The 59,264-nt window shown below is 33.7% G+C and overlaps 3 protein-coding genes across 7 annotated transcripts in view; 1 reads left to right on the top strand and 2 right to left on the bottom strand.

The window, feature by feature from the left end:
• Positions 1-5,483, bottom strand: part of LOC145964601 (2-acylglycerol O-acyltransferase 2-A-like) — a 13,405-nt gene extending 7,922 nt beyond the window's left edge. The window contains exons 1-3 of the mRNA XM_083087560.1: positions 5,347-5,483; positions 1,664-1,977; positions 1,142-1,416 (exon numbers count right to left, since the gene is read on the bottom strand). Of these exons, the coding sequence (XP_082943686.1) occupies positions 1,142-1,416; positions 1,664-1,890 (502 nt within the window). The 5' untranslated portion in view covers positions 1,891-1,977; positions 5,347-5,483. The remainder of the gene's footprint in view (positions 1-1,141; positions 1,417-1,663; positions 1,978-5,346) is intronic.
• Positions 5,484-6,696: 1,213 nt separating this feature from the next.
• On the bottom strand, positions 6,697-37,732 carry Gdap2 (ganglioside induced differentiation associated protein 2). Of its 2 annotated transcripts, none has more exons than XM_083087557.1 (12): positions 37,348-37,732; positions 25,913-26,101; positions 25,610-25,752; positions 25,403-25,535; positions 25,136-25,245; positions 24,801-25,040; positions 24,552-24,720; positions 18,448-18,601; positions 13,326-13,465; positions 11,342-11,396; positions 10,801-10,944; positions 6,697-10,719 (listed from the first exon to the last, which is right to left on the bottom strand). In XM_083087557.1, exons 2-12 carry the CDS (start codon positions 26,095-26,097, stop codon positions 10,657-10,659), a joined length of 1,536 nt encoding a protein of 511 aa, XP_082943683.1. In that variant the 5' UTR covers positions 26,098-26,101; positions 37,348-37,732; the 3' UTR covers positions 6,697-10,656. The 2 variants fall into 2 exon arrangements, with proteins under 2 accessions (XP_082943683.1, XP_082943684.1); XM_083087558.1 differs by lacking the exon at positions 37,348-37,732 and adding an exon at positions 36,908-36,923.
• A 4,318-nt stretch (positions 37,733-42,050) lies between these two features.
• On the top strand, positions 42,051-53,102 carry LOC145963762 (uncharacterized). 4 transcript variants are annotated; one of them, XM_083085971.1, is made up of 16 exons: positions 42,051-42,162; positions 42,790-43,024; positions 43,096-43,197; positions 44,041-44,910; positions 45,026-45,419; positions 45,607-45,962; positions 46,045-46,476; positions 47,489-47,662; positions 47,855-48,067; positions 48,291-48,542; positions 48,611-48,894; positions 49,093-49,195; positions 49,271-49,459; positions 51,725-52,118; positions 52,332-52,846; positions 52,917-53,102. In XM_083085971.1, the coding sequence occupies exons 2-16, from the start codon at positions 42,851-42,853 to the stop codon at positions 53,016-53,018; spliced, it is 4,554 nt and encodes a 1,517-aa protein (XP_082942097.1). In that variant the 5' UTR covers positions 42,051-42,162; positions 42,790-42,850; the 3' UTR covers positions 53,019-53,102. The 4 variants fall into 4 exon arrangements, with proteins under 4 accessions (XP_082942097.1, XP_082942095.1, XP_082942096.1 ...); XM_083085969.1 differs by having other exon boundaries at positions 51,725-52,846; XM_083085970.1 differs by lacking the exon at positions 42,051-42,162 and having other exon boundaries at positions 42,772-43,024; positions 51,725-52,846.
• The last annotated feature ends 6,162 nt before the right edge of the window (positions 53,103-59,264 follow it).

Consider the following 59,264-nt stretch of genomic DNA (forward strand, 5'->3'; position numbering starts at 1 on the left):
CAATAAAGTTTTGAAGTAAATTAGTCTATAATAATACTAATTTTTTTATTAATTAAATAACATATCTTCTAAGAAATAAAAGAAAATTACGATTGAAATTTGTTATTATTTTATTTTATATTTAGTGACATATATTCTTTGCACTAAATCTCATTACTTTTATTATTATTGTAGCCATACAAGGTGTCCCATTTTAACTTACACACAGCACAATATTTCGGAAACTAAGTTTTATCGACAAAAATGTTTCAAACAAAAGTTATAATGTTTTAAAATATCTTTTTACTGATTTTATTACTTTGATCTTGGGTAGAGTTGTCGAAGTCAGGGAAAAATTATTTTAAATTTTTAAATGGAATCATATTTTTTTAATGTAAACTGATTACCCTATCCAAGGTCAAAGTGATAAGATCAATAAATAGATATTTTTAAATCCTACAACTTTTGTTTGAAACATTTTCTTCGATGAAGCTTAATCTTTGAGATATTTTGTTGTGTAAGTTAAAATGGGACAAACCTGTATAATTGTATATAATACGTTTATTTAAAAACAAAAATCATTTAAAAGTATAATAAAAATAACGTATTTTAAATAGTCATTGCAATACATATTTTAAATAGTAATTGCAATACGTATTTTAAATAGTCATTGCAATACATATTTTAAATAGTCATTGCAATACGTATTTTAAATAGTCATTACAATACGTATTTTAAATAGTCATTGTAATACATTTATATAGGTACTCGTAATTCGTAAAAATTATGTATTCATAAAACGTAGTTTATTAGTTTATTAAATACGATTTTAATTGGTTTGAGAATAGCATTAAAAAACGAATAAATACAGTTTATGACACCGTATATCAGTCGGACATCACAACTAAAATTATACGCAATTGATATACGTTAAATCTATCACATTTAGACCTCCCGTAAATACTTGATTTAAACGTATAATATACCATCATGTGTTTATTAGGATGTCACCTTTCATGTTGATGCAACGTAAAATCTTTCTTTCTCAAATACATTTACATATTCTGTACCGATAATGAAAGTATTCAATAGAATATTGAAAGATTTATGAAATGAAAGATTTTACAACAAATTTGTAAAAAATAACATCAAGAGTTTTTACCTAAGGAATAAACATATTCTCTGAATAGAGGTGTTTTGAAGTGTTGATCAAGAGTAATTAAGCGTATGTCTAGTCCAGGAAATAGCTTCCTGCAACCTATTGCATCCGTTGCGAATGAACCAATTATCCCCATTGATAAAATCCCATGGGGTACGGAGATGAAAAGATAAGACTTTGTTGGATCCAGATCGACCGTTTTCACTAACTTCAGCGGAAAATAATTGCAAAAGTAACGCCAAAATACGTTATTTCTTATTCTATTTATCCACGAATAACTGAAATATAAGATATAATCATTCTTTAAACGTTAACGATTCTCATTTTAAGGTAAATTTCTTTTTATTGCGCCTAAGGCCTACAAGTGTCACAACAGATTTATTACATATAATCGTTGAGCATCGATTAATTATCTCGAGTCAAAGAACGATAAAAAAGAATTTTTATTCTACAACAGTTTTTACATCCGCACTTTATATCAGAATCATTTCAAGACCGGCAAAGAAATTAATAAAATTGCATTACCTTCTGCCACCACGATCGCAAGTGTTCCAATCGTAATACATCCAGAGGAAATACAGTAGCATGAAGTAACGTATTGTTTGCGTGTAGAATAAAAGATAGGCCGTAACGATGTATCCCCAAAAATTGCCGAAGGGGGAGACAAGAACCCATATCGCGATCATCAAGGTCTGTAGCCTTCTTTCCAAAGGTATGTTTAACGGCGCGAATTTTACACCCAAAATTTCCATGTTTCTCGCCGGGGTTTCGTTTCAAACTAATTGTTAGATCATTGGAGAGAATCCAATCCTTCCGCTTTATTTTATGCTATATCTCACCTGCGATTAAAAACTCTATATTGTATTTTTTCTTTTCCATTTTTTCTTCCGACGAGAACCGATTGTGTCGCTTCGGCTTATTGCGGATAAAGTTTTATATCAACTAGACGAACTGACGAACGCATAAAATCTATTTTCGATACGTAAAGAATAGACTTTATATCTCCGTCTTATATATGTGCTCTCTTTATGGTTCTCTCTTCAATCGATATTTTTCTCTTTTTATTCTACGACACTCCGCGTCATTATGTTTACTTATTTGTTTTATGTAACTGACGTTTTATGTACGAATGCAACGAAAAAAGCGAAAAGAGAGGAATGTGACAATGCAATTTGAATGCAAGGATTGCGATTGCATGTAAAACTCGTTACATTTACAGACAATACGCTCATTTGAATAAGTCACGTTTTTATTTTGAATTATAAATTACTACGAAAGCACATTATTTCTCATAAGAAATTGGAACAATGCCATAGTGACTTCACAATCGCAATATATAAACAATTACTTTACAATATTTTACGTCTTAATCATTGTTAAATGAAAATGTTATGATGATTACATCGCTGTGAATGAACGCAACTCTGATTATCACATCAGAGAGTTAGAATTTATCAAACTGATATCGGTTGCGATAGAAAATGTACCTATTGTTCGAGTATATTTGAATTATGACTTCAATAAAAACAATTAGTTTTAGGGGAGAATGATAAAACGTATTACATAAAAGGGTCACCTGTAAAGAGATAGACATAAAAGAGACACCTATAAAGATAGACATGTAATAAATTATGTAAAAATATTTATTATATTTTTACATTAGAATACCAATTTATGCGCATATTCTTTTTTACTAATTGACTTTGTCTCTTTTACACATTTCTATATACACAATCATTTATGGATATTACTGAATCTCATGAATAATCAACTTTTAATTGTGAAAAATCAATTTTTAATTTTTAAACAGTTGTTTTCAGTTTACTCCAATTATTATGTTAAAAACTTCGAACATATAGTAAGACGAATAATTAAGTATTCTTCCGTTGAAAATTGTTTTTCTCTAATTCGTTTGTACAATGAAATCGATTTATTGACGCGCAAATGATATCAAACCTTTTGTGTTGACTGTGACATTCGTGTCTCACATGTTTTGAGTTACTGATCTCCAATCGTGCGAAAATCACATGAAAACTTTATCTATTCAATATAAAAACATATAGTAATTATATACATTAGCGATTTCTCACCGATTTCAATGATCTTGAAATATGTTGTCAGGAGCATAATTCTGAACAACTTTTTGTTATACATGTTACCGCCGCTCGGCCTTAGTTTCCGAGATATTTATAAAAATATTTTATGGTTTTGCAATATTGTCACCATTATGAAATAACTTTTTTGCATCATGTATTCAGTTTTTGACAAAATAATAATGTTTACCAAAAAGAGTTGTAAAGCGAGATCCTACCGGCGGGGTGGTTGCGGGAGGGGGGCCGAAGGCTCCCCTTGCACCCCCCGCGCGCGCGCGCGTATGTGTGTGTGTGTGTGTGTGTGTGTACACATACATTTCTGATATTTTTTAATTGCATTAAATTGTATTAAATTCTATACAAATTAAAAAATATCAGAAATGTATGTATATTACACACACACCACACACACACACACACGCGGGGGGTGCAAGGGGGGCCTTCGGCCCCCCTCCGGCAACCACCCCGCCGGTAGGATCTCGCTTTACAACTCTTTTGGTAAACATTATTACTTTGTCAAAAACTGAATACATGGTGCAAAAAAGTTATTTCATAATGGTGACAATATTGCAAAACCATAAAATATTTTTATAAATATCTCGGAAACTAAGGCCGAGCGGCGGTAGCATGTATAAGGAAAAGTTGTTCAGAATCATGCTCCCGACAACATATTTCAAAGTCATTGAAATCGGTGAGGAATCGCTAATGTATATAATTACCATCATTAATAATAAGGAAGACTTATTTAAGACCAAGAAGAGCACAGGTGATATTGCGTGTTTTATACATCTATAATTTAAAAATAACCAATTTTTAAAAGTACAAACGTTTCGGTCCCTTTCGGAACCTCTTCAGTGACAATAATAATTTAATAGAACATATAAAAGAAAAATTCTAGAATAAATAGATAAAGATATAAAGATAAAACAAACGGGAAATAGCACTGTAAAATAGCGCAGGTCAAATGATAAAATTGTAAAAATAAACGTCGATATTCCGATCGAGTCAGTGAAGGTAACCGATAACCGATTTAAAACTAGATAATACGCCAAATTAACGCAAAATTTTTTGTGACGCAAGACGTTGTCTCTTCATTCTAAAATTCGTACAATGTTAAAACATTACACAGTATTGTAAATTAAACATTAAACAGTATTGTAAGTTAAAAAACAGACCATCGTCTTTTGCGAAGTATGATGAAGAATGTAATGTTTTAACATCGTATGAATTTTAGAATGAAGAGACAACGTCTTGCATCACAAAAAATTTCGCGTTAATTTGGCGTATTATTCAGTTTTAATTTAAATCTTATCGGTTACCTTCACCGACTCGATCGGGATATCGATGTTTATTTTCACAATTTTATCATTCGACCTGTACAGTGCTACTTCCCGTTTGTTTTATTTTTATATCATTATCTATTTATTCTAGAATTTCTTTTATATGTTCTATTAAATTATTATTGTCATACCGAAGAGGGTCCGAAAGGGACCGAAACGTTTGTACTTTTAGAAATTGGTTTTTTTTTAAATTATAGATTTATAAAACACGCAATACCATCTGTGCTCTTCTTGGTCTTAAATAATTATAAATACAAATTCTGTCAATTGTTGTGAATGAAAGAAGAAAAATTAAAAACTTTCAAGTAGTAAAATTTGTAATTAATAATTTATGCTTAAAACTTTCCCACAATCGAACAGTTGAAGAGTTTGAAACTTTCTGCTTCAATTTAATCTTTCTCTTGCATTGCTAAGGTTGTAGATTAGATATCCGAAGAAATTGATAAATAATATAATAGTAAAATAGTACAATAATATGAATACATGTATAGTAAAATAAACTTAATAAAAATTTAGTAAATTAATAAAAAAAAAAGTAAAATGAAACTGTTTATTCTCGTCTGGAATAAAACGCTGTTTTTGCATTCAAATTTCCTTTGATATCTTAATTATTTAAACAGTTGAATCTTGGAGCATTTTCTTGGCTGTGAATTAATTTAAAATTTATTCCATTCAAACTTTGAATTTAAATTTCGAATGTTTGTATTTTAAACTTTATTCGAACAGTATAATCACTATGATTTCGTTCGAATATACTTTTTCGAAATTTACTTACTTCCTGTAGATCTCGCAACTATCGGCAGATGTACAATTTCTCTCTCCTTTGTTACGCGCCAGATAGAGACACAACTAGGTAAACTGCTTTTTGTAGACGAAATGACGAAATGTATCGCACGATACAGTGCAGGTGGTCTATTTGTATGTATGTATGGCGTAATATATATATATATATATATATACACCTCTTCAATACCTTCCACAGAACGTTCAACACGGCGTCATACGCCTTACTGTTGGGAGTTTTGCTGGAAAGAAGAGTCTAAAGAATACATGCTTTGAACTTTGTGCGTATACAGGGTGTATCATTTTAAGTGATGCAGCTGAATATCTCTTAAAGTAAAAGAGATTGGAAAAAATGTTTCAGACAAAAGTTATTTGACTCGAAGAGGGACATAAGATGATGTCATTGGTTTGACCATGGATAATTGTTTGAAGGTCACATGAAGATCACCTTTAATTTTTTAAACGGAACCCCCTATTTTTTATTGCTTATTCTTATAGCTTATCGAGAGCTTTCCAAAACACTAATAAAGCATTTTTTCATTGAGTACTTTTCAAGCTTGAAAACCTCGAGAGCCTTCCAAAACATTATAATTAAGTTATTTTTCATTAAGTACTTTTCGAGTTATGAAGCTTGAAATAATTTCTTAATTTTACATAAACCGTAAAATATCTAGTAAAATATTCATTTTTCGATTACCTTACCTTAATACTTTTATGTACAAAATAATGAGAGGAATCAATTGATATAAAGAAAACACATAATTATTTCGAAAAAAAAATGTAATTGTTAATTGCAAATTACATATTTTTTCTTCGAAACAATTCGCATCATCTTATGTTGCCCTTCGAGTCAAACAACTTTGTCTGAAACATTTTTTCCAATCTCTTTTACTTTAAGATATTTTATCCGCATCACTTAAAATGATACATCCTGTATATGCGTATGTATGAACACACACTATAGTGGTAGTATAGTATAATCACGATTCCAACGTTGGAAGTCTTGAAGTAAACCGCGTGTTTAAAACTTCGAAAATAGTTGAAAAGGAACAAAATTATTAAAATATTATTAAAAAATTATTAAAAATTATTAAATAATATTAAAAGATTATTAAAATAGTATCAAAAATCAGATTATTAAATTATTTTAATCCTTGATTAAAATTTACATATAGAAGGTAAGATTTACAATTTTGCAGGAAAGAATAAAAAATCCGAATAAAAATAAGAAATTGTAACATTTAATATTCTAGAAAGCATTAGCATTGTCGAAATTGTTCACAAAATTATAAAGCATTTGTAAGAGGGACTTAGCACGTAAAGTAAAACGCATAAGATCATATAGGTTTTATCGAAATAATACGTTTATTATATTCTATAAAAAAAGATACAACGGAGAAATGCATCGACATCAAGAGAAAACAATAAACGATAAATCGCATAGGATTTATCACATCTCAATAACAATCTATTCTTAAGTACAAACTATAGAGAGAAAAAATGTGGTAAAATTAACAAAATTACATTTCATTTATAACCCAAAATATGACATGTCACTAATTACTATGTAAAAAAATAACTAAGCTTAGCATAATTAATAATTACAAGATTGATTCTTTTTTTTTTGTTTCAGTACTTTTTCTAGATCTGAAACAAATTCAGAAATGTATGATTAATATTTTGAACAATATTCTCTCATATTCCTTTTAATCATAACACGCGCACGATAACGAAGCATCATCTCCACACACACGATCACGATTGGCTTTTTTCACCATTGATCATAGTTATATACATGATTTTTGGCATGATTAAAATCATAACGTAAGAGTTTAGAAGCAATCAATATAATCTTTAAATTTGAGTAGAATTGTTGCTACAAATTAAAATTTAATAATTTAGTTTGTCTAAAAAATTCTTAAAATAGACTTATAATAGATTATTATATTACGAAAAAAATAGTAATAATTATCATAATAAAAGGCTAAGATTTTAGCTTCCTATTTTTTTCTATCAGCCGCAATGAATTATGTCAGAGAGAAGCTATAATAAAATAAAATAGGAAACTAGTTATTTTTTGTGAAAAAAGATAATTTGACTCGTAGTGCGAGAAACGAACACGTACACACATTTCGCACACATTCGCGTGTATTTCAAATGCGGTATTATCAGCTAATTGACTAATGTTGTTAAAGTCCTAGTCTAGTTGGTTTACTTATCCGACATTAAAATATTCAAAATTGACACGATGCGTATATTATCACTTCAACGGAATTACACGATTATGAATTAGCAAGACAATAATTTTTTTAATTATATAATGTATATTCTCATTTGTATCTTTCTTAAATTTCCATATAAATATTATAGAAAGATATTAAAATAAAAGTTTGTGATGTAAATCTTCTGCTTGATATAATGCGAAAAGATCAACATTCAGCAGCCGAGTTTAGTGATAAAGAAAAAAAGGACGAAGTAAATATAATATTAAAAAGAAAATGACATAAGAGCCAACGCGCGGTAGTTGAAGCGCAGAGAAGCAACAACACTTCTTTCTTTTTTCAACATTAATTTATTAAAAAACACATTATAATAACAAAAGGCGAACGTTTCGGATCATCTTTTGATACTTCTTCAGCGCGATGTTAACAATATATATTACAAATAGTGACGCGTTACATTAGCGCTGAAGAAGGATCAAAAGATGATCCGCAACGTTCGCCTTTTGTTATTATAATGTGTTTTTTAATAAACTAATATTGAAAAAAGAAAGAAGTGTTGTTGCTTCTCTGCGCTCCAACTACCGCGCGTTGGCTCTTATGCTATTTTCTTTTTAATTGTTTGATTACTTGAGCCAAATCTCTAATTATTAAAAGTAAATATAATACTATGCGAATTTGTAACAAGTTCTTAAACGTTCATTTAAGATAACATATTTTTATGCATGTAACAGATAAAAATGTCATTTAATCACTAGAGTAGGACCTTAACAAAATTATACAAGAATCTCTTTAATCTTCAAATAAGTACTTGTCGACTTAAGCATAGACTCAACTGTCAGTTGTTTAACATATATAATATATGAATTAATATAATCGACACAAAACATATATTAAATATTTTAATCATATCCGTCAATTAAGTTCTTTTGTCACATACAAACTTGTCTGAAAGATAACAATATATTCTCTGAATAACAATAATCATTCATATTTAAAATTAATTTTTAACATTTTTTTATTTTAAAATTTGCTCAAATAGATCTCCTTTTAATAAAATTTTAAATGATAAAGTAACGACATTAATATAAAATATATAGGGATAACAATGATCTCTCCGAATAATGTTGCATCTTGTCGTTACCTATTAAACTCGATTGTCAGGGACGGACAGTGAGGTCATTAAACATAAAAGCAGGAAATAGCCTATTTTTCGTATCATTCCGTGATTCCATTGGCCCCCTCCGAATAGTACGAAGTTAATCTTTTTTCCGACTATTCGCAGCACGAACCATATTGAAAATCTTTGCAAAACATAGACATGTGTAGATACGATAACATGAGAAAATACTACTTCGTCTTTGCGAGACAACGTTCAGAAAATTCAACAATCGCACTATTTGGTTGCGCTTTCTGAATGCAGCCAACAACGACGCGATTATGAATAGCACTTTTTTTTAAATTTCATAACTGTGTTTAAATCTCGATCCGTATAAACGTTTATACATTCGATCACACAAACGATCGTATCTTCGGCGGAGGTAGCATGGTCAATTAACCCATTGCGCCTTCTCAGCACGTCCGCGGCTAATTTAAACGCGGAATCGCTTTTTTTGTCTTGCGCTAAAAACTAATCGACGAAGGATGAAAAAAGAGGACGCGGAGAAGGACGCTATATTTGTCGCGAATGGAGGAGGCGGAAAGAGAATATTCGTGATATTTGGCGAACGCGAGAAATGGGCTAATCGATGCGATTAACAGGTCTTTTTCCTTTAACTTCTTTAATTTATATCTTTTAATCGCTAAAAATGGTTAACAACTGGGATAACGATTTTTTTGCCTCCCGAAATACATCGCGAGCAAGCTCTTAAATTTATTGCTTTTTCTAATCTAGGACTGTCCCGTACGTACGACTTCGACGCTCAACACTAACATTCCGCGAGCGTTACTCCGTATTTCGCATTGACGTCTCCATAAGAGGAGAGATCGGCGTTTGAAAATAAATCAAATTTGCTGAGCGTCGAAGACATGACATCACAGTAAAACATCCAGCCGCTCTTTGTTCGTAGCAGAGAGAGATGATTTATTATTAGTATATATCGAAAATACCGCGACTATACGGCGCGACGACGGCGGCAGCGTAGCACGATCTCATTATCAACGATATGACTTAATAAAATATTGACAATATACAATAATCAAATCGCTCGTTAACGATCGATATAAGAAGATAACGGAAAGCGATCGACGATTTGTATTAAGCCAACGTTTAATTCTAATGCGTCGTCAAATACCATCCATTATCCATCCTACTGTTTTCGCAGACAATACTAAGCTAAGAATCTGCCACGAATTACGTAATATGTACAAGGGCAAGATTAATAATTCAGCTTTCGGATTTCATTTTGCGTGCGATGACGACGACGATGACGACGATGATGAAAATACTGATTATTGATGTTTTGGCAGCCGATGTTCGCTCTAAGCGAATAGTAATTTATTAGCTCTATTACTGGATGAGGTGGATACGCTGTTTAGTAGTACACCTCTAATAGCGTACATGGTCGGTCCAGTTTTCTCGAGGTTACCTATCTTAACGCGGATTGTCCAATACCAAGTTTTATATCTCTGTACTTTCTTGGGGACATAAAACCCGCATGCGTATACGAGTAAAAAGAACCGATCAACGTCAAAAGCAGGCGGGCAGTGGTTTCTTGATTTTGTATTAATATTCGTATTAATATTCGCGCGCGGGGCCGATCGTCCTTTTTGTCCTTCCTCCTGCTATAAGCGATCCATCACGAGGCACTTGGACAAATCGACTTCGGGATATTGCGGAGACGGATTACCTTTTCGAATACACGGGTTACCGTATCCAGACAACGTCGTGCTCTTCGCCTTATCATTGCCGAAATTCGGCGAGATATACCGGCAATCACGAATCTTATGCGTACGGTTTTCACGCTTAAGTGTCGCACCGATGTCACTGTAATTATACGAGCAGTTAATTGTAAGAACGCGCGGAACATTCGATCCGGCCTCGATCTTGACGCCTCGCTGCTTTCATCTCGATTATTTGCGAGTTACGTGGATGTTGATGGCGATGACGAGACCTGTTCTGGTTGATAGTACCTCAAGCCATTTATCTGTCAAGGAAAATAACGTTCGAACAAACGAGACTTCTTTCCAGAATTTCTTTCGAAAATACATATTTTGCTATACTTTACCGTCATATCGTATTCCGTGATGTACGCCGGGATCTCAAGTTGGTCAGGCGGCATAACTTCATAAAGATATTCCACTCCGGGCAGATTGTGAACCTTCTGTTTAATAGCTGGGGCCATGAAGGTCGTAAACCACCACGTCATCATCTGTAACGTGAATAATTGATTCCATTTGTTTCAAGAAAATTGAAAACTATTTTCCGTATAAAATTGTGAAAGGAATAAAAGAAGGCAAGTAAAAGTGCAAAGATATAATATTTAAAGTTATTATCAATAATTTTAATTATCGCATTAAACTATTTTTAATGATATGATTCCATTAATGATTACAAAATTATTGCGCAAGCATATTTACTAACGAACTATGAATAGTCAGGAAATCGGATACGATCGTTACAAAGATAATTCGTCATGAAGCATAAACGTGAGAAATGCAATAATAACATTCAGCCTGCTTTTGCGTTTTAACATGTTTGTTGAGTGTAATATTTTCCTTTAAATCATATCGACATGCAATTATAACGCAATAGATGTTGGTACTAACCTTGGTCCAGAAGGTAGGATGGATAATGTAGAAATGTTTTAGATTCTTCTTATATCTGTAAAAGAAACCTTGTTTCAAGATCGCTATCAAGTTTCTACAAACAAAGTTATCAAATTACGAGAGATAATAACTCCATGCAATTTTGCCAATGCGTAACTAGAATGTGTGTAATTTGATATGTCAGTTTTTAATTAATTCAATATTGTGAAAAATTAGATTTTATATTTAAAGAGAAAGTAATTTAATATACAGAGTGTCAGGGCTATCTGTTGCCAAAAAAAAGTTCTTGTAGCTTACCTCGAGAGCTTTTCAAAACACTATAATAAAATATTTTTTCATCGAGTACTTTTCGAGTTATGAGGCTTGAAATAATTTCTTAATTTTTACATAAATCATAAAATATCTAGTAAAATATTCATTTTTCGATTATCTTACCTTAATACTTTTATGTACAAAATAATGAGAGGAATCAATTGGTATAAAGAAAACATAATTGTTTGGAAAAAAAATATGTAATTGTTAATTGCAAATTACATATTTTTTCTTCGAAACAATTATGTGTTTTCTTTACACCAATTCCTCTCATTATTTTATACATAAAAGTATTAAGGTAAGATAATCGAAAAATGAATATTTTACTAGATATTTTATGATTTATGTAAAAATTAAGAAATTATTTCAAGCCCCATAACTCGAAAAGTACTCGATGAAAAAATACTTTATTATAGTGTTTTGAAAAGCTCTCGAGGTAAGCTACAAAAGCTTTTTTTTGACAACAGATAGCCTTGACAGCCTGTATATGTATATATATTAGGAGTATAACTAAGTTTCCGCCGCTCATAATTAGATGGCTCCGCTGCAAATGTAGTGAAGTTAGGCATTTGTCAATAAAATTGAGTGCGTAAAGATTCATTTCTTTGAAAGAGATTTCTTGAATCGATTTAAAATGGAACGTGATAAGTTGTTTTTCGACATGTACTTCTTCACTACTTTGATTTAAATAAAACTGCAGCTGAAGCTCATCGATTGATTTCTGGAACAGTCACGGCTGATCGCTACCAACAACAATTATACCGATTGAACGATGAATTGATGCGAAAAAGGCCAGTAATCGACGTAAAGTGATTCTTTTGCATGACAGCGCGACCTCATGTTGCGAGAATTGTAAAAGAAACACTATTGGAGCTCGAATGCGAAGTTCTCCGCACCTAGCCTATTCTCCAGACTTGGCCCCATCGGATTACCACCTTTTCCGATCAATGCAACACGCGCTCGCCGATACATACTTCTCCAATTACGAAGAAGTCCAAAAATGGGTCGATCAATGGATTGTTTCAAAAAATAAGTCGTTCTATCGTCGCGGAATCCAACTTTTGCAAAAAAGATGGGAAAAAGTAATAAAAGTCATAGAAAACAATGGATTATATTTTGATTAATATATTAATTCATTTTCTTATTGAAATAAATGCATTTTTCAAGTAACAAAACGGCGGGAACTTAGTTATACACCTAATATATATATATATATATATATATATATATATATATATATATATATTTATATATATCAAAAATATATTATATATAAAAATATTATCTAATAACGGAAGTTCTAGTTTGGAAAATTAACACTTCGCGAGAGGTAACAAAATCGAATTATTTAATAAATAATATTAAGAGATATAAAGAGAATATTTCTTCCTTTTAAAAATATGCCAAAGCATACAATATATTACATCAGTCTTTTGAAATAAAAAAAATTATCGCATCAAACTAATATATAGCAGATAATAATAGTAATAATTTTGTTATTATTTTGTAAAAATTTATTGATATATAAAATCCGATTAAAAGATTAACATCAAATTTCCTATATCATGGAAATACTTTGTTTGTGTACTAAGTAAAGGCGGGGTACGTGATTCGATCACGTTAAAATGCGATCAATAAATTCAATGCGTTCAATATCAGGCGTATAACTTACTTGTAGGGAAGCACATTGTAGACTTCGCGCAGCCAATGTAAACTGGGGTAATTGCTGCTGACTGTAAGAGTGTGGAAATACGCGATAACGTAGTCCCCTTTTACGATGGGATCCAACAGTTGTATCAGGTACAGCAAGGCCTGAAACCGCGCGAGAAATATGAAGGTGAAATAATATTTCGTTGATTATTTTATTCGCGCTTTATCTCGTCTTTCGTCTTGTATGTAAATTACAGTAAAAAGCGAGACGCAACTATATAATAATCCTTTAAAAATCTTGTTAAGGTAAAATATATAAAATTCGTACTGCGTAAAAAATATGCTGCCAAAGTAAACAAGGAGTAAATACGCGTCCTAAAATAAACGCTACGTAAATATTTTCGAGATCGATGAAATGTAGGCAAGATATTTGGCGAGGCTTTTCTATGTCGTCGAACGTATAAATAAATTTTCCTGCCAATTCCATCGAAAGGACTTACGTCGCGACTTCACTCGCCCACCTTTATGAGAGACGTTGAAGATTCGAGGACGTAAAGTCACTAGATATACAAAGTACCGCAATCATTCGCCATTTTGGCTCCAATAAGCGGTTCATTCAAATTATATATTTACATGACCCCTTAATGATAATGTATTTTTGGCAATTAATTTCAGCCATTTTTTGCATTTTTTGTTGTTATTTTCGCTTTTTGAGATGCGAAATAAACGAAAACCTTTTTCGCTTTGATTTCTATAGCCTTTTACGCAACAACCTAGTCACGAATGCTTCTCAGATTTCACATACAGGTTAGAAAATTGCACTTAAAGTGTACATACATACGTAACAAAAGTGTGCACTTGTACTTTTTGGCGTCATTTTGGCTCCAAATCCTTATACATTGAGTCTTATGGATTGCGGTACTTTGTATATCTAGTGACTTTACGAGGACGATGTTTCATGCGATCGATGAACCCGCGGTGACGAGCGAGCCGTAAGCTCGACAGCACGCAAAGTAAAAAATTTAGGCTACATGATAAGGCAGTTTCGTGTTGGTTCAAAATTGTGTAAAATTTATATTTTTCTATAACTTTCTTTTCTTTTTATTTAAATCTTACTAAAATTAGTATTTTTCTATAATTTTCTTTTCTTTCTATTTGAATCTTACATAATTTTACAGAAATCTTGATTCGAAGCTAATTGTTTTTATTAAGTTGACATAAAAAAGAATGCTATATAATGTTTTGAAATATTCCCTACTTCAATAAGACTCCATGATAGACGGTTACAAAATTATTATATACGTACGACTGTGTCTTTAAAATATTACTTCACGAATTCTTCTTTGCCTTCATCACAAGATGAGATTATACGAATTATAGACTATACTAATCGAATTATACGATAAAAAGGATATGGTTGAAAGCCACAGCGATGGATTAGATCGGAGTCATTTCGTGAACGTATCCTCACGCGATTCAACTACGCGTGTCCGATTATGATTGATCGAATGATGGTATTGTGCAATGCGTGCAGCAATATTGCGCACTTTTTGTTATTATTTCGCAAAAGACTTCAAGAAAATTTTTTGAACTCTTAGAGCTTCCATTATCCAGCGTTAGTTGGTAGAAGAATGATAGTTGGTACACAAGGATGAAATCGCTCCAAGTGAAAATTACATCGGGCGTTGTCTCAACATAAATTGCAAAACATGTCACTATCTGTATCACCCTAGAGGCACGTTATCTCAGGTCGCTGTGTAATTAGCTTCCCGACTTGGCGTAAATGGTTCATCTCAAAAGCAGGTCAACGGATATAGAATAAACAGGGAGAAGAGAAAGAGATTGAAATGCTCTCGAATATTCTAAATTGACAGATTCAAGAGATTTCAATAGCGAATGGCACCTCACAAATTTTTCGGCCTTAGAGCACGCGCCTCAAACATTATGGTCCATATTCTGAATCCTCTTTTATCGATAAAAGTGCCTCTAAAAGTGGCTTACAGCCAATCAGAAGGCTTATAAGCCACTTTTAAAGGCATTTTTATCAATAAAAGAGGATTCAGAATATGGACCTATGCATATAACGTTATGTCAGCAGCTGCTGTGCATGATGGTGTATATTTTTAGCTAAACTACTACGCTACATCTCGTTGATATTCCTATCTTGAAATTCGAAGTAGCAAGACATTCTAAGATCGCCGGTGATCGCGTCTCGTGATCGGCAAAATTAAAATAAAAAAAAATAAAATAATAAAAATCTTTCTTACGAAAAAGATATTAAAGACACGTAAGGCGGATGAAAAGAACGTGAATACGTTGCTTGAAGAAGCGCTTGTCAAGGCATTTATGATATCTCGATGTACATAGGAATGATTTACGAAGTTACTTTTGTACCAGAAATGTAGATCGTTTTTTCCGCTCAATAAAAGACTGTTTAAAAGCTGCGAGTTATACCGGAATTATATTCGTCGGGTATTGTTCAAACTTCTCTTTATAAATTTCAAAAAATATTTTTTTATAAAGATTTTAAATATATTTGTTTTAATACTTAATACGTCAAAATACAAGTAATTAATTATAGTGATATGAAATATTTATTTTTCGAATGCTTCAAACATCTGCGTTATCCATCGATAAAACGAAGAGTGATATTGAAAATGTGAGTAAGAAAAAAATTATCATCAAATCAGGATTATACGTTGCGAGAAGAAAGAAATAAACTACATTTTTTTTAATTTATCTCTCAACAAAAGTCACAAAATTAATATTTAAAAAAAAACCAACAACAATTTCCCCTCGCCATAAGAAAGAAAATCACGAGAAAAGAAATGGCTTCGAGGAAAAGACGTTGATAATCATTTGTCTTTCTCTCTGCTAATTACCCTGACTATTACATGCGCGGATAATGTGCTTGTCGCACGCAGCACACTCGCTGATGCAAATGGGTTGATGAAGTCTCATTGAGGATGGGGGTGCGCGTCGCGACGACGCTGCAATCCGCGCGCCCTCCCTATGGGGGGACTCGTTCCGCGGTCGATCTATTTCTGGACGTATAAATATCGATTCGCCACCCGCCGCTATATAATCCCCGGCTGTATGCCGGCTATGAGCGGAGCGGTAAGAATGAGTTCGACGGGGAAAGGAAATGGCACAAAAGCGGAGCGAAGATGGATGCCAAATGATCGAGGGCCGGCCTGCCTGGAAGACTATTCTTTCGCGTTCGAGACAATGCGAGATATCGAGCACGAGCGACATGCGCGCGAGTCGGTGGTTTCCCGTGGCACGATGTACATGTCGAGTATATACTCTCGAAGAAAATGTATATAGAGGAAAGTGGCACACGCAATTTCAATGTAATCGAGGCGCTTTTCTCATAATGACTTTTTCGAGAAGCCACGCCCGATGTTTAATTTAATTAACAAGAGAATTTTTATTTTCTAAGGACGACAAAATTTCGTATCCATAAGGCAAATTCTGCTATCTCTTCTTCTTAGTCCTTTTGTTCGTGTCCGAACATAGTGATCTCTCTCTTTCATATACCTGTGTTGCGCATCAGATTATCATACGTATATGGGACCTACAGTTTAATGCCGATTCCGAACCGCTGAAAAATAGAGAGATTCTCTTGGCAAGATTTCTCGGTGGTTTGCCAGTGCCTTCCGAGAGAGGAGCGAGCGTATACAATTTTTCGGTTCTATCGGGAATCGAACCCGGGACCTTTGGCTTTGTAGACTAGTGCGCTATCTACTGTGCCACGCTTCGCTCTAATTCTGCTATATCGGTCTTGAAAAAAAGTCAGTAAAAAAAATAGTGTCTCAATCTTTGGAAACTCTACTCTCTAAAAGTGAATCAGTGTATTATCACTGAAAAACAGTAAATAGTCACTTATTACAACAGTTATAAGTACAGCACTGTAAATCAGTGATATTTTATTGAAAGAATCAGTTAATAATTTTGACTGTTTCAATCAGTAATATTTCTCAATATTAGTAATATTTCTTTCGTTATTCATCAGCAATATTAAACTACAATTCATCTCTCTATCTGTTTCATAGAAACTTAAAAGTTTTATTTATATTTACTAAATATTTATTATATTAAAAATTTTATTTTATTTATATATATTACATGCATATTGAACTTGTTATTTTAAATAGATAACGAACAAATAATTTTCATTAAGTCGCCAAACATTTATTTGTCCGACTTATAAAGATCGATTTAATATCTCAAGCCTCTCTATTGAGATTGCATCAGAAATTAAATCGAAGTAATACTTCTAATTTTAAATGTCGCTCTTTGCAAACTTTATATAATTCTTATGACTAAAATTAAATACGAGAGAGATAGCGATCGTAGCGGTAAACGAACGAACTAGCGATTACTGGTTTTACAGTAAAATTTACTGGTTTTACAGTGAATTTTATTTTAATTGACCATAATCAGTGAGATATAAGATAAAATAACAAAAAAGTAAGCGTTTCCACTGAAGATCAGTAAAATACTCACTGATTCTCAGTGAAATCTTATTTTACTGTTTAAATTAGTGATATTTTCACTGATTCACTTTTAGAGAGTACTTTTTCTGATTATATTAATATAGTATACTTTTTTTTGTATATTTCAGCATGAAAACCTAGTAAGGAAAAGCATGAAACGAATTATATTCATTTAATTAAGATTGCTTAAAAATATATCGCAATTACAATGTTACACGATAATACAGTTTAAATATGCAAGAGCATTTAAATCAGGAATAACTTCACCGGAAGAGTATTTTGTAAAACATTTTCACCATCACGTAAGAAATATTCCAAACAAATCGATTGCAAATTGTAAGGAATAGACACAAGAATGGCTATAGGAAAATGATGTACATTGTAACGAAACAACCTGCAATTACGCTCGAGAACTATGTATGTCATATAATGTAAGATTTACGAGGACATACGCATAATTATGATTATGTTTTATGAAAAATATCAATTCAAGTGATTATGTTCCCAAAGTCAGCTGTTCATCATTCGATTTCGCTTAATTTATGAACCCGATGATACTTCTATCGTAATGTTGCGCAAACAATGTATTTCTGGTACGATATTTTTCGTTAATCGGCAACCTTGATCCTTGATGAAAATCCTTACCTTATCTAGATTGATTTTCGTGGCGGGAAACCATTTGCCAACGAAAACAACTACCGGTCGACCTTGTCGGTCCACGCCGCTCTGGTAGAGACAACCAATCCCCGAGACCTCGGTCAAGTCTTCCGTCTTCGCCCTCCTGAGGAGCCTTTCGTACCTAAAGTCAAGATAAATTTCATCCACCTTGTAATGCCAAGCGTTCGGTATATGAATCATCGGATATAAATATAGCGCATGATTTTATTTTAAGTCGGTCGGTCTAATTCAGTTTCACGATCACGCATTTGTGGTAAATATTATTGAGTAAATTTTCTTCGAAATTTCCGGCTAATTGTATTCCCGGGACTCCACTTTCCGTGATATGTAGCACGACAATTTATCGAGCTATTCGATACAAGTAGATCTAGATTTATTTTAACTTACGACATGATGTTAAATATTAAAAAAAAACGTCATGAAAAATTTACGTTACGTAGAAGATTGAATTGAAAAAGATGCGACATGATGAACACGTTGAAATGTCGCTCCAATTTCACGATTGTCACGTAGCTTTAATTGCAAAAGAAAGGAACGTGTTGTTTTGCATAACATGAAACGCAAATGACGATGCATGCATAAAAACACAAGTCTGTAATACATATTTCACAGATAAATTTTACAGATGTGGTTTATCGCAAATAAGTGTATTGTCACGAATTTTACGATAGCGTATACCTATAGGTGGTATAGAGTCTTTAAAATATACGTTGTATGTGTAAAACTATGCTTTTAATTTTTCTTTGACAGCCAATCCACGGTACGTTCCCTATATCGTGCTAATAAAATTTCAATCACTGGCAAATAATATATCGACTCGTTATTATTTTCGTGATTATTTTTTAGCTTCTTTCTCCGAAATCATCGAATGTGGAATAAATTGACGAAGCTATATCGTATACGAATTTTCCGATACTAAATCGATCAGACGATCAACTTTAATATTATATATTCCTTGACGACGATCGATCTAAAATATAAAATACATTCTCTGGACGCACGCCAATAACAGCAAAGATCAATAGTAGAACTGATAACGAGACACTGGTTTCGTTCCAATTAGTGCGCCTGATCGCGAAAAATCGACATTAGAGCGCTTTAAGTTACACACCGGTCCTCATCCTCGATGACATCCACCATATCAATCATGACCATTCTGATGTGACGTTTCCTTGGATCGTGCGCTCTCCCGTCTTGCCTTGATTAAAAACCGACGAAAGAATGCGCGATCGGATGCACTAATAGCTCTTTAACCGCGACATCCGTTTATTTAAAAAAAAATAACAAAGCACTTTAGGACGCGTCCAGTCGTTTGATCTCGAGTGTCGAGAAGCCCGCGGGGGAGGAAGCGTCGACAGCGTCGACAGTGTCGAGGGACGGGAACGGTATGACGACTCGCGACGAACTGACCGAACCGGAGCGTCTTACTTCGACGAGAAGCCACCTCTCGACGTCCTCTGCGACGTCCACGACGGACACGATCACAACGACGGCTACGACGGCCGGGTCTCCCGCACGACGCAGATTTAAGTCGAGTCCTGCCCGAGGCACGTACGGCGCCTGCCCGGCTTGCTAAACTGCGTGCTCGATGCGCGTACGTTAGACGTGGGAGTAGGGATCCCGCAAGAACCCGTTATTAATTCGGGAAATCGCGGTGTATTCTTTAATTACGGCTAATGCTACCCGATAACCTTGAGCCTGTCAACGTGTGTCATTTTCTTCGTGACGCTTTTTCTGACCGTAACAAACCGATTAGAAGAGAAACAGGATGAGAAACGCGCGCTATCTCGATTTCCTTGCATTTAATCGTTGGATACATTTACATACAACGTAGGTGCGGAGGCGTTTTACGAGAAAAAAACAATGCGCAGGAAATTGTCATTTTGAAATAAAAAATTGAAATTTAAAAAAGTATACGCGCTACGTGTCATGTATTACACAGGTCTACAAGGTTTTGTTGTTGGGCAGCTGGGGGTCATTTCCGAAGTAATTTTCTGCGTAGAATCCGAATCCGAGGTCAGAATTGGCCCATCACGTCAGGATTTTGAGATATTTGAGGTTATATACTCGAAAAATGGCTTTTTGGGCTACTTTTGAGGTTATGTACAGGACGCACAAAATTTTTTTAGCTCTTTTCTTCTAATTGCATCATTTAGTACTTCTCTTTCCCTTCAAAATGAGCTGTCGAATGGTCATCTACGATTTTTCCTTGCAAAGTTACGGCCATTTTAAGATGACATGATGAATTCCAAACCCTGCGCCGTTATAGCCCAACAACCTCATGAGCATCAGCGACCCCAAAAACCCATATATACAGTTTTCAGTCCAGGTTTTCGGGTTTATAGTTCAACGTTTACAGGTTTAATGTGAATGCTCATGAGGTTGTTGGGCTATAACGGCGCAGGGTTTGGAATTCATCATGTCATCTTAAAATGGCCGTAACTTTGCAATGAAAAATCGTAGATGACCATTCGACAGCTCATTTTGAAGGGAAAGAGTAGTACTAAATGATGCAATTAGAAGAAAAGAGCTAAAAAATTTTGTGCGTCCTGTACATAACCTCAAAAGTAGCCCAAAAAGCCATTTTTCGAGTATATAACCTCAAATATCTCAAAATCCTGACGTGATGGGCCAATTCTGACCTCGGATTCGGATTCTACGCAGAAAATTACTTCGGAAATGACCCCCAGCTGCCCAACAACAATCATGACCCCATTTTTTGTAGACCTGTGTTATTTACGCATGAACCAATCAATTTCCACTTTCCGCGTTGTCGAGTAGATTTTATAGCTATACTTTTACTCGATTTCGATTCGGCGTAATTTTGTAGTAAATATCTTATTCGAATTAGACGCGGAACAGCTGTTTCGATATGAAGCAGGCTTTTCTTGGAGGGCTTTCTTTTAATAACCAATGCCTTTTCGGCCAAACAATTATGAAGGTCGATCCAAAATGTGGAATAATATTTCCACTTCGGTAAACAACATTCGGGATCATTGTCAGATCATACTTGAGAAACGTGGAGATTAGACAGTCTACTAAACTTAAATGCCAGCGTATATAATCGTATCTCGATCGTATCTTAAATCCTTATTTGCATGCGTGTTTCAAAAGAATAATTTTTCTTTCAGATACTCTTGCGTAACAGATCATTTCGTGCAAGGCGTTGTAATATTATTTTGACATAAAAATTATTTTACTTTATAGCCAAGATAGAGAAAAAAGAATATAATAAAAGAAAAAAGAATATAGTAAAAGAAAAAAGAATATAATTTGCGAATGTAAACTAAGAAATTTCGACAATTCTCGATGAATTAGTATTTCGCTGAAACCCATGCGTAGTAGGAACATCCGGTGTGTTCGAGATTATTTTGGATCGAAAATAGAATCGCATCCTTTACAAACTTATGGAAGCAATCGGCATATTTTACAAAATTTTAAAAAATCCACGCACATAATAGAATGACACTCAAATAACGCGTCATTATAATTTGCATTACATTTCATAGAATTAAAAAAAAAAATTACTCTAATGGTCTTGATATATTAATCGAATTAATAGTCAAATTGATAGTCTGTTAAAAAAAGAGAGAGAGAGAGAGAGAGATAAAGTAACATATGCAATACAATGTAGTATTGCTTCCTAAATCGTCCTTCCCAAGGAAGAATTAGATAATAACTTACAAAGACACTAATATTACATGTGATTATGATCGCGCAGTAATGTCTAAAACATCATGTTCTTGATTGAAACTGCAGTTTCGTATGACCCTGACTTCAATTAAACAGATACAAGGTGTTTCATCGAGACCACGAAATAACGACATTCTCTCATAAATATGCATTTGGACAAATTGCGAAAATAAAACATGTGTTTTTAAACACGAAATATATATATATATATGATAGACGTGTAGGTAAAATTTTTATTAGGTCCAATGTTGTATCGATCATAATTCGTAAAATTATTTGTATCAATACCATATACGTTAGTAATGTTTTTTAGTATAAAGGATATCGATTGCTATTTTATTAAAGCAAGTTGATTGTCATAGTTCTGCTGCGAAAAGAAGATTCATTATTGCTCGTACATGGTTCTAGTCACGCGTGGGATTTTCGTTCCGCGTGATAAAGCGAAGCTGTCATGGTATAAAATATACGGTGACAATCTCGATCTAGAAATAAACATTTAATGCAACAGAAACGTCAGACTTATACGAATGATTTATTTTCGTGACGCAAGAGATATTTCGGGCTTGATATTAATTAGAAAGGGATTTTACGAGGTAAACTTCGTACATACGTCATACGAAAGTCAATAGACGATGATTAATATATATGATATCGTTATCGAATATACATTATATAATAGCAAAAATAATCAATAATTATTTATAAATTATTGCACGTTAACGTTGACTATGAGAAAAACTTTTTATGTATTTTATTTAATTTTACTTTTTTTGAAGAATAATTCATCTTATTATCTACATTTTATCTTATTAAATAATAACAAATATTGACAAACATTAATTATACAATAATAATACATCAATAGACACTGATTAAAATCGTTAATGATTAGTAAATCAAAAAGTAAATGTATATGTGTATGTTAATTTGTAGTTGATATATTGACTAACTTGTGTGAGAGATGTACTGTGCAAGCGAGAGACTCTGCATAATTTTGATGTATTAAATCATTTTCAACATTTATGAATATTTATGAATTTGTGAAATTAAATTTGTTAAATTAAACAAGTAGTTTTGCTGTTAAGATCTCGATTCATTTTATATGCTCGTGGGTAAAACGTAATTTTCATTTTGATATTTGTCGATATAGGAGAAATCTGTTAATGTCATACATGATAATATTAAAGTTTTATCCGTAGAAAAGGTAGTTATTCTGCACAAATACATTATTAATGTTCATTATGTTGCATAAGTAAAGAGAGAACGAAGAAACGTATTATTATTGAATCAAAACTCGGTAAGATTTGCTGCATTTGACAAGAAAACAATTTTGCAATTGTACAATTTTTTTAAATATTTTCTAGCAATCCGCTATTAGCTTTCAATTGTAAATGTCTTTCCTTATCATGATTCTATCTATTTTCTATATATTTTAAAATATTGTACTTATGTGTGTCAAATGTATTTCAAAAAAATAATTTATTAATTAAATAAATCATTTTTTAAATACATTTGATACACATAAATATTTTAACATTTTAAACTATATAGAACATTTAACAACATTTTAAAATATATAGAAGATAGAAACGTTGGAGAAGAAACGAGAGAGAAGAAAAATATTTAAAATATTCTTATTCATTAAAGTAAACACACACACATTTATAATATATTTATATTTTAATTCTTTACTTCAATCATATTGGATTATATCAGAACCGAAAAATCATATATTAAAATTTTTGTATTGTATTTTGTAACTTCAATATTTTCTCATCTTTTAGTATTTATGGATATCATAACTTTTAATTTATGACAGCTAGTTGTGCATCTAAAGGATAAAAACTAAGAAAATAATCTAATGTTTTTTTTCCCTTTTTTTTTTAGAATATTTAAGACGGAATATATAAACGATGAACACAGAGTCTATATTTATATTTGTGAAGCATAAGCAAATTTAATTTGAAAAAAGGCGTTCAACAGAATCTGCAGGATTCTATTAATGGTATAACAGAAAAAATTAATGATAAATATATAGTACCAAATGCAATCATTTACTCATTTAATACAAAACAAATTATTTTTGTAACAACATTGTCTAATGAATAAGAGATATTATTTTATTTAAAAGTGCTAACAATTATCTTATTATTAGTTTACTACATTGTTTTAATTTGATTTATAAGATTTGTTTTATAGGAATAGACTTGTCATTCTTTTAGTTTAAATGAATCAATCATTCATATTTTAGAGTATTCACTTATAATTACAAAATTAATCCTTTTTGTATAAAAGTAATATAAATATATATATTATAATATATATATTATTTGAAGAATTTTAGTAACATTATTAAAATAATTTATATAAATTCATACCTTTCTTTTTGTTGCATTTGTTTGAGCATAATATCTGCTAATGGATCAGCAGGGGGTCTCTCTCCCAGAAGTCTCTGGCGATCCAAATCTCCTTGCATTTGTGCAAAGGCATGTTCACCAATATTCACAGAAGTCTCTAATTGTGCAGAAAGCTCAACTGTTTCATCACCTATAAACACAATATGTTTTTCAAAAAAAGGATTACTTAAACCATATGTAGTTGTAATATTTTATAGAATTCTTTATTACCATGCAAAGTGTGCTGAGGATTGTCAATAATTCTGATTTGTCTATCTGGGAGTAAAGGTTCCCCGTCCGTTCCACCAATATCATTCGGCAATTGCCAACAAGCGTTATCCTGCTCTGCCAGATTTCGCGGAAAATAAAGTGGCAGAAGAATTTCATATATTCCAAGGTCGCAAGGCTCAAGTACAAATATAATACATGTTAACGAATCACTATATTGCTCCATGAATCTGCGTACAGTTCCTACAAAAAAAAAAATAATTTATTGCATATTACAGATTGCATATTGTGAATTTTTTGTCTATATAAATTGTACTTATTTGTCTATTTATACTTACTAAGAGCTATATGTGCTCCTGCATCCGGTGGATAATTTCTCCGCACAGAATTTATTACCGGTAGAGCAATGGTGCGCAATCCCAGTTCTTTTGCCTTTTGTAAGACGTTTCTATGACAAGAAAACAAAATTACAAGATTATAAGGTTTTATTATTTAACGTTTTTTCTTGTCAGAATTTGTTTCTTGATTCTATATTAATAACATCAATGTGCGAAAATAAGACAATGCTTGTATATAAATAAGTGCTATGAATATATGTAAATTACCTATAGCAACAATATAATGTATTTTGCGCAGCTGTTTGATACTTGACATTATAAACTGGTCCAACAGTATGAATAATAAAACGAGCAGGTAATCCATGACCCTGTGTTACTCTTACTTCGCCAGTTCTGCATTCTGCAATATTTTGACAAGCAGAGTATTGAAATAAATGCTATCACTGTATACATATAGTATAACTATTATACTACCTTTTACTTCATTATATATTTCTATCTTAAGCGCAGAACCAGCTCGACTAAATATTCTTTGGCACATAGGACTATTATCGTCCATCGTCTCGTTGGTAGAATTCACTATCGCGTCTACTTGTAATATTGAGATATCTCCAGTCCTGAAACAATTCATGTTATCTTAATATTATGTGCAATCATATTACAATACGATGCAATTAAATGCTCTGAATTGATTACTAATAAAATTATTTGGCACACAAAGAACATTCCTAGAGAGATGCAGAATTAAAAGTCCGAATGTGCCAGATAATGTCTTACCATAGTGTGAGCTTGTTGTTAAGCAATGGTTGACATGGGAAGGGACTTATAGCGTGATGCGCCGTTTCTCTGATTGACTCGGAATAGTCCGTGAATCGATGTTGGATGGGATAGTCGGCCCATCGTTTTAACGCAGCCGGCTCCACGATGTCCTGGGCGACACCCAAGGGTTCCATCAGCCTCATTCAGCTGAAAATCGTGTCATACTCTTTATTGATTATGCACTCTTATGTTTCTTCTTAACGGAAAGCGGGCGCGAACCCTTTGTTTTCGTATCAGCTGTTTCAATCCTAACCTAACCTGCCACTCTCTCTCTCTCTCTCTTTCTCTCTCTACCATTTCTGCCTGACGTGCGTCATATGCAACGCGGTCATTGACCCGGAAAGGGGACGTGCGACATTCGTCCAGCTGACTTGATGCAACAACCAGTTATCAAATGTAGGGGCTACGTTTCACGAATAAAACGCGCGTTCCAAGTAAAAAAGAGAGTTGAATAATAAATCGTTTTCTAAATTTATTTATCTCTCGAAACGGGTTTTTCCACAAGAGCATATCTCTCTCTCTCTCTCTCTCTCTCTCCCCCTCCCGCTCCCCTCTCCCCCTCTCTCTCTCTCTCTCTCTCTCTCTCTCGTCCTCAGAGTCGAAGTTCATTCAAGCTAGTCCATTGATGCGTCAACTGCAGAGATTGTATCGATAATTACGTCAGAGCATTCTATAATAAAAGTAGCGATTTATATAAGTACTGCATGAGAACCGGGGGGACAGAATCGCGCTCGTTCGATTTGCATAACGAAAGCACCGCTTTCGTCTCGGTATTTTGTCGCGAATTCCTAAAAATAAAACGGTTCCATCGATAAAAATGTGGGCCGCGCATCGCAATCAAGGAGAGAGCTATACTCGACCAAGGACGTGATTCTCAAACGCGAGCGATTCGAAAACAAGCTTACTTTCGGGTAATCGCTTGCAATTGCGATTATGTGCCGTTGTTGAATAGAAACTTTTGTGTATCGAGCAATACCCCCCCCCCCCCCCCCATACATATTTACATACATTACACTTTTACGTAAGTTGAAAAAAAAAATCGATTTTTCGAGCGAACGTTATTTCTGGAAGATGTTCTCGTTTTTTTATCGTTATCTGTTCGAAATATAATATGCAGGAAACAAGGACAGACATGCGCATTTGTATCGGGCAATAACGTTCATATACTTATGTTACGATTTTATGTAAGATAAGAAAAATCGATATTATATCGTTTCTGGAATGTTATCTCATTTTTTTTATCTAGTTATCTGTTAAAAGTATAAAATGTAAGAGACAAGAAAACATATACATTCATAATGTACGTGGTACTCGCATTCTATGAGATGTAATTCGATTATCTTCTATATTTATCGTAAATTTAATTCTTCATTTATCACTCTTCTCTTACGCTTTATTACGTTTTGGCTTTTATTGCTCTCGTTTTAGTGATCGAATTATTTGGAACTATGCACACACGTGTCAAGATAGCTGGATATATCGCCGATAATCCTGGCGAGGAGCCGGAAGACTGGCGCCGTCTAGCCTCAGGCGGATCTTACGTTCTGGCAAACCCATTAGGATCGTCGACCTCCATTATCAGAATAATTTGCACTTGCTCGCGACATGATAAAGTAAAGAGAAATCCCCAAATCGCGATACAAAGGGAAAAAAAGATTCATCGTTCTTATTTATATCCGGAATACGATAAAATAATATAGATATCATGAGACGTTTAGGAAATAAAACTGGTTTCAAGAAATCGAGTCACCTCGGAATCCTTGCATTATTTGAGCGATTCCAGATATAATTTAAATTGATTCGAATGTATATAAATATAAGAGAAAAAGTTGATACATGAAGGTGTTTTAGAGATAAAAATATCCATGATTAAAATCCTTGGTGAGAGAATATCTATATTTAGCAAAGATATCAATTTGCCGTTCTATGAACGTGTATGGAAATAAAGTACACGATTTGCGATTGATATTGACATTTCGATTCTTATCCTCGACGATGAGTTAATGATTGAAATTTAACGAACACTGCTCGACGTGAGTCGACGAGAAATTGATCGACTTTAGAAAAGATTAATAAACATACGATAGTTAGTTATCCCGGGAAAAAAAAGTCCATGTCTATTTATATAAAAAAAAGTAAAATTATATACAATCTTATATAATTATATATAATATCACATATGATTTTATCAGAGCATACGTTTTTGTATATGCTTAGATATAATGTCCATCTCTGACCATTTCTAATCATAAAAAGTGATATTAGATAACTCACGTCATTTTGTACAATCAGACATATGCCTGTTTCTACCAACGTTGTTTAACTTTAATCTTAGCTTAACTCACTCTTTGTTTCCTTCTAACTGTTCCTTTAGAAAGAGACAAAGAATGAGTTAAGCTAAGATTAAAGTTAAGCGGTGTTGGTAGAAATGGCCAATAGTCAGATATTGATATCATATCTAAGCATGTATAAAACCAAAGCAAAGATTAGTTTCATGTATGCTTTGATATAAATCATATATGATCATTATATTATATATTATATATAATCATTTAATATTATATATGATTTTACCTTTTTTTATATAGACAAATATAATTTTTCCTAAAAATTATATCTTGCATTATATATTTAATTAATTAAAAGTCCTCTTTATAAGTCCTCTTAATAAATATTCTTAATAAATAAGAATATATTCTTAATGAATAAGAATATAATTCTTAATTTGTGACTTCTACGCCGCAACTCGATTTTCGTGTGCGCGACATGTTTCTTCATTTGCCGCTACGCGGCGACTCCACTCTTAATTTTTCTCGTATTCAATATTTATCATGAAATGTATATAAAAGACTTGTATTAACGTAAGATCTAAAGTATATTTTTTTCCCTTAGCAGTGGTGCGAAAGAGAGGACGCTGCTCACACACAGGTTCTCTGTGTGCACGTGAGCCGCATCCTCTTTCTGACATCACTGTTTATCAGTTTAATTTCAAACTGAATTTAAAATAATTTATTTAATAACCTGGATTCCTTGTTGGGATTCAGAATATTAAACAGATTATTTGAAATTAGGCGGAAAAAAACTTTTAGACCAATAATTAAATTTATTTGACTTCAACAAAATTTATTAAATCCAAAGAAATATTTTTTTCTGTATATTAAGAATATCTCTTTAGAAGATTTTCCTCTTAACTTAAGAGGATCCTCTTGGCGCCTATTTTAGTGGTATATATTCTAAAGATAAGTGGCATATTTTTAAGTTAAGAATACAATTTTTTCAGTGTACTCTTAGTGGTACTTAATTTTCAGATCTGATAATATTTATTCATATATGATATCATATATGACTATATTTGGCAAAACATAATTAGATATTGACAAAATCCATATATGGCCAATTTTATATGGACTTTTTTTTCCCGGGTAGCCAGCGTATGTGTAACCACATTGAGAATAATATGAGTGGCTCAACTCCACGGTTAGTTTACTTACTATTTACGTAATACACCGGCTATACATCACTTTTCTTATTTAACTATAAACAGCCTCGCGCATACATGGTTGACCAATCAATCGATACCCGTGCTTGCTTTCCCTGCCATTACTGGTAGTATCAAGCTATATTATTCTCATATTATTATTTAACACTAATGTAAATTAATGTTATCACAATTAGTGGAAACTATAGTATACCAGGACAGTTCGCGAACAGATTGACGCCGATATTATCGATATTATCTCATCGCTATTCGATTAAAAATATCCCCGTATCGCTCCGGGGCGACGATATGCGTAAAGTTGCAAAGTTACGGAGGCGACCATCAACGGAAAGTATGCGTTTAACGACCCTACGTCTAATAAACTTTGCAGCCGGCCGATAGCACTGCCTGAGGATGAAGGGTCAAAGCCGCTCGATAAATTCAACTTTAAAAATAGATCCAAACTACACATCGTACATAATCAATCGTCCCGACTCGAATCGAGCTTGCGACGAAATCGCTGCCTCGCGAGAGTTATCGCGAGATGGCTTAATAAAATAACGGACGCGACACACACGGGCTTCAATCTTGTCGGACAATCGACATCTCGGACGAGTACACGGGCCGAAGCCGTTCCGTTCGACGTTACATATTCTATGTGACACGAGGGGCTTCCGAACGAATCCTCTTTGTGCGCGCATAACTGCCAGCGAAGTGAAAAGTTCAGGGGAAAAAAAATCTGATATAAATTGACGGATATCGACGTAATCGACATGGCTTGTTTTCACAAAGGCACGTAGGTAGCGCCTTCGTGATTGTTTAAACCGCGAGTGATCGTACAACGCGTACATTCGGTCAGCTCACTGGAAAATATTAAGTAATTAAAATTATCGACATTTCATTGCAATTATATTATGATAAGTCGGATGCTTGAATTTTGCGAATTTCTCTTCCTTGCACTTGAAATAAATCAGTTTTAACGAATATATTCCTTTAACGAATGTATAATTCAATTTATACGTGTCCTATAAACATTTTCAACAAAAATATATATCTTATCACAGTTAATTAAGATTTATCTATCTTAATTAAGATATAAATATACTAATCTACTAATTAATATTACAAAAAATAAATTACAAAGGTAAAAAGAAAGAATATCTTCAACACACGTCACAAATATATTTTATCGATTGCGAAAGTGAAAAAAAAATAAATGTATCCTAAGCACATGTAGATACTGAGAATGTTCGAAGAATATCGCAAAAGTACAATGCATATATTCTCAGAACATTCGAGATACATACTATGATATACTAAGTATATATTAAGAATGCCCTAATGTCCGCCTATTTTGGTTAATAGTCAATACTGAAAATATCTTGTAATATAATTCATATATGTAATAGAAATACTTTTAATGCAGTAAACGGACACACTATTTCTCATTTTAATTTTAAATAATCTTTTTAGTATTCTGAATCCCAACAAGGAATCCAGAACAACTAAACTACTAAACAAATGAAAAATTTTAAATTAAGTCAGTTTATTATAAATTAAACTGACTAAAAAGAAAAGAGAAGAAACTTTGGAACTCAAGTTAGTACCAGTCCTTTATATCCATTTTACCGAAAATTAAGTACGAGTTTGGTGGCACGCGTAGCGGCAAAATGAGGAAACACATGCAATATTATAGAATATCCTGAAAATATACGAGAAAGAATATATTAATACGAGATATGCAAAGTATATTCTGAGAATATATGAAAAATAATATACAACAAGAGATGTTATGGGATTATTCTCAGTATATTACATCTGTAACGTATATTTACAGTATGAGTATAGAATATTCGAATGATATCATGTACTGTTAGGGTACAGTACAAAGAAAAAATTTAGATAATTTTTCGATGCCATAAATCCAGTAAATACGTATACGTAATGAGGGTCTTAATCGAGATAATAAATCCATAGAAACAATAGGTATATCCGTTGGAATTCATCACTATTTCGAGTTCACTAATAGTTCGTCTGCTCTCCGGTTCTCTTTCGAGGGAACGGCAGATCCGGCTCGTGATAACACGTTTATCTGATTTTCCTTGGTTTACACATTGATAAAAGGGTATACCGGGTATACATTTCATTGTTCACGATAATAATGTCCCATCGATAAAGCTTCTTACATTAAGAGATCTCCGTTGTAATTAATCTTCGCTGTAAATTGCCGCTTCTAAACTGTGTGTGCGCGTTTTCTTTATCTCTGTTTTTAATTTTTCGGTGTATTTTTGAATAAAGTGCGTTTTCAACTCGCGAATGTACAGGATGTTGCAGAACTAACAACTGTAATTTTAATAACGAATTCTTGAATTTTCGATCGTTTATAATTCAGAAACTGTGGATATTTTTATAAGGAAAAAATGCCCGTTGTATACCGATTATTCCACGTTCACGGATATTTTTATCAGGAAAAAAATGTTCATTGTATATCAATTATTCCACGTTCATGTATCACCATCGTGCTTTTAACTTGCTCGTTACGCAGTGAAACTGATATGAAATTCAACATGTCCATAATTACATACGACTTTGGACGCATGGATCACAAGTCCACCGTCAACAATGACTCAGTAAATGACGCAAAGTAAATATTCGCAACGTTTTCTGCCTTCATTAAACACCGTCAGGCATATGCAAGGGAAAATGTGATATGATCGAATCGATAATTGTGAAATATTAGCGAAGTATCGATCTTTTACCTTGGATACGAATTCCGAATTCACTCGTGCAAACTCGAATTGTTTTCACTTGGATTGTTCATATTCCATCTTTCGTTGGAATCCCGAGATTCTGATTACTTCGAATCTCACTTAGGTGAGAATTTACGTTCGCGCTGAAATCAGGAATTTCATCCTCGCTGACATTTCAGAGAGATATTCTTGGTTCGAAGCTATCGAAGCAGACATATAATGACAGAAAGCGATGTGTACCATGTGACGTAAGATTCGATATATAACGTACTTGTACAATGATGTATTTAGTATATTACGTCATTCAACGGAGTTAGTTTCTGAGACTCGGCTGTGATTACGTCGAAAATCATTTACAAATCATTTACAAATCAATGTCAATTGCGTGACGAATTACGTCAATTGCGTTCCCTGGAATGACTAAAATTGTGCAGGAAATTATTGTTTTTAAGAAACTTGTAATTTTCCACCATAGCCATATGATTGATGAATGAAAAATATAATTTTCTTTCTCTTGTTACATAATGAAATAAATTAATTTTGTTATTCGGTAAAGTAGATTTTCTGTATATAATATCAAAGATTTTTATAATGATAAATTACACAGGTCTACAAGGTTTTGTTGTTGGGCAGCTGGGGGTAATTTCCGAAGTAATTTTCTGCATAGAATCCGAATCCGAAGTCAGAATTGACCCATCACGTCAGGATTTTGAGATATTTGAGGTTATATACTCGAAAAATGGCTTTTTGGGCTACTTTTGAGGTTATGTACAGGACCTATTATAATAGGTTTGGGGTCGATCTGAGATCAGATTCGTAATCAGCGACCCCAAAAACCCATATATACAGTTTTCAGTCCAGGTTTTCGGGTTTATAGTTCAAAGTTTACAGGTTTAATGTGAATGCTCATGAGGTTGTTGGGCTATAACGGCGCAGGGTTTGGAATTCATCATGTCATCTTAAAATGGCCGTAACTTTGCAAGGAAAAATCGTAGATGACCGTTCGACAGCTCATTTTGAAGGGAAATAGTACTAAATGAGCAATTAGAAGAATAGAGCTAAAAAATTTTGTGCGTCCTGTACATAACCTCAAAAGTAGCCCAAAAAGCCATTTTTCGAGTATATAACCTCAAATATCTCAAAATCCTGACGTGATGGGCCAATTCTGACCTCGGATTCGGATTCTACGCAGAAAATTACTTCGGAAATGACCCCCAGCTGCCCAACAACAATCATGACCCCATTTTTTGTAGACCTGTGTTATCTTAAAAATATATAGAATTAATATAAATTGAATAGAATTAATACAATTGAATTTGTTAAATAATAAAACGTATGCAAAAGCTATTAAAAACTTTTCGACGTATAAGGAACTGGTTTACATTATTTTCCGCCTCCAACATCAAACTCGATATGGTTACAATGAAGGAAACTATTACCATATGAAAATTCTAATCAAACATTCCAGTATTGATTGTAGTCAACTCGAAAAAGACCCGATTCTTCTTACTTCTAATCGTCAATTTAATAATTTCGTTGTTTACTTTAAGTCGTTGCTTTGAAATTAATCTGTCTATATATGCATTTCAGATCCTCGGTACTGCAAAGACAGTGATAAGTGGAATGTGAGCGAATCCTTGTGAAACGTGTCCTGCATTGTCTCGTAAAGTATCTACCTACGCTCGTGCACCGCCTACGAGAAGTGTCGTCACAACGGAAATCATGCTAATTAAGGAACGGTTGAATTATTAGATATCATCACCAAAGATTAATAGACTTTCTATGGACAATAATTTTAACCAGGCTTCTCGATATAATAGATACACTAATAATGCAAATTAATCAACGCGATTAATGAATTAATAAGCACACATATAATTATGTGTAATAATATAATATAGCTGTGTTGTGTTGTAAAAACTTTTTTTTATTTATAACAGTTTCATCGCGTTAAATAAGGATGATTAATATCAAGGCGTTGTAAAGTATATTTTAAATTATGCTTATAATGCGTAGGAGTATCTATCTTTCATTGATATATAATTATCATTATTGACACGCAAAGTTCAGCTGATAACCTGAGAGTATTTCATAGGGAGAATGAAAATGAATATAATACGAAATCTCTCTCTCTCAGTAGTACTTGCCAGAAAATAGTTATTTTTCTCAAATTTATAGCATATATTATTATTTATGTTAATGTAAATCTGATTATTTTATTAATATTTTTTGAAAGTATTAATTTCCTTGCAATATCGATGAATCAAAACGAAAATTTACATCATAACTTGATGTCTCAAATATTACAAAATGCTGCAAATATTGTATTTTTAATTATAATTCATCAGATATGTAATTATCTCCTGCTTTATACTTGATAAATCGATTGTTGTTTATCCGACCTTGAAATAAGTTTCATAAACATTTCGCGAAGCACCTGATAGCACAATATAACACAAAGCGTAGGACTTTTAAAGTAACAAGTCGGGATCATACTACACATACTAAAAACGATGTAAAAGAACAATAACTTGATAGAACGAATCAATCGAGTCGTAAAAGTATCTTACACGAATGCGAAACACAAGCGATGGAGGCGATGTAATGAAAAGCGAGTGTCCTATTATTTCCAAGTGCTCAAAATACGTACAATTCCTCAAGCACATTATCAAAGAAAATCGTTGCAACGATCAGCAATTGCACGAACGAACGAATGACCTAAATTGGACGATCGCTATTAGCGGTCGGATATCGAATTTTAATGAAATACTTGATGTAAAATATAATCGTAATAAATTCGCGTAAAAAATATCGGCGTATAGATGATCGTTTCACGTCCTCATTCCAGATGACGATACGAGTATCCGAAAGACATTTGATTTTATGATGTTTTTTAGACGCTCGTATTGACCGGGGATGGTTCACGATTATCGCTGATATGTTTTCATGTCGAACTTTAATCGTCGAGAAAATAGAAGCTTTCACCGAGATCTCCGACAGATTTTTTTTCAGCATTCGATTTAAGAAGGTTGTGCATTTTCTCTCGCAAACGTCGACGAGGAAATTTACGCTGTATTTAGCGTCAATACGTTTGCGAGAATTCCAAGGGGCAATTGCTTCTCTCGTATAGTGTAAGATTAATCGAATTGTCAATCAAACTGACAATCATCTCGTTTAAAAATTCCTCCAACTGTCCGAGAACATTGGCTCTCTCTCGATTCTCGGTGGAACAATAATGGCTGAATTGGTCCACGCGCGAACCAATCGACGTTCGGATGTCAAATGTGCAAGCCCGAAAATGCATGACCTACATTATCAATACGCGACCTCCATCGCGATAGATATGACGCGTAGCGCGACCCATCGATAGTTCGCAGCAAAACGAACATCGATCGTGCGTGATTTAAAGCGGCTTAAAGCGTCCGACTAATAATTCTCACGAGCGGGAAATTATTTCGGATTGAAGAGACCGTGATTTAAACACTCGAAGCAATAAATTATGATTCGAACGTTCAACCTGAAAAATTGATCTGAATTCAATTATATATTTGATGGATATTGCTTTACATTTTAAAATTACAAAATACAAAGAAATCTGGCGAAAAGGAATCAACACAACTAAGTGTAAGATTATCGGACGTTTGGATTGACAATTTTATTCGTCACATTTTTTTTCAACGTTCTTCATTTTTCATTGATGTAAAAATGAAGATCAATTTGAGAAATAATTAAATTTTGTCACATCTACGTTAAGTATTAATTGCTATGTAATATTTACTTATTTAATATTTGTTTTTTGTTAAAAAACACTAGAACGTTGTAATCATGATAGCTAAGAGATCTTTGACACAATTGCAAAACATCGAATATTATTTTCAATTCTATTGCAGATGGAGAGTTAGATTGCATTTGACAGATGAATTTCTTTCTTTTTTCACGACTATTTTCAAGTTTCGAACGAACAACAATTCGTGGATGACGTAAAATGCGAAGAACAGAGTGAGATTTTGTCCCTTCCTTCGTCCTTTTCCTTATCATATACAAATAAAATCGAAAAATGCGTAAAATTCTTAACCAATCAATGGAAGAGAAGAGATCGTCTGTCTCTCTTTTCCCCTCGGGTCACAATGGCAGGAATGCAAGAGTATCGAGTGTGTGCTGTGTGTGCGAGACACGCGGGACAGAGAGAGAATGTACGCTCGCGAATTATCGACGTCGACGCGCGCGGGACGTGCGTATACCTCTACACCGGTGGCACACCGTGCGATGTGCGCGATCAAGGTCGCCGCGCACCGCGTTGCCGCTCGACCAGTCGATGATGAGCATCGACTTCTCGACCTTCCGTAACGAACAGGCGCTCCGGCTGCTCGAAAGCCGTTAAACAAAGCCTCGATTCTCCCCCTACTCCTAGTAACTCTCTCTTTCTCTCTCTTTCTTTGTAGGTGGAAACTCTCGCGTTACTGCTGCTGCGTCCTGCCCTTCTTTGCGAGGGGAGGGAGGGGGAATGCGGATCTACATAGGCCTTTTTTTTTAATTTCTTAGAATAATCTAGTTTAGTTCGTCGAGTCTTTCGCACGGAGCAAAAGTAGGTATATAGAGTCGCGCAAGACGCGCGCAATTTTCATTCCTGCATTCCCCGAGATTGCGTTGGATGAATAATAAAAAAAAAATGAGGAATGTTGTTTCAACACACACACACACACGCATGTATACATGCACACGTACACATATTTGTACTTGGAGTTGACGTATCTCGAGATTCAGCGCAATAAGAGGATAATCTATCTCGGCGATCTCTCCTATTGTTTAACAACATCTTGTAATCGTCTTACGTGCTGATAATCGCTTAACCGTCCAAGACAGGCGCGCACGTATCACAATAACGATTTCGGTATCATTCAATTGTTACGTGTCGTCCCCGTAACAATTGTCTATGATGCTTCACTGGAGAGAACGCGAGTTCCCTCGCGTGGGATGGTTAAACGTGCGATTCGAGAGTACGTACTCTCGAGCGGACACCCGAAAGCGATCTGTCAAATATCCGCTCTCCCCACGGGAGACTGTTGCGTCGTAAAATTGCGGAACGCGACGATACGTCATAACGGCTGGCCCGATCGTCGAGAGACGATCGTCACGTTTCACGAGAGGATCCTTGTCGTTCTCACCTTCGGTTCGTCCGCCAGTCGGACTGCTAGCGAGGATAGAGCGCGGAAGCAGGTCACAGTCCCTGTCGTCGCGGCGATACGTACCCTGCCCTTCGAGCTACCTGGCTACCTGGCCCCGTAGACTGACGAGATAGAAAGAAGGAAAGGAGAAGACGGAGAGAAATAGAGAGAAAGAGGGAGAGGAACGGAGCCGCTTGATCTCCTTCCTCTCTCGCTTCGCGCGGAAACGTCAGCTCTGCTCTCTCGAGCTCGGACTCGTGAGCGCGGCGCCGAGTAAAAACCCGCCACGACGACCGACCCGACTGTACCGTCACATTCGTGCGCGAATGCTGACTGACGGACGCGCGGCGCGCGCGACGACGACGGCCTTGTCGGGGTCTACTCCGAGCCGATCGGTACACAGCTGGCTGGCGGCAGTGCGGCACCGGAGGGCGCGCGTCAGCGCGCGCGCGGTGTTCGACACTAGACGTCGTTTACGGATGTTCCCGCTTGTGAATGTCTAGATATCTTGATATTGCGAGTGCATTGCTGGAAGAAAGAGAGAAAAAGAGAGTACGTATTTTTTTTTTGGAATACGTCATGTTGCAATTTAATGTTATTAATATTAATATAATATATTTACTCTTTACATATATAAACTTGTAGATATGTACATATATTTAATAATAAATATTAAAATACATAAATCACAGAAAGCTATAGAATTAGCGAAAAAAAAAAAAAAATATATATATATATGCACATCTTTATATATCTCATACACATATATTCATACTCATATATGTAAATACACACACACACACACACACACACACACACACACACACACACACACACACATATATACACATATTACATATTATATATATTTATTGTTAAAATATATATGCGTATCTATAAGTTTCACTATATCTAATTTACTTTAGATTTGTTATTTCGCGTCAATTGTTCGGAATATAAATGTCGTAAAAAACAGACGTTTTTGACGTATAAATTGGCAAGTGTTACCTAGATTTATATTGTTGTTTTTCTCGGAAACTTTTTCTATGATTTGCCGATAAAGTACTGAATGTTTGTGCAAAAGTTCCTGAGATATTGGATCTGTTCTTTTTAGCTGCACTGCTACACTAGTGCAATAAGTTAGAAAGAGACAAACATACTTTCTTTCACTCTAACTAATTGCACTAGTGTAGCAGTGCAGCTAAAAGGAACAGGCCCATTGATTGCGAGATTGAAGAAGAATGTATACATGCATACTTTGACAGCATCTTTTATCAGCGAAAGGAAGTTTGGCTCCATGTATATTAACGAGTGCTATTTTATCTACGGTAAATCAATTCGCTATCGAATTGACCTACCATCGATAAAGTAATATTCGATATTGTATCTTGATAAAAAAGAATTACAGATTGTAAGGGTGTTTATTTTTATAAAATCACGTTTCTTTTTTTAAATATACTTTATTGTCAATATACAAATTGTCAATATAAAAATATACAAATTTTTTTAATTATTTAACTTATTTTAACTATTTTTTTAATTATTTAACTTATTATTTTTAATTATTTGACATATATAATAAACATATATAATCTACTAATAATTACACATATAATATATTAATAATAAATAAACATTTAGATAATTTTTATTTTTGTCAAGAGTATAAGTCGAAAAATTCAAACACATATATGTCTAATAGTCTAGATCGATAACTTTCTTTGAACAATATCATACTCTAAAAAAAAACCTTACAAAGGTAAAAAAAATACGCCAAGTACATAAAAAAATATCCTACTTTGTATGCATCTTTAATAAAAAAAATTCCTTAAAAATAATTTTTTACAGTAATTTTCTCTCAAAAAATCATTTTCCTAAAAAACAAAACCTCAACAAATAATTTTCATAAAAAAATATTAAAAAATAAAATATCAAAACTAAATATGAAATCAATAATTACTATTAGCCAAGTACTTAAGAGTAATTTGTAAATTTGATATAATATTTGCCGTGAAATATCAATTTTATACAGTAGAAATATTATACATAAATTCTCCCTAAGAAATTAAAACGCATTTTATATTTATTCAGAGAAAATTGATTTTTAAAATATTTAATGAGAATTAGGATTCTTTTAATTCTTAAAACACTTTTTATATAATGTATATAATTTATAAAAAAAGTTTTACGCAAGTTTTAAATCGCACAGTCTTTAAATCGAAATAAGTTATGAAAACTTGGCGTGCCCGGATTGTTTACATTATAAACAAATATATCTCCAATAAAATGTAAAATATTAGACATTATGTAATTAAATATTTAATCTGTATTTGATTACGATCGGGAAAATAGTTATTATTAATAAATAATAAAACAATAATATAACATAATGTGAGAGAAACCTTTTGCGAAGCTATAAATGATGATATGATTATGATGGTATGATATTTCTGCAATTATTCTTGGCTATGCAACAAATATATAAACTTCTATAATTGCAGAAATACTATATAATCATAATTATGTGATTATGTAGAAGATTCTGTCTCGCATTATGTTACAGTATTATTTTTATTATTGTAGCTATGCAAATATATAAATTATTATTTAAATAATATACTTATATAAGGATAATTGTATACAATTTATATGTATTATATTTATAAATATGTATAATTTTCTACATAACTGTATTTATTACACATAAATTTATATATTTGTCTATATAATTATAATTATATATAGCTATACAGAAGTTTATATATTTGCTGCATAACTATAATTATTATTATATATTTAAATCTAAATATTATTATTATGACTTCTCTCTGTCTCTTTCTTTCTCTCTCTCTTTCTTTCGTGATACATTTATTAATAAAAAGATTATTAATAAAAAGATACAAAATATTTGGAAGATTGTAGAAATACTTAGAAAAACGCAAGGCATATTGAAGTCGCGTGATAAGTAATGTAATTATTGTTTATTATTATTATATTCTGTGTTACATGTTAGATGATTATAATAATTAAAACTGTACATATGTATAGGATGAAGAAATATGAAGACAAAAAAAGAATAGCAGCGCATGATGTTATATATATTGGCTGCATGATTGCGCCGCATTCATAATATGCATACTGGCAGCAATATTGCGCCTTACTATCTACGAAGAGGAATCAAGGAAAAAAAGGTCATCAATAGACTATATATCCAAATTATAGTCACAATGAGAATAAAAGAGAGAAGAATTTTAAGAAGAAAGAAGATAATTATTTGTAATAATAAACAGCATGATTGCACTACATATACTGGCTGCATGATTGCGCCGCACTCATAATGTGCATACTGGCAGCAAAATTGCGCCTTACTATTTGTGAAGAGGAATCAAGTAAAAAGGCTATCGATAGACAATATGTCCAAATTATAATGACAACCCAGAATAAAGGAGAGAAGAAGAATTTTAAGAAAACAGAAGATAATTATCCTTAATTAATTATTCATTATGCTTATGCGTCTATACAAATTTATTTGAATAGGATTTATTATTGGGTTTTGAGCGGCAATATGTTCTTTAAATTATATACATCATATAAAAAATGCTTTAGGAATTAAAGTAATCTTAACTCATTTAGTATCGAGTACGAATTAATATCACATAATTTATTGTACTTAGCTAATAGTATTGATCTCATATCAGTTTTTAAATATTTTATTTTTATCACTCTTTTAGATTTTTTGATTTTTTTTTATGTACTTGGCGTATTTTTTTTACCTTCATAAGGTTTTTTTTAGGGGATATATATGTATCTATAGCACTCGAAAGGTTAAATGAATGTAATGTATTATTTTTATGCACATAGTTTATTTCTTTTAACATACATCTTTACATTTTTTATATCTCATATTTATTATTTATTAAACTTCAATTTTGATGAAGCTTTTTTTATAAAAAAAGGTAAAACTAAAAAAAAGAATACAAAGATCTGTTTTGTGATATATGGAATTCTAACAAAAGAAATTAGAATTGGCCATTATTTTTTATTTAACAATTTAATACAACGATATCGAGTGTACAGTATTAGGAATAAAACGTGAAAGAATAAGTCTCTCGATCTTCCTTTTTAAAAGTATACAGCAATGATGATAACGAACAGTTCTAAAAACTACCTAAATATAGAATACGTGCGGTGCTATTGTTGGAACGTTTTCCCGAGTGCATCTCAGAGTACCGTATGAAGATTTGAAAGGGTCTTAAAATAGATGTTGATTCTGTTAACCGAATGTATCAAGAAGGGACTTAATAAGAATAGAAGCGATTACAATAAAATACCTATCATTTTATTCTTGAAAGACTAATTCGTAAAAAGCTTCGTAGCTATTTAAATATCTACAATAATTAAACAAAATGACATATTTCAAGAAGGATGTTTAGCGATAGAAACAACAAAAATATTTGTCGCGAAACTGCTTTTTTAAATTCTATTAAAAATTCGATGGAAAGATCGAATCTGTGCGTTGCCTCTTGTAACGATCGAATCAGTATGATCTAAAAAGTTTTCAGAAAAATTTTGAATATCAAATTTTTTTTTAAATCAAGGAAGTTTGACTTCCCAGGAAACATGCGTGCACGTTTGCGTGCGCGTCTGCGCGGGAACACAAAGCAAAGATGTATCCTCGACTTTGCGCAGGCGGTCTTTCGAAATGATATTTTTAGAGATGCGAGTCGCTGCCCGCTAGTAATGACGATAGTCAAGAGTCGTCGTTGACCCTCGAAGCCGAAGCCACGAATTTCACGATTTTCCGATTGACCTTTGGTGAGCGACTTTAAAGCTTGGAGATTTTAAATCCTTATATGTATCTGATACTTGCCTTTGTGATTTTATTGTCGCTTTTGAATAAAGTAAAGTATTGGGAAGAGGGGAGGGGGAGGTCTCTGCTATTAAATATAATAACACGCGCAGCTTCATATATTAAGGCCTTATTTATGCAAATTTTTTTGGAAGCATTTGTCGAGTATGTTATACGTTATATTATTACTTTCATCGAATGACTAATTATCCTAGTGTTGTAATTAAAAACTCTAGGCTCTTAAATGTTCTTCTATTTTTAATTAGTTTTTAATGCTACTTAAAGAGAGAGAGAAAGAGAGTCGGGATACAATTTAGTTCAGACTAGTTTCTAAAAATAAAAGCTGACACAATCAACATTTTTTTGTGGCAATCTTATGTACATACATCTACATATCAATATTTAATTTAAATAAATGTAAGAAAACATCTTACTCATTGTATAAAAATATTAAGAATTTTATAGTAAGTTCTGAGCTCTCTCTCAAGTTATAATCTTGAAACAACTTTAAAATATACATACATTCGTACTTAGATACACCTAGAGAAAGAGCAATATTGCGTGAAATTATACATCAAGAAAATTATTTGTAGAGGAGGAAAAACCAAAGGGAGTGCATATATTTATTATCCTGACAATCGGAAAAGTTAGATAATGGGAGTGTCAAGTAGTAGTAACGATTCGACACGTTCGACGATGTTGATCTCTACGAGCGAGCAGGAAATGGCAGCGTGCTTGTATTCGAAAGACGCTTGCTCTACGAAAGACCAGGAACAAAGAACATATGTCGGAACGAGCTATAAAGATGAGGATCAGCTACGATCGCAGGTACATTGCTCTTGCCAGAGAGAAAGACGGATATTTTATAGCGAATTTTTATTTGCAACTTTGACGCTCAGGGTCCGAGTCCCTATGCTACCTTGAAGACAGGCGACTTCTGGGATCAAAGACCAACAACATCCAGTCTATCAAATATGCTACCGCCCAAACGCGAGACCTTGGTGAGACAGCTATCGTTTATTCTGTTCTCTTCTTTTCCTTTTCACTTTAGTCGTATTGAATTCTCAAATGAATGTCTTGCACCGTTTCTACCGAATGACAAAGTTGACGAGCACGCTTTGTTCGCGATTGTCGAGTCGGCGGTTATCAATCTTCGTCTCGATTGTTCTCGTGCAATCAATTCTTTAAGACTGTGATTAAATCAAATCTCGGTCAAAAAATCAAATGTCATTGCGCCAATTTTCCGGATAAAAGCGTGCAGTTTTGTATCGCGGAAGCCGCTACTGCCACGACGAGTTGGCTTCTTTCCAAACCATGATTTCGGGAGAACACGCTGACTCACGGTCACGAAAAACTGTTTCCACAGTCATCGATCGCGATCACATGGTCGGTCTCTTGATCTTCGCGCGACGCAGGTTTTATGCCAGTGTTCTATTGCGAATCGTCGAGAGCGGATTAGTTTTTACTTTGACAGCGCCAAAAGAATCCATTTCTACGAGAAATTGTAAGCTTGTGCAAAATAATTTTCAACCGCGCGTGTTAAAATTTCGAAATTGGCGAAATAGAGGAAAGAAAATATTCTATATCTTCTTTGTTCAAAGGCAGATGATTCATCGTTCGTGCTCTTTTGTCATAGTTAAATTTAAAAAATTGTTGACGTCAACATTGTCGTTTATTGTATGTAGATTTCAACATACACAGATAGTTTTAAAGAGATTTAAAAAAATATTTTGATTAAATTTTTATATTAAATTTCAAAGAAGACATATTTTTACGACAATTGATTTATATATTTCCAAGCGTTTAAAGATTCGGACTCTGCTATTTAATTATTTATGTTGCAGTTAACGTGCGCCACACAAATGACAGGTTGGCAGCCAGCCGATAATCACAATTTCCCAATGTATCAACAGAATAACGAAATCATGGAGCTTTCGCGAATCATCTCGCAACTTGCCATGGCCAATCATCAGTTAGCCAGTGTGCATAACGCGACGCTAACGCGTATGGAAGCATTGTATTTAGAGCTGTCGAAGGATAGGCAAGACCGGAAGATCTCGACGAATTCTTCAGAGATACGCGATGACAGTCTTCGAATAAGATTATCGGACACCGAAGAAATCATTGAGAGAGAAGAAGCACAAAGATTGGAGCAACGCATCGTTAGATTGGAAAAACTGTTGGCGGAAAACTCTGTTGAACAATGCAAACAAAGAGACTCGCGACAAGATAACAAACTGCATTCTAGAATCGAAAGATTGGAGAATTTGTTGAAGACACAAGATATAAAAGACCAGTCAAGATCCGTGGAATCGCATTGTGAATCTTCGGAACAACAAACAAATAATATCGTTTTCGATGTTGTTAATAAAGTACCTGGCGATAATCAAAGAAAAAACACGAGAGAAGAAATGGTTGATGTTTATAGATATTGTAATGCTTATTCCGATGATTTCGAAATAATTGTTCCTACGATAAATAAAAATTCCGATTCTGCGAACATAGATAAAATGCGCAGAAGACGTGCTAGACTGAAAGATGATGAGCAAAATTCGACAACGAGAAATTTGACGAGCGAAGAAATACTCAAATTATCGGAAGAAGTTGAGAGATTAAAAATCGATCGAATGGAATATCAAAGTACCAACGAAAGACTGCTGTGCAATTTAGTGGACCAGAAAACCGTGATAGAGAAATTAAACGTAGATTATGAGGTATGACATTTGAAGACTTTTGATTTTAGAAATTCCAAGAAGGGATGTTAATAATCTTTATCTCAATTAAAATGTTATTATATAATTATAGAATTATATATCTTTTTATATCTAGGAATTGAAAATGCGATATGTAACGGTAGAAGATAATTTACACGAGTGCAAACAACAATATGACGAACTGACGAAGGACTTGGATTCCGCTAAAAGGGAAATTGAAAGATTGCTGAAAGAGCTCGATGTCTTTCAGTCGAAGAAAAACACTGCTGATGCAAGAATCTCGATTTTGGAAGAAGAGCTGCAGAAATCACTGCTCGAAAAAGAGCAGATCAAGAATACGGAAAATCAAAAAACATCAAAGTTACGAGCACAATTGTCCGAGGAAGTCTCGGATAAAAAGAAACAGATTAAGGCTCTCGAAAATGCTTTGCAGGAGATACAAAGACTGAAGGAAACTATCAAGACTGAAAGAAGCAACGAGGAGAGCATTACTCCGAAAGAAGATGTCGGTATGTTTATACATATAGAGCACATATTATCCGTATAAACATTACATATAAAAACATATTATTTTACATTTTATTATATTTTATTTGATATAAAAAATCACCTCTTCCTGATTACATTATCAATAACAAATTCAAGATGATTTGTGTTTTAAATAGTAGAATTATATTGAGTGTTTATATGTCACAGATGCTGTCGACTCGATAGATGATATATCGGAGAGTACATCGAATACTAATCGTGCCTCCGCTAACATAGAGGAATTTAAAAAAGAATTAACCTTAAAGAGGGAAGCTAGACATAGGGCTATTGCGGCGGTTTCGTCCGAGATGGAAAGACTTAGGAAAGAATTGGACGCTGAAAAGGAAGCGCATTCCGAAACATTAAGCATGTTGACTCTCTTGCGTTCCGCTCACGGTGATCTCGATCCCGAGACGAGCAATTTCGCAAAGTCTATGATGAAACAAGGAGAGGACAAGCGCTTGAACGAAAGCGAGAAAACATTGAAATGCGCGGAAGCGCGAAGATTAACGAACACGTTAAAGGTAAAACCATATTCATTTTAATACGATTCGCTTTAATACGGTTAAAATCTGTTGTGAGTATAAGTATGTGTTTATTTTATAGGTATCTGACGAGTTAAGAAATGACATACGATGCCAAATCGAGAAAGTAGATGACCTTCGTTACCATTTGGAGACTGATGCAGAGCGTCACCGACATCGTATTCGATGTTTGACGGAAGTAACCGGCAAGGAACGCGAATCTCTCATCGTGCGAGAACGTCGGACGAACGAGTTGAAGGATTACTTGGCTCAGGTGTTGGTTAGATTGGGTGACAGAAGTTTTTTGGAAGCCCGCGACGATACGGATGCAGAATGTGATCGACAACTTGAGAACATAAACGTGTTGAAGAGTCTTTATAACGAAAGACTGAGAGTTTTGACTGAATTAAAAGATTCCGCGATCAAGGAATTGGCGGACGTGAAGCAGAAGCTGGAATACTCTTTAAAGAAATCCGAGAATCTAGAAGAGGAACTCAAAAAAGCCGAAGAGAAGGTAATGAGATTTTATTTGATTTTATATATTACACAGGTCTACAAGGTTTTGTTGTTGGGCAGCTGGGGGTCATTTCCGAAGTAATTTTCTGCGTAGAATCCGAATCCGAGGTCAGAATTGGCCCATCACGTCAGAATTTTGAGATATTTGAGGTTATATACTCGAAAAATGGCTTTTTGGGCTACCTTTGAGGTTATGTACAGGACGCACAAAATTTTTTAGCTCTATTCTTCTAATTGCATCATTTAGTACTACTCTTTCCCTTCAAAATGAGCTGTCGAATAGTCATCTACGATTTTTCCTTGCAAAGTTACGGCCATTTTAAGATGACATGATGAATTCCAAACCCTGCGCCGTTATAGCCCAACAACCTCATGAGCATTCACATTAAACCTGTAAACTTTGAACTATAAACCCGAAAACCTGGACTGAAAACTGTATATATGGGTTTTTGGGGTCGCTGATTACGAATCTGATCTCATTATTATAATAGGTTTGGGGTCGATCTGAGATCTCAGATTCGTAATCAGCGACCCCAAAAACTCATATATACAGTTTTCAGTCCAGGTTTTCGGGTTTATAGTTCAAAGTTTACAGGTTTAATGTGAATGCTCATGAGGTTGTTGGGCTATAACGGCGCAGGGTTTGGAATTCATCATGTCATCTTAAAATGGCCGTAACTTTGCAAGGAAAAATCGTAGATGACCATTCGACAGCTCATTTTGAAGGGAAAGAGTAGTACTAAATGATGCAATTAGAAGAAAAGAGCTAAAAAATTTTGTGCATCCTGTACATAACCTCAAAAGTAGCCCAAAAAGCCATTTTTCGAGTATATAACCTCAAATATCTCAAAATCCTGACGTGATGGGCCAATTCTGACCTCGGATTCGGATTCTACGCAGAAAATTACTTCGGAAATGACCCCCAGCTGCCCAACAACAATCATGACCCCATTTTTTGTAGACCTGTGTTATTTATGTTCGAGATTCTTATAACGCGTTACATGTGGCAGGTTGATGTCCAAGACACAGAAATCACAAATTTGGAATCTCAATTGGGATTAACCAAGGCGGACTGCAGAGATCTTCAGAATCAAATGTCTCTTATTAATGGATTATTTACGCAGATGTTGCTCGGAGCTTCTTCCGCAGATATGGATCTTGATAGATTAACTCAATTGTTACAGGTATTGCTGTGCAATATTTATCATTTGCACTTTTGATCATTTATAACACAAGATAAAATTGATATTTTAATACATTTCTATTAAAAAAGAATTTAACTTTAAATTTCGTGAAAGAAGATGCGAATAAAGAAAAATAATAATAAAAAATAAAATGATGATAAAAAATAAGATTTGATTTTTTTTTAATTGCAGGAGAATCACGATCTTATAAGTGACATAGCCAAGGAAGAAAGTACCGAGGCAGCGGCCCTTCCTAAACTTCTTTTAGATTTGGTCGAGCAAGTCGAAGGTGGTAAAACATCTCAAAAACAGGTGGATGACGAAAACAACGTAGGAAATGTTGGCGAAGCTGACAGAAAGGAAGATGACCTGCAAGAAGAAGATATTGCTCATAATTTACCTAAGGTAATTACAAGAAAAATAATATTAATTACATATTTCGTATAATTACTATATATTTTTCCTTAAATTTTTGATTGCTAACTTGAATGCTATGATATTAATATCATATTTAATATCATTTATTTTATTATCACAATGATATTGAAACTTACATGGTTAGATGCCTTTTTAAAGAGCTTATTACGCAGATTGGTTTTGTTAAAATAATTTTAAAATTACGCACTAGGTATGGCGCGTTTTATTAGAGTTACTTAGCTGTCATGCGGTGACCTCTCCAAGCGTTTCCGTTGCATCCTGCTCGGATCCGAATAGCTGTTACAAGTCTGTGGATACTCCGGCCGGGCCAAGATTAGTCATATCCGTGAGCAAAACGTACATTCGTCTGAAAGAATTGATCCTGGAGAAGAAGCATTTGGAAAAGGAGATGAATCGCATGAAGCAGCTGAACACTCACTTGGAGAGTAAACTGGGCGAGCAGGTGAGCGATCTGTTGAATTATTTTACATAGCGAAAAGAAGCCAATTCTCTCATTTCCTCGACATCTAGGAAAAGAGACTCTCCATGGTATCGACCGAACTAGCCAAGACGTGGAATATCGTCGGTCGAATGCAAGCGCAGCATCAGCAGTTGCACACACATGAGGAAATCCTACGTTACGAGCTGCAAGAGAAAAGAAAGATGTTGCAGGAATTGAAACAGGAGTTGGAATACTGTAGAGAGAAATGGGAGTCGGCCAGGCAAAAGAATACAAATACCGAATTAGAATGGAGAAGCTTACGTCGCGAATTTGCTGCACGAAAAGCCTTGGCCGCTCGCGACTCTTTTAACAGGTTAAATTCATAATTTTTATTATACATACTTATCATTACTCTATTTTAATATCGAAATATTTTTATATGACGAGTGATAAATTTATTAATTGTTATTTCGTATTAATATATTAATATAAAATCATGTGTTGTTTTCATCACTTTATGTAACAAAATCGTCTTATAATTTTGTAATCTTATTTTGGCTATTTTATGCAGTGCCGAAAGCGGGTTCAGCGATGAAAGAGGTGACGATACCGACGAAGAGGAGGAGGCAATTGAAGGAAGAATCAGACATGGTCCGCGCAGACGAACACGAAAGGTGCGCGAATATTATTCGTTTAGTCAATCGTATAAATTTTCGTAAACAATTATTCAATAATATTGTTTTTGTTAGGAGAGTCTTAGAGCGCCGACACCAGACACAGAATCCGAACAACCGACGGATACCGAATTATCAGAGTCAAAGACTGGTTCCTCGATAACTTTGGAACAACGTACTCCTACGCCGGAAACCGAAGCAGAATTGGACGAGGCAGAAATCGTGCGTGACTCCGCAAAATCTGTTAATATAGCGGAAGCTAGTGTAAGCAAAATTGTAAAAATAATTATATACAGGATGTACCAAAAGTCTGGAAACGGTCGAATATTTCATAAACTATGCATTTTAGAAAGAAATGTTTCAGGCAAAAGTTGTTTGGTTCGAAGGGGGACATAAGATTACGTCATTGGTTTGACCTTGAGGGAACGTGCCAAGGTCACGTGAAGGTCACCTTGAATTTTTTAAATGGAACTACCTATTTTTTATTGAATATTTTTGCAGCTTATCTCGAGAGCTTTCCAAAACACTATAATTAAGTTAGTTTTCATTAAGTACTTTCCGAGTTATGAGGCTTGAAATAATTTCTCAATTTTACATAAACCATAAAATATCTAGTAAAATATTCATTTTTCGATTACCTTACCTTAATACTTTTATGTACAAAATAATGAGAGGAATCAATTGGTGTAAAGAAAACACATAGTTGTTTTTAAGAAAAAATATGTAATTGTTAATTGCAAATTACATATTTTTTCTTCGAAACAATTATGTGTTTTCTTTACACCAATTGATTTCTCTCATTATTTTGACCTGACTAAGATAATCGAAAAATGAATATTTTACTAGATATTTTATGGTTTATGTAAAATTGAGAAATTAATTCAAGCCTCATAACTCGGAAAGTACTTAATGAAAACTAACTTAATTATAGTGTTTTGGAAATCTCTCGAGATGAGCTGCAAGAAGATGCAATAAAAAGTAGGCAGTTCCGTTTAAAAAATTAAAGGTGACCTTCACGAGACCTTCAAGTAACTATTCAAGGTCAAATTAATAACACCATGCTTATGGCCCCTTTCAAGCCATACAACTTTTGTCTGAAACATGTCTTTCTAAAATGCATAGTTTATGAAATATTCGACCGTTTCCAGACTTTTGGTACACCCTGTATATACAGGGTGAGCCATTTTAATTAACGCACGCAATTATTTCGGAAACAAAGCATTTTAGAGAAAAATGTTTTAGACAAAAGTTGTTTGGTTTCGAGGGGGCCATAAGATGGTACCATTGGTTTGATCTTGAAGAGTTATTTGAAGGTCACATGAAGGTCACCTTCAATTTCTTAAATGGAACCTACTATTTGTCATTGCATATTCTTGTAGCTTATCTCGATAGCTTTCTAAAACACTATAATTAAGTACCTTTTCGTTAAGTACTTTTTGAGTTATGAGGCTTGAAATAATTTCTTAATTTTACATAAACCATAAAATATCTTGTAAAATATTCATTTTTCGATTATCTTACCTTAATACTTTTACGTACAAAATAATGAGAGGAATCAACTGGTGTAAAAAAAACACATAGTTGTTTTGAAGAAAAAATATGTAATTTGCAATTAACAATTCCATATTTTTTCTTAAAAACAACTATGTGTTTTCTTTACACCAATTGATTCCTCTCATTATTTTGTACATAAAAGTATTAAGGTAAGATAATCGAAAAATGAATATTTTACAAGATATTTTACGGTTTATGTAAAATTAAGAAATTATTTCAAGCCTCATAACTCAAAAAGTACTTAACGAAAAGGTACTTAATTATAGTGTTTTGGAAAGCTCTCGAGATAAGCTACAAGAGTGTGCAAAAATATATAGGGTGTTCCATTTAAAAAAATTGAAGTGACCTTCACGTGACCTTCAAATGACTCTTCAAGGTCAAACCAATGATACCATCTTATGGCCCCCTTGAAACCATAAAATTTTTGTCTGAAACATTTTTCTCTAAAATGCTTTGTTTCCGAAATAATTGCGTGCGTTAATTAAAATGGCTCACCCTGTATATACAGGGTGTCCCGAAACTTACGCTTGATATTTTAAAGGCAGATTCTCTGGCCAATTTAAAAACGATTTTTCCTTAGCGAAAATGTCGCGGCACTAATAGTTTTCGAGTTATAAACGATTGAAAATAAAGGGTTTTTCGCAAACTAAGGCTTATGGGAATAAAATATTAATAAAGTCACATTTTTTAGTTAATTTTAGGTAAAGTTTACTTTAATAGAATTTTAATTTAAGGCTTAGTTAGAAAGATACATGATGACAAAAATTGGGAATATGCAAAAAATAATGATCTCCCTCGACATTTTCGCTGAGGAAAAATCGTTTTTAAATTGGCCAGAGAATCTGCCTTTAAAATATCAAGCGTTAGTTTCGGGACACCCTGTATATATATATATATATATATATATATATATATATATATATATAATATCTGGGATATTTTATATTATTAATGTTGAATTTTAATTTACAACAGAGCATTGCGGAAAATACGCAGGAATCTTTGAATCCTTTGGATCAGGCTCTTACTAACGTTATACAGAACCTTATAAAAATCAATGATGGAGAATCGAGCAATGCTTCGGGGGAGAATATGTCCTGTTCATTCTTTGAAGATTCATGTGAGGATGTGGCTATTGAATACAATAGCAACACGGAAAACAATCATTCTTTGACAATTTCGAAAATGGATTTCTGCAGCAAAAATTTACGATCTTGGAGACCGACCAGTGAATCTCCATGTTCATCACCCACATCACATACTCTGAAACGAACGACCACAAGTGTTGATCTCCCTTCGGCGGTGGATAATAACGAATTGTCCGAATCATCGTCGACTGTGATCGAATACTCGTCAAAACTACAAGATGGTGAGATAATCAAACTTGAAAATACTCCGTCGACAGCTGTTTCTCACGTATCCACTACCGTGAATACAACCAGCACAATACCTGTCTTTTCTATCGGACCCCTTCCCACATCCGCTCTGTCATCTGTGTCTTCGTCTATAAAGAGCGTGCAGTTCAGTAATCCTTTGATCGTGGGCCCATCTAATCGCTTTTTTGTTCCAATGTTTGGTGCAGCTGCAGCGGAATCCAACAATTTTACAGATAACTTTGCTGCATCCTCATCAATAATGTCATCGACTCAAGAAGAAGAACCGATGGAACAGAAATCTCCGAGACCAATAGAAAGTATCACAGATTCCGACAGTATTTCCATAGATTCCTCCTCGAGTTTGGACACCGTCAAAGAATTTTCTATAGCCGATCTCGATTCTACGCCATCTACATCGACTTCTAAGGAAGAGCTGCAGGAAAGTGCGACATGTTCACAGAAGGAACCTGCGATTGTTTCGACCAAAATTCGAACTCCGGAAGAAGTCTTAGCGACACGAGCTGATCGATTGAAACGTTTGGAGGAGCAAGCTGATTGGCTTATGAAAAAGATGAATGCTACAAGTAAACGAAGTACCGCTCTCTGTACAAGATTAGAGGAGCTTCACGAGGCTTACGGAGAACCGCCGGTTCCTCCGCCCATGCCGGATGTTTTACCTAGTCATAGACTGCCATCCAGTCTGCTCAATCTATCTCGTCAGGTAAGAGCACGCAATTATCTTGTAGATTGCAAAACGAACTGTCGAATTTTTTATCCAATTTTCCTCGCAGAACCTTGAATCGTCGTCCGCTAGCAGTATCGAGAACATCGAAGATAAAAGTTCCGATGCAGCAAAAAACGATCAATCATCAAATGCAAATGCATCAAAATGAGTTTATAATATTTAATTCGCAAAGAATCCTGTGGTTAACATTTAGCTTTATCCTTTAACAATAAAAATGGAAAGCATACAAGTGCATAGACAATGTGTATTAATCGATGTAAAAATGTCTTCCCAGATGCATCCAATATCATTTGTTGTTTATTATTATATCATTTGTTGTTATATTAATATAAATAAAATGAGCTATATTATTATTCTTTTTCAATATATCTTTTTCGATCTCAATTTTAATAAAGATTTGTCATTAAGATTAAGAGCAAGATATTTCGATATATTGTCTGTTATACAGGGTGTTTCAGACTACCCGTATCACCCATTTAAAAACTAGAGAAGTGGTTATTTCGAAAAAGTAAAAACATTTTCTTTATAAATCGGGTGCGCTCTATCGAATGTGATATTTTCAACTTCTACAAGATATTTTACAAGATATTTTTCTACAAGATAATTTACAAGATATTTTACGGTTCATGTAAAATTAAGAAATGATTTCAAGCCTCATAACTCGGAAAGTACTTAATGAAAACTAACTTAATTATAGTGTTTTGGAAAGCTCTCGAGATGAGCTACAAGAATATGTAATAAAAAATAGGGGGTTCTATTTAAAAAAATACACTTCCGGTCTGAATCGCCATTTCCGGCCGGAACCAGAAGTTGAAAATATCACCATAGTAGTTTTTAAGAAAAAATATGTAATTGTTAATTGCAAATTACATATTTTTTCTTCGAAACAATTATGTGTTTTCTTTACACCAATTGATTCCTCTTATTATTTTGTATATAAAAGTATTAAGGTAAGATAATCGAAAAATGAATATTTTACAATCTATTTTACGGTTTATGTAAAATTAAGAAATTATTTCAAGCCTCATAATTCGGAAAGTACTTAATAAAAACTGACTTAATTATAGTGTTTTGGAAATCTCTCGAGATAAGCTACAAGAATAAGTAATAAAAAATAGGGGGTTCCATTTAAAAAATTCAATTTGACCTTGATCTGACCTTGGCAACGCAATCCAAGGTCAAAGCGCTATTACCGTTTAATGTGTCATTTTAAGCCTTACAACTTTTGTCTGAAATATTTTTCTCTAAAATACAACGTTTACGAGATATTTGAGCGTATCCAGACTTTTGACACACCCTGTATATACAGGGTGTTCGCAAATTCAATCGACAAATTTTCAGAGATTGTCGGGGGCACCATAAGAATCATTTTTTTGCAAATGAACCTGGGGTCGAAAACGTGTCATTACATCGCTACAGCATACGGAGTGTTCAAAAGAGTCGGGACCTCGAAATATCACAAAAAGTTTTACAAAAAATTGTTTCAAACAAAAGTTGTAGGGTGTAAAAAGGTCTATTTACTGGCGCCATGTGTTTGACCTTGGATGGCGTCGCCAAGGTCACGACAAGGCCACCTTGAATTTTTTTAATGGAACCCTCCACTTTTTATTGCATATTCAAGGTGGCCTTGTCGTGACCTTGGCGAAGCCATCCATGGTCAAACACATAGCGCCAGTAAATAGACCTTTTTACACCCTACAACTTTTGTTCGAAACAATTTTTTGTAAAACTTTTATTTTTTGTGATATTTCGAGGTCCCGACTCTTTCGAACACTCCGTATGCCGTAGCGATGTAATGACACGTTTCCGACCCCAGGTTCATTTGCAAAAAATGATTCTTATGGTGCCCCTACAATCTCTGAAAATTTGTCGATTGAATTTCCGAACACCCTGTATATACAAGGTGTTTCAAACCACCCGTACCATCCATTTAAAAACTAGAGAAGTGGTTATTTCAAAAAAGTAAAAACATTTTCTTTATAAATCGGGTGCGCTCTATCGAATGGTAATATTTTCAACTTTTGGTTCTGGCCGGAAATAGACGATTCAGACAGGAAGTGCATTTTTTTTAATGGAACTCCCTATTTTTATTACATATTCTTGTAGCTCATCTCGAGAGCTTCCCAAAACACTATAATTAAGTTAGTTTTCATTAAGTACTTTCCGAGTTATGAGGCTTGAAATCATTTCTTAATTTTACATAAACCGTAAAATATCTTGTAAAATATTCATTTTTCGATTATCTTACCTGATACTTTTACGTACAAAATAATGAGAGGAATCAATTGGTGTAAAGAAAACATATAGTTGTTTCGAAGAAAAAATATGTAATTTACAATTAACAATTACATATTTTTTTCTTAAAAATAACTATGTGTTTTCTTTACACCAATTGATTCCTCTCATTATTTTGTACGTAAAAGTATTAAGGTAAGATAATCGAAAAATGAATATTTTACAAGATATTTTATGGTTTATGTAAAATTAAGAAATGATTTCAAGCCTCATAACTCGGAAAGTACTTAATGAAAACTAACTTAATTATAGTGTTTTGGAAAGCTCTCGAGATGAGCTACAAGAATATGTAATAAAAAATAGGGGGTTCCATTTAAAAAATGCACTTCCGGTCTGAATCTCCTATTTCCGGCCGGAACCAGAAGTTGAAAATGTCACCATTCGATAGAGCGCACTCGATTTATAAAGAAAATGTTTTTACTTTTTTGAAATAACCATTTCTCTAGTTTTTAAATGGGTGGTACGGGTGGTCTGAAACACCCTGTATATATACATATATATATATATATATATAGTAAACACTGTTACATTAATGTTATATAGAAGCAATAAAACGCAATGTTACAAGTAACATACATTTACCGGTAACTTACTGGATAATTGTAATTTACCATTCATAAATATAACATGTAATGTAACAGATATATAGTTATATAGTTATATAGTTGTTACACACACATCGTAATTATTCCATATAAAATTTTAGTTCATACATAATATTGATGATATATAGAATTCTTTAAGTAAAATGAATAAATAAATTATATGTGTATTTAATTTATAAAAGATTCGAGATTTAATTTATTTAGAAACTTAATTTTTTGATTAATATATGTAGCAACTGCATTATTTCTCTTTTGTCCATCCAATTTTAAATAATTTATTTAATATTTTGAACATTCCTTTTTGAGATTATATTAAAAACTAATACAAAAACTGACAAAAAAGAGACCTTGGTCCATATTTTGAGTCCTCTTTCATTGGTAAAAATTCCTCTAAACGTGACTTGTAGCTAATCAGAAGACTTATAAGTCACTCTTAGTTAGAGGTACTTTTATCGATAAAAGAGGACTCAGAATATGCGAGCCTTTTGGATCCTAATACCCGTTCTTTATATCCAATTCGTGAGAAATTAAATTCGAGTTAGTTAAGTCTCGTTTCACCGCGTAGCGGCAAGTATAGAAATATGTATATAATAATATTATATTGTAATAATATATAATGTTGCATTACTGTTGTAATGTTGTAAAATAATACGTACAATATATTGCTGTTTTATATCATATAAGTAACTTGCGTTATATTATGTGTTACTTTCACGTTATATTATTGCAATAAGCAATGTTTACTAGGTATATATAGTACAGGGTGGACCATTTCAATCAATCCACGCGGATATCTCGAAAAGAAGTTTTTCAAAAAAATATTTCAGACAAAAGTTTATGGTTTTAAGGGGGGCATAAGATAGTGGCAATTATTTGACCTTGGACAGTCGTTTGAAAGTCACATGAAGGTCACCTTTAATTTTTTAAATAGAACTTATTTTTTATTGTTTATTCTGTAACGATGCACCCCGAAATGCATCGTTTCCCGGCGAACACCGGCCGGAAGTTGCCGCCCGACGACCATCGGTCGGGCCAAGGCAGAGGTGCGATGCGCCCATTTTTAATCGTTAGTAAACTATCGGGTAGGACAAAGACAGAGCGAGATTATTTACGCTGCCGTCGAGAGTCGATTCCGGCGGTTATGATCCCGCGCTCGGCACCTCGAACTCCCCCGGACAGACCCGAACCGCTCCGAATATTTTTATCGCCGCCGGTGGGGGTAATTACCGAATACGCCGGCGCGGATGAGCGTAGAACTAGGCAATCAGCCATTGCCGCGCTGCCGGCTGATTGGCCAGTTTTAAGTTCCCCTTGCCCTGCCTAGGACAGAATCGTTGTCGCTCACTGTACACCACACACTGACATTGAATACAGCACATTTAATACACACACACACAATTTTCTTCTTAAAATCCGCCACCTGAATCCGACGGCTATTCGCAACCAAAGAGATTCCGCGGTACGCGAAATCGTATGTTACATTGGCGCCCGAACAGGGACCGCGGAATTAAGAAGCGTTTTTTTTTGTTTTTTCTCTTCCGATTGTGAGTGTGTTCGACCGTGTGAACATGAAAAAGTGGGTATACGTCCTACCGAAAACACAGTTAGCGGCGATCACGCGATCCTATGGCATCGACGACTCCGAGCTGCTGGACGACCTCCGCCGATGGATGAGTGCGTATGATCCCCGACGAATTCGAGGCTTGGGGGGGGGGGGGGATCAAGTAACGTCTCCGCACCCGCGATCATTGTCAATCCGTCCGGTATACCCGAACCCCATACGAGGTCACGAACGCGAAAATCATAAATCAGATTCGCAGATTTTACATGGAATTATAGCTGGTACTGTTCATTACTATAAATATTTTAATCATGGAAAAAAATTTATCAACCTATGTAGTCAATAAAAAGATATTTAAATATAATTAATATTCTCTTTTTGTCGGTAAAAAAATCACTTTAGGATCCCCTTAAAAGAAAATTTCATATTTAGACTTTGCGCCACATTTCCTCCGTTTACAATAGATCTAGAAAAAGACTAAAGATACTTTTATTATATAATTTAAACCCAAACTATCGATTAAGAAAAATTCGATCCGTTTAGCCGTTATTAAGAGAGAGAAACGATAATCTAACGTACTCTCAATTATCCGACATAGATACACAGAGTGCCTTGCTGTTACTACGCGTAAACTTGGTGCGAGACACTACCGTGTCTCTTGATTTATAAAAATTTTGCCTTCACTAAATATGTCAGATATTGCATCATGATAAAAGTTCGTCTTTCTCGAAAGATTTAAAGAATGTGACTCGTGTTAGTAATTAATTTAATTAATAGTTATTAATTAATAGTTATTCGATTGCTGATATTTTGACATTATAAGACATTTTAAGTCAAATTTGTTTAGAAAATAAGATACACAGAAAAAAAGGATTCTTGTTTTGAAAATATATTTAGTTTTAATGATGGAAATCTTGAAATGAGATTATATTGCGTTAATTAAGGAAAAATATAATTGTTTGAATAATTGCTTACTTGAATGAAGCATTTTATATAGTTCAATCAAGAAAAATATATTCTTATGATTTAAGATTTAATTTTCTTGAATGGAAAAGAAACAATGTTAGAAAGAAAATAACATTTTTAAATCAAAGATTATAATTTTCTTAAAGTAGAATTAAATAATTATATATTCTTGTGGTGACAATTACAATATTAAAATAAGACTATAATATTGTTGAAATTTAAAATTATTAAATTCTTCTAAAAGAAGATTATAAATTGTTGCGTATATACGAAACAATGAACGCGTTAGTTTAAGTATATAAGTTTTGATTTGACACTTATTTTTTTTCTGTGTAGTTATTCTAAAAAATAAAAAATTTCACATATGTTACATGTTTTTAATAAAAATTAATATTTTACGCACGATTTCATAGTTTGTATGACAATTTTAAGACATTTAAAAACAAACATTTCTAAGAAATAAAGTGAAACTTAAAAGTGTATATTTCACAAGTGAATTATAGGTATATGTCACACAAAGAGGAGGTTACGCTTGCGTAAATTTTCACGCCCTTTTCTCCCCTAAATTTCATTCTGTGGGAAAAAAACTGTTGTGAATTTCCTTCCATATTATCGATAGTTTAATACGTATTAAACGAACAGTTTGCGAGTGTATATTTTGCACATTTCCGTAGTCAGACTGAATTACGGAAGCTTAAATAATAGAATGCTAAAATTTGCGCCATCAATTTATAGAAGGGAGAACTTGTGGATGAAAAGGAAGGGTAACAATATATAATAAGTTAAAGCCGAGTAGTGGGGATAAGAAACTTTTGTCGGCTTTATCAAACGGCTCCGCCAAACGTGTTTTAATACTTATAGAAGTGAAATGATCAATGTTAAGGACTGATATTTCAGTCTGAATCGTATTCTCTTACAGCTAATTGATCTATGGCCTTATGAATCTAAATTTGCTCGATTTCAATTT

The sequence above is a fragment of the Camponotus vicinus genome, unplaced genomic scaffold, assembly GCF_025532165.1.
Source record: "Camponotus vicinus isolate PSW18456_S1 unplaced genomic scaffold, iyCamVici1.0 SCAF_13, whole genome shotgun sequence".
NCBI classification, from domain to species: domain Eukaryota; kingdom Metazoa; phylum Arthropoda; class Insecta; order Hymenoptera; family Formicidae; genus Camponotus; species Camponotus vicinus.

Excerpts from the sequence above, each read along its gene's own strand:
- Gdap2 (XM_083087557.1), bottom strand. The coding sequence starts at position 26,097 with ATGAGGCTGATGGAACCCTTGGGTGTCGCCCAGGACATCGTGGAGCCG. Across the intron at positions 25,041-25,135 it reads AGGAGCACATATAGCTCTTA|GAACTGTACGCAGATTCATG; the intron begins GTAAGTATAAAT and ends TTTTTTTTGTAG. Across the intron at positions 11,397-13,325 it reads TACAATGTGCTTCCCTACAA|ATATAAGAAGAATCTAAAAC; the intron begins GTAAGTTATACG and ends TTTCTTTTACAG.
- LOC145963762 (XM_083085969.1), top strand. The coding sequence starts at position 42,851 with ATGGGAGTGTCAAGTAGTAGTAACGATTCGACACGTTCGACGATGTTG. Across the intron at positions 49,196-49,270 it reads CGCGCAGACGAACACGAAAG|GAGAGTCTTAGAGCGCCGAC; the intron begins GTGCGCGAATAT and ends TGTTTTTGTTAG. Across the intron at positions 52,847-52,916 it reads TGCTCAATCTATCTCGTCAG|AACCTTGAATCGTCGTCCGC; the intron begins GTAAGAGCACGC and ends TTTTCCTCGCAG.